The sequence below is a fragment of the Epargyreus clarus genome, unplaced genomic scaffold, assembly GCF_041222505.1.
Source record: "Epargyreus clarus isolate Ecla_fem2 unplaced genomic scaffold, WU_Ecla_fem_2.2 ptg000021l, whole genome shotgun sequence".
Lineage (NCBI taxonomy): Eukaryota > Metazoa > Arthropoda > Insecta > Lepidoptera > Hesperiidae > Epargyreus > Epargyreus clarus.
Window position 1 is genome coordinate 9,867,697 of NW_027332228.1, and position 72,089 is coordinate 9,939,785.

Consider the following 72,089-nt stretch of genomic DNA (forward strand, 5'->3'; position numbering starts at 1 on the left):
CTAGAATAGGGCTACGGTTTCCCCTGCTTGTCGTAAGAGGCGACTAAAAGGGGGCTTCTGGGGTTGCGGGCGGCAAGAGTGGGAGCTCGAACCGTCCAGCAAGTAACCCCGGGAAGGACGACGGTGTGTGTGGCCGCATACAGTTGTAAACACTAGGTGTGTGGGAGGAGCGTTAACTGCTCCCCCAGGGAAGAGCCCGATTGGGGCATCGCGCTCGGAGGTCTCCGGTTGTGCTCCATCGGAGATCCCGGAGTTCTCCACCAAGCGCCGAGGACGGCCACCGGGGGGGTTTTAGTGCGGTAAAAATCCCACATAACCCGGCGTCGCTCCCACGTCGCCGGGTACCTTTTCACAAAAAAAAAAAAAAATGGTTGCCTGTAAAGTCGGTTTTACGGGCGAAGATTTTACGTGACAACGTCTTTTTCTCGGTAGAATATTTATTGATATGAATATAATTAAATTGCACAATAGGAACAAGGAATTGAATGAAAATAAGAATTGCACAAACACTATCAACATTTATCAATAGTATGACAAAACCTATAAACTCAGTTTCTCAACTTTTGTGTCAATCTAACAATTAATCAATCAATCATAGTTTACGATAATGAAATATCAGTGTACAATTATTTACCTTTATTGTTGTAGTTGTTGTAAATGATAAATGACGAATCTAAGCACTCCATATTTTCACTACAGACACAGCTGACGATACTTTAACCACACGTGTGAACTTGTATTGTGACGCTTTCTTGTTTTTCCAACGCCAAGAACGTTCGAGAAAGACAAAGACAGAGACACAAGCATGCGCCGATTCAATGCGCCTAATTCTCTAGTGCTGCGCGCGCGGCAGACCGATCATAGTTGAGTGGGAGAGAGACGCAAGGCATTCGGCGGGCCTCTCTCTCGTTCGGTGACTCATCGTAACGTTACCGGGCGTTACACTTTTTCATAAGTGACTCCCAGCCGCAACCTAATTTAAGACGTTGTCACGTCAAAAAAGGTAGAACCCTTTGAGGTTTGACTCGATAATCACTGCCGCTACACTAATTTCTGTCTAATAATTTCCGCTTTCGTAATCCGATTTGATGGGTGTGGTAGCTACCTATGAAATACATACTTATGCTATGCGTTCTAACTTAGTACTCAGGGGTAGGTAGGTACGCATGAAAAAAATACCATTATTTACGCAACTAAATAAATTTACATGATAAACAACGATATAATAGAGTTGCGAGTTTCACTAGGACAATGCAACTGTTTGTCTAAAGAGAATTTAATAATTTATTTACTCTTAGTGTTCTTTCATGTCAGGGACAACAACTGAAAATGAAAAGCATTATTTTTTATTTTTGGGTTATAAAACATTCAAGCTGTATATTGTGGCTTCGTTGTAAAGGTCACTACGAGTATTCTGATATGTGCGAACGTTTCTAATACATTTGCGGTTAACCTAAGTGTTAATGCATTAGGATTATGTAAGTGTCTACATATTTACTGTTCTACTGGATTTATAAATCAGACCAATGATAAATAAGTAACAAAGTCATATAAGAATGATAACCTACACAAATATTAAAATTAAAAATACACATTTTCTTTTAACTTTGTATTACAGGAAAAAATGTTTCATTATTATTTCTGCACCTTTGTTTTTTAATTTAGATGGGCATGATTATTTTAATTAAGAATTAAACAAAATCTTATCCTAATAGGAGAATTCCACGAAGTTCATACAAAGTAAGATTTGGATTATACTCAAGCGCATTCAAGTTATTGTTTGCTAAGCAAAGCGAACTCTGGAAAGCGCTGGAATATGAAATTAAAAGCTCCGCATACAGACCTCATTATTGTTTTTGCTGAGACAATAATTACTTAGATTTTGCTAGAAAGAAGAAATAGCTTTTATACGTACAAGTAAGTCAGCTTTAATTCTTTAAATTACGAAGCTGAATATTCTGTGATACCAATAAATAAAATAGTTTTATAAAACTTAGTAACTTAAATACATGGGAACCTTATAAAACAAGTCGTGAACATTTGATGTTTTTATCTTATTTTGAAGGCTAGATTTATTTTGGGTTATGTTGTATTCAATTACTTTAGTTTTGATATAATAATTTATATAGATTCTTGTTTTCTTTTTCAAAAAGCTCGGAGTGCGCTAGTAATTTCTGTATCATAATGTACATTATTCACTTCACGAATCAGTGACCTATGACAATGTGTTAAGCCCTTGAGAATACGTAGATTTAATACGCCGATTTTTAAATACTGTACATTCTGCATATTTTAATTACTTTGCAATGATTTAAAAGTCAATGATATTTTGTTTTTAAGATTTTTAATGCTTCTAATATTAGTTGATGTCCTCTGTCCAGTCGCAAGTACGTAAATTGAAGTCATACAGGACAAGCTATATATGTTATTCGTAGTACTAAACTCCACACCCGTGAACGGTGTTATCATTCCCGTACCTATGGTAATAATTGGGCGGATGTAAACCCACTTAATAGCTCATTAAAACGATACTCCTCTTTGCATTTAATTAAATTTAACCGTTGTTAATAAATAGTAGATGATAATTACAAAAGTACATACATGATACAAAGATAAGAATATAGTACGGTAAATCAAGCTCTTAAAAAAAATATATATATATATATATATATATATATATAGATAAGTATTTATACCAACTTAATGTTTTCACCATACACTAGTTTCATAACACTTAAACTGGGGGCCTTAATGTGTGTTTAAAAATTAAAAGTGTACTTAACAAGACTCGGTTCAAAAATACGATATCATTCCTGAGCTTACGAAGTGTCGCAGAGTAAGTACATATTAAACTCTTATCACGACTTTAAATAAAAGGAAGTGTGACATTTTGACTTCTGTAAATACTTAACAGTATGTAGATTTTGACTGTATGTATATTATTGTAATGCCTCATTTCTGGATACCGGCTTTACCTATAATTTTAGAAGGCATGAAGCATAAGAATTGACCAGTCAAAATAGGGATATGCCAATATTAAAGGGAATATTAAAATACACTTTCCTTTCAATTTTATCTATTACCAGATTATAATACACTTTCTTTTCAATTTCATCTATTACCAATATTATCTATTACCAGAAGCGTAACGTGGGTTCGCGCCGCCCGGGATGGAAGTTGAAAGTCATCATCAACCCATTACTGTCCCACTGCTGGGCACGGGTCTCCTCTCAGAATGAGAAGGATCAGGCCATAGTCCACCGCGCTGGCCAAGTGCGTATTGGTAGACTTCACATACCTTTAAGATTTTTTATAAATCTCTTAGGTATGCAGGTTTCCTCACGATGTTTTCCTTCACCGTTTAAGCAAGTGATAATTAATTTCTATAATTATTAATAGTTGAAAGTCGCCGCCTCTTATAACGAATTAGTCGGCGAAATATATATATCTTAATAAAGGACCGCCTTACCACGAAATAGTCTCTGCAATTTACTAGCGATGTGAATAAGGCCCAATTTATAATTTTCCCGCCCCTACGCATGCCACTCAGGGTTGGAAATGCAGTTTCTAAGATTGTCCTAAACTTTACGTTGCGTAATACGAATAAAAAATATTTTGCAGCACCCAAAAACTTTCTGCTTAGACACACCACAGTCATATACGAACAACTTATTTGAATTCTCTGTTCTTTTACCCTTTCCTGCTCGTACGTCGAGTTATAAATAGATACAATGAAGCAGAAGCGTAATTTTCCATCATGTCACACTGGATTCCAGCATCGCTCTGTTAGCGGCGACAGGCGAAGCTTTGCAAATTGCTTACAGACGTGCTTAATTCCATACATTTTGCTCCATAATCACCTCTTTATCTACCATGGATTTAGGGTGCGTTTATTTTTGTTATTACTTGCAAATAAATACATAAAATTACATTTTGAGTAACACTTGTGCGGTGTACGAAATCACTCTAGAAGTATATTATATTCCCGCAAGTTTATGATTCTTAAATCAGCATATTAGAATCGTACTTCACTGGGACGATAAACATGTCGTGAATTAAACTTTATGTTTGTTTGTATAGTTTGCATATGTACACACAGATTTAAATGAAAATGTACGAGTATGACAAATTCCTTCATCTGGCAATGTTACCTCTTACCTCGATTGAATCATTGGGTTACATCGTCATGGTATCTCAGATAGGTAAGTGTTACGGACGCGAGAGATTAAAAATAAAAAATAAAACAGACACTGCTGTTCTCTCTATGTTGTTAATTATCTCTTTGCGAAAGGCCATTTAGCACTCCTCTAATCGTGCTGTCATCTAGGCGTGTTATACCGCAGATGGGTCTGGTTTTATTCACTTTAAGTGATAGTTATTGCAGAACTTTATCTTTAAATTAACAACTTTCTTTGCGTTTTTGTGCAGATTACTTTTATTTGCTCTTGTCTTCACACTATTTCAAATAGAACCATTTTGCTTCTCATACAAGGATCATAATTATGTTATTGTAATTTGATTAACTCGGTTCATTATTTTTGACAGTTATTATCGAAATATGTACCTATACATAATGTATACCGTATTACAATTATATGAATAAAAATATGATTAAAATTTGGCGACAGGTTTAATTAAGAAGCTCCTTGTTGATCGAAAGTAGTTTTTAGTGTAGGAACGTATAAAACTAGTTTAGTTTAGCATAATTCTACAGGGTGCCAAATAATTAATGATTAATAATTAAAAAATTAATATTTATTAATTTTGAGATATCAATGAAAATGTATACTAGTAACATATTAAAATATTTGTAAATCTAATAAGTGACAGTAAAGTACGTCCGCCACAGATATCTATCGAAGTATGTAGTATGTGTATTAGTTCTGTAAAATTTCTTTGTTTAATTTAAGTTTCTTATAATTTAGCATAAGAGATTTAAATACTTAATTAACAATTTATTTTCATTTTAGGTTCAGCGCACGGGTACTGGAGCGCGCGTGCTCGGCGCTGGACGGGCGGCGGGTGGCGGCGCTGCTCGTGTGCGGCGGCGGGCCGGCGGCCGCGTCCGTCGTCGCCGCGGCCGCGCACGCGGGCGTGCCCGTGCTACGAACCTCACCTTCTAACCTACACTTCTCTTATACCATAGCTACAGTGAGTGCCTTTCATTTTGCTTTGTTATTTTTGTACTCCCTATATGTTTTTCTCTACATTTTATTTATTATTTTGAGTTATTTTATTTATGGTCTGATATTATTTAATTGGATAGACATAGAGATAGACATTTGCTCGATCTATTTTAAAATTCACACACGTTATTATAATGCTTCATTTTAAAACATTATGTTCTTTTACGATATTAATTATTTTCTATTCCTCAGATAGTTGTTGAAGTACTTAATACTTCACTTTTTCTGTATTACAGAGTTTGAAGTAGGTACAGTTTAAACATGTTTTTTGATTTAAGATAAACTTAATGTTTTGAATGTAACGAAAGTGTTGCACTTAAAGTGTTTAAACTTTTATTTTAAGACAAACTGATTTCCAAGACAAACAATTATAAAATCTCTAACTTTACAGTAACATGCACTATATTTTTGTTCAGAACAATTGTTGTAGTTGTCAATAATTAATCAACATGTCAAGGGTTCTCCAATTGTTGTTCAAGTGTTGTGCAATGTAGTCGGATACCAAATCTAATGGACGATCTATGCATACGTGTAGAACTGTAGTTCTATACACCCGCCTTTGTGTACTAAGACGGGTAATCCGTTCCATATACAACAATGTATTGAATTGTGAGCAAATTTAGTTTAGTCTCGAATATACTAATACACATTTGTAAATGTCTTAGAATTCTTTGGACGTGAGATATAAATTGTCTCGACGTTTCTATTATCCCTTTCTCTTCAAAGTTAAATCTGTCTGTATTTTATTATGTAACGGGTACTCACGATATGCGTTTTTTTATTACCGACATTTCGACCCAGTTGCATGGATCGTGGATGAAAAAAAACGCATATCGTGAGTACCCGTTACATAATAAAATGTCTTAATTCCGCGATAATTTTAGTCTAAAATCATAAATCTGTCTGTACTTTACTTTATTAAATTAGATTAGAAAGCAGCTTATATGTTTGAATATATTAAACCTCACATAATTCATGTAAACCTTTAATACACAAAGAAAGAAATAACCGTAACAAAAAGTAAAAAACAACATTTCATCTCATTTTATCACATCTTTCAAGATTTTCATCGAAATCTAATTATCACGTGCATGAATAGGTCACGTAATAATACTGCTAACATGACGTGAATTATAACCTTATAATTCATTGCCTGTCTACGCCTTGACATTGCAATTGGATTCCAGGCTAGAGCCACTGTTGTATCACGTAAATAACTATTTTGGCTGAATAGTTACGTAATCTGTATTATTACGGAAGAATAAACCATGAATATTTTTTATACATAAGTAGAAAGCGAGAATGCAGTTCATATGATTTTAAGGAGTCGCCCATGTAGGCACTTTATAGTATAACCCACATAGAATTGAAGTCCTACCTGTGGCTACATATATTTTGTTACTCCTGAGGACTAAGATGAATGCCTCATATAATTTTCTCTTACCACAAACCAGAAAACAGTCACGCATAGCACTAGTTTTATAAAGCAGAAATATATTTTTAATTTAGCATTTGTTTCCGATTTAATTACAGTAATATATCGCATGTTATCTGACGTCTGATGTACGAAGTGTTTGAGAGAAATGTACGAAATTATAATGTAAGGGGTCGGTGAAAATGCGGATATAAGAGAAGCTCAATAAACAAATAAATCTTAATAATCTTAATAATCTAAACTCTTGTCTCTGATTGTCTTAAATTTATCCCCATTAGTCAATACGTCACTTTAATATTCTTCAACCCCGATTTATTTTTTACAAAGAAAGACAATATGTCAAGACAAATCGTGGGTTTCAGGCGGGTTCACACGTATAAGAAATGAAGAGTTTTCAATGCATTGGGTTACAAAACAAATTTATTTTACGATTCGTAGCCAAAGTTTTTTTTAGAAATTACGCCGTCCTGCTCGCATTTTTCTGCAAAGCGAGCTCGAGCCGTGTCGCGTAAAATGACAACCATTTGTTACCTACTTTAGCGACGATTACAACGTGACGTGAACTAATAATGTCTTCATAAAAACTTAGTAAAGATTGCCATCTAACAGCTTTAGATTACGTTAAACGATGTTTATCTTTTGTTCGCAGGATATGCTGCCTTTGGAGATACGATTAGAAATAACGGCAAGGGAAACTTTACATGCATTAAGGTAATGTAATTATCGTGTTCTGTTAAAATTAACAAAGATAATTCTGTTACACGTTGTTACGAGTAAATTGAAATCATTAAAATTGTCCATTGTCATTTGCAACCGACTCCTAATATACTGGGCGTATGGAGCTAATCTACCTTATCATCCGCTCTAGTAGAACACAAAGTGAGCATTGGGAATTATGTTGCTATTAGACAGACATAATTGTGATTGTGGTGCAGCGCTACTCGAACCACAAAGTGTTCTTACTCCTTAAGATAGTTCCATTCTCGTGAATTTAACTATGAAATGATAAATAATTCAGGAATGAACATTGATTAACTAACACTACTATGTTCATTACTATGATTAATTTTAAAGTTACATGTAGAATTAATATTGTATCGTAACATGTATCGAGTATATTGTATTTCTTTTTTGTGTTCTTCGCAGATCAACACTTTTACACACACATTGGCATACTTTTACCTTGCTCGCTGAGGAAGATATATATTTAACGTTGTCTCTAAGGAGGGATCTATCGTCAATTCTTACCGCTCAACCGCTTAATCCTAAATGGCTCTCGCTTCCAAGAAAATACTCTCGCCATGCTCTCTTTAGGTATGTGCTACATTTATGAGAATAAAAACATTTTGATATTTCAACGTATGTAATATATTTTACTTTCTGAACAGGCGCCTTGCTGAGGTTTCGAGGCTTACTCGAGGTGTAGTCGTCTTGATATGCGACATACATTATGCTAAGCTTGTTATGGATGAAGCGAAACGTTTGAACATGCTCGAAGGACATTTTTTTTGGCTATGGATCGACGCTTCCAGTAAACTTAATGTCTTCCACAATGTTACCAATAGAACGCAATACCATGACGATGATGATCCAGATACCAAAACTGACGAGGAATTTGAACGCAGTAAACGAGATGTTGTCGACAATAATTTGAAAGAAATAAGGCTCAACGACAAGCAAAAAACGTATAGAATTACAACGGAGCCTCTAGTTAAGGAAAACTATTTAAATGTAAAAAATAGTTCAAGAAAAACATTTTTTCGTCATATTAGTAGGGACTTAAATAAGTCAGAAACGCACATAAATAATAAATTATTATATATTAATTATAGTAAGTCGTATGATAGTAGTCGCAATATTAGTTCGGAGAACGTAAGGAATTATAATGTAAATAACAAAGGCGTTGAAACTTCTAAAATCGAAAACAATTCAATTGAGAAGGAAAATGTATCTTTCCTTCATAGTAATAATGTTAGACGAACTAGTTATAGTAAATTGAGAAATGAATCTTTTAATAAATATGTAAATAGCATAAATGTAAATGGTAACAATATATTTAATGCTAAAATTTCATTAACGGAAAAAGAAATTATAAGTAGTAGTGAAGATAGTCGAGACCTAAGAGATAGAATATTATTTTCAAGTGATATTAGTGATTTCTTATTGAATCCCACGGTGCATACTTCTACGATCAATAATGTAAGGAGTACTATCGAGAAGAGAGATGAACGGTTTTTTATGAAAGATGAAGTTGTTCATGAATCGAAAGAAGAAAAGAAAGAGACAGATAATGTTACTGAAATATTTAATAGTCTTCCTATAGGAATACTAGTTTTACAACCACAGCCTATGAAAATCGGTAAGTTCTATTATTTTTCTTTTGCTAATTGCTTTTTATGTTAGAAGATAGGATTTGTGGTGAAATATTCTAAAAAAAATAGTCGTACTTGCATTTTTTTAAACGAGCAACATTCATTGTTTTCATAAGATTTTAAGTTGTGTATCTTTAAAGATTTGGGATAAATCGTTTACACTTTATTTTGAGTTTAAAATAACAGTACGTTTGAGAAATATAATAATATAGGAATACGGTGCATCCCAAGTGTACAATCTTCCATTGGGCGTGGGTTGATGCGCACTTCATTGAAAAAATATCCAATTTATTTATCGTACAACATTGCAAATGGAAAACAATATAAAAATATCGAGTACTTACTGGCTCTATGCCAGTAATAATGCACGTGAAATCAAACACTTAATGCTTTTCTTTTGTTGTCTGGGTAGAGCTAAAATTGCACTATTCCATTTGCTGGAATTCATCCATTTTATAGAAAACCTGATTCTCAGATGAATTACCACATTAATAAAATCTTGAGGACCTACGTGTCAGAGTTCAAAGAAATACTTTAAAAAAAGTTGTGTGAAATCTTCTAATATACACTTTTCTAGCGGGGTGGCATATGATTTTTATTTTGAGAGGGATCCCATGTCTAGCAGTGAAACAGTAAGGGCTTGATAATATCTTATATTATATTTAATATCTTTAATATCTTCTATGTCATTATTTAAAGTATTACTAAGTTTCTAATGTAACTAGTGAATATCCTCAAATTTACTAAGATTGAGTCATTTTAATACTTTAAAATTGTGCATGTTATGACTACCCATAAGTGCATAACATATATTCAGCAACGTAAGAATCTTTACTATTTGGTAACTCATAACAACATTTATTTCTGTTAGTAGTTAAATAAATAAAAAATCCTACGCATTACGCACCAAACCTACGTACATTCAAATCTACAACGTATAGTTCCATGATCCAAAACTTCCAGACCGTTGGTTCGTACGCGCAGCGGTCCGCTTGATCGTAGGCGACCTACGGCGGGTGCTACGCGCGTGCGACGCGTGGTCAGCGCAAGCGCAGTTCTTTAGCGATGCCACCGCGTCGTGCTGGGAGGAGCCTAGTGACGCCGCTTCGGATTTCTCTATGGAATTTGTAAGGTAAAGTGTTGATTTTTTGTATATTTGTGTGTGTTTTAAAGAAAAATAATATTTATGTAGTCTTATGATAAATGTAAAGGAGAGCCAATTATGTCTGTACCTATTGTGTTTAACATTATAATATTTATATAGTTAGGTTCAATTCAATATTTATTAAATGTTAAATAAATCTTTAATTTTAAGTGAAAATTCGATCTATGATTAATGTTTTTAAATCGTTTTTTTCGCGCAACAAAAAAAAAAAAATATTGCGAGTTATAAGAAATTAGGTGTGGAACATAAATTGTGGAAGAAACATACTAATTGCTGTCAGTACCTACTATTTATACAATTCATGTCTCATTTACTTTTCAATATGAAAATTTGTTAATGTATTATATTAGTTCAAAACAGTTCTACAAATGCATATGCATTTCCTGTTTCAATGGACCAGTATTTTACAATTTCACCAAATAATTATAGCAAGTTAGGAATTTCCGTGCCGAGGACTAAATTAGCTTTTGTTTGAACACGACATTTCGAATAGTTCCGTAACTTTACTCTCTACATTACGATGTAGAGCTTAGTCACTGTCAACCGTGAAATATCTTTGACTTTTACGTAGACTATAAAAGAGAAACTTTAACAAAAAAACTTTCCCCATTGACAATTAATGAAAATTTAATGACTTGAGAATTACTTACGCAGTGGAAATTTCTTTTGTAAATCTTTGAACTTTTTATAGGTTACCGGCTAACGACCTTGTGGCAATTCATGGCTTGGTTTAACGTGGTACCGAAAGTCGCTTGACTGATTACATTTTTGACGGATCGTTATTAAAGGTTCTTTACCAATAACCATACGAACATCTTTTTATTATGTCACTTAAAATTGGTTTAGATTTTTAAATGATCAAGTTATAATTGATAAAGATACAATAATTAATAGTAAGCGATGAAGCAAGGACTTTTATTAACCAGAATGAGAGACATATAGTAGTTTATATCACGTTATTAAATACCTACCAAAAAAATTACATTTCTCACTTACTTTACAGTACCTCCAGCATTCTTTTCTTTTGTAAAACGACTTTTAGTCTCTTTTCTCGCTAGTAGTAAAACAAGTGACTATAAATGTAGGTATCTGTAGGATTAAAGCATCTCGGCGTAATTACTTCTAATCAAGAGTACGCACTTTGAATTAGTAGAATATACAATAGCTCTGGCAAATTAGGTACTACACGGCGGCGTATTAAATAAGTGGTGTATTCTGATTAAAAGGGCTGATAGCTTCGTAGTACTGACGTATTGAGAACGATATGTAATAATTTGCAACATCGAATGTTGATTTAATTTAGGTACGCCTAACATTAATCCCTCTTCAGAATAATTGAAACTATTCGTTGGTATTGGGTTACTGTTATGTAATAAATACAAAAGAAGCAGAATGTTGATTGAAATTAGCTACGTTTAGCATCAATCCATCTTCAAAATATTTTAAACTTTCCGACGGTCTTAGATATATACTGTTTTCTAATAAATATAAAAGTTAAACCTATGAGGCAGTCACTCAAAACGTACAAGCGTACGTAACTTGATATATTATTTGCGTTTTACTGCGCGTGTGATTAAGGAGCTCTTTACTGGTTAACTCCCAAAAAAAATATTTTTAGGCAGGTGTGTAATATGTTGCCAGAATATGCTCAACTTGCATTTTTTTAGCAAGTGAATAAAGTGGCTAAAATTTTCCAAGTTTCATTTGAGTTACCATTAATTCGAGTAACACAGCTGACTTGTAAATTTAGTAAAATAATTAGAATAAACAAATACTGAATAATGTATTTTAATCGATTTTTTCGAAATTACTCATTAGACTCAGCTAAATAAGTTATTATCAAAACAGCCTCGTAACTCCTTTCAAAATTTTTCACCATTCCTTAAAATTTCGGATTTGGCGTCCGTGACAAACACTTGAAAAATTGTACATCAAAAATATTCAGTACGTTAGCTCCCACATTACGCCATATGATCGCTTTAAAAGAACTTAGCAATGCCTGAAATATACTAAAGATTACATAAAGCAGGATGTTTAATGGGACGTTATAATCCAAAATAAGCTTATGTTTTCATTTTACAAAACCCCGTGTTTCAGATCTGAAAGCCTTGCCAAATGTAGTTATTTAGACGATTCGAGAAATGTGAAATATATCAAATCTATAATGAAAAGAGACTTCAATTTAAACCTAAATGATGTTTATATTTATTAAAATGGTAACTAGTTGTATAATATGCATAGCGTGTATTTGAAATTAAAGTTTAGATCAAATAATTATTAGATACTCGAAAGAAAATGTAATTAGCCAGTGCAGTCATAGAGAAAACTTTAACAGAATATAATAAAAACGAACGTATTATAAAGTCGATTTAAAATATAAACTCGTCCTCTTTATAATTAAGTTCACTGAAGCATATTACCCATTCGAAAATAAAATTGCAAGCATACATCGCATCGTATGTTTATTTCCACTCAAAAGAAACGTACATACAATTAAATTGTAGCAGTGTGTTCCGTGAATTGTTTATTGCTTCCTCTGCCAATTTTCCACGAGATTTCAATAAACACTGAGTACTTTTTATTTGCATCTACATCTTGTTTATGCTTTAACTGTTTTATGGAGTTGTAATTTTTATCGAGTTAAAAAGACAAAAGCAGATAAAGTAGGTACGTTGAATGAAACAGTTGAGCATTGAAGCGTTGAGTGTTGAAAATTTTTTTTACACTGCAGGGAGAGGCTCCAATTAACTTGAAAATAGTGCTTTCTCCTTTTTGCTTGTAGGTAGTGGTAATAGCGGAAGCGCTACAAAACTTTACATTAATCTCCTTTTAAATGCAAACGACTAGAATGAGTTCCGTCATAAAACAATAATTTGTGAAAACAATTTTCACCATTGTAGTTGCACCGCATAAACATCAAACGACGTACAAACTAGTGAAAGAATAGATAAAGTGAGCAGCATCATCATAAAAGCAAATTGGCTGGTCAGCAGAGTACGAACCGAGATTACTTTCATGACCCTTTATCTGAAAGGCGGAGGTTGGTTCTATCAAAGTTGTACTTTGAAAACTTTAAGATACAACTTAGCATAGCTTGGTATTCGAAGCACACTCAGATGCAAGATTACATGGATGCATTGAACATCAAGTTGGGATTCGACTTCAAATGAATACCTTTATATATCGTACATGTAAAATTCCGATGTCCCTGTGTTTGTAATTCTACTCATTCTTAAATGATCTTTATGAAGTTAATTTGTAGTAGCGGAATTTCAATAGTCACTTCATCAATCTTGAATTATTGATTAAATGATGATAATGATTAACCTTGATTAAATATTAAGTATCATGTACGAATTCCAGGTCGCCCTTAAATCGAAAGGGAAGATTAAATTAAAAACAATGTATTTTTTTAATATTAGAATTGTCCCTGTATAGTTGCGAAAAAAAGAGTTCCAATAAACATGTTAACATTTTGAAAAGTACGAGAGAAGAGGACATAAAGTTGGAACGTCATTATAAAACCAAATTGAGTAGCCAGTCTGACAATGACATGATATTAATCTTACGTTCACGCCCTTGTAATTAGAAAATGAAAAATGATTTCACTCTGCTTCGAAATAGCTTGTAACAGCACAAGTATACCAATAAACATATGAATTACGTAGGTTTTCACATTTGTATTTGATTGAGGCTGTATTACATGAAATTAAAATCTATTTGTATATCTTAACTCCGTATAATAAGATATCTAAAGACCATAAGTGACGTAGGACGTATAGAGAAAGCCATTCCTCTGAGAGTCTCATGAAATCGTAGAAATCATTATTTGACGAAAATGCAAAAATATAAAAGCACTACAATATATTTGTATATCCAAAAAGCAATAGAGAAGTCTAGCAGTGAACAGAAAGTTAGTCATGCGTACAAAAGGAGCTTTTCGTTTGGTTACAAGCGTGGATGATCATAATAAAAGCAAATTGACTGGCTAGTCCGAGAAGGCCCCGCTATCTAACATACGAAGGTTAGCCAGTTTATATCGAACCGGCGTTTGGCCATAAAACCTTGTTTTCAGAACATCCCTGTCGGTACGGACACTGTCGTATCAAAATCTTGCCCTTATCCTCATTTTATCGCCGCAATATATGTCGTGTATATTGTTAGTTTTACATAAACATTCATGTTGGCTTTCATAGCGTAAAATCATTTATTATAAACGCGTTTCTACTTTTAATAAGCAAGTATTTTTATAGACGTGCCTAGCATTTTAGTGCAACATCCATTTTTTTAAATCGATTGTTAAATAAATTGTTGTTTTTTCGACAAAGGAATAAAATAGAATTTCCTTATGTATTAGGGAATAAGAAAATGTAATATTCTATTCGTATCAGCCAATTTTTATCTATTATTTAAGGACAGAAATACATCCCTTTTAAGAATAAACATTACGTGACCACTTGACCAGTCAATAATGCAGATGCATTCATAATTAATTACTGTACTTAACTACTGTTTTGTTCTAAATGTTTTAGCTCCATATAAGAAAGGGTCCATTTAACGTTCGTTAAGTATTTCTGGTTTTTGTTTCATAAATATGAAACATTTACATTGTATAATTATTTGACCAGACGAAGCGTTGTTAGCATGTTTTGTGCATAATCGAATAAGTTAATTTTTCTCCCTCTCGATTGATATTTTTTCTGCGACAGCTAAATTACTTTCAATTTTGAATTTCATTTTTGGTTTGAAACTTTAGTCTGCCACTCCGAATTCTACATTTCTTACACAAGATATCTCAAAAATAGAATCGTCAGAGTCCCCTTTTCAACACCTTTGACTTTGATGAGTAAGTCATTGTGTCCCCTCTAGACATGAGGGACACGCACGAAATGGGACACCGTTCCCAAACATTTCGGCTATTCAGTTATTAACCGAGGGTGCACCTTCAGGAGATTACACAAGAATTAACCTACAAGAGTATCCGTGTGGGATAAAAGTAGAGAGCATTTTGGATTTGCAATAGAAAATACATAGTTCAATGAGCTCTTGTATATACTACAAGTTTAATTACATTAAAAATCTAACTGGTTAATATTTCTCGAAATGCAATTATTTTTTTTTTAGTCATAGTTATAAGCAAACGTGTCTGTCTGTGAAATACGAAAAATGACTAACAAAAGACATAATCAGTGTAAGTTCAAGATAAGAAAACGAGTAAATCAGTACCCTTAATTATTAGGGATACGTCGGGGAAAGCCGTTAATGGATATTAATTAATGTAAGAGGCGTTTAGTTCGGCTCTAATGATGGACGTCGGCATTTCGTCTATTCCTCTCATTGAACCTATTTCAATGTGACGGGGGTTCTGCCTTAGCGCAACATAGATCAATGTTAAGTACATTCCCGACATATCTATAGTTTACTAACGTGAAGGTCGTGCTTAATTCTTAATGTATCTTTTAAGGTGGTAGAGTATTCTGTGGTTTAGACCTCAGGGATAGCGGCGTATCTGTGATCAACCTCAGGTAGAAATCTAATCTAATCTGGGGTTGATTGCAGATGTCCATGGTCGGCAGTAGCCACTTACCATTAGGTGGATTGCATGCTCGTCTGCTACTATTTTATAAAAAAAATCTTACAAAAAATTTAATGTAAGTTTCTGTTTGTGTACCTACTCACAGCGCACTTAAACTTAGGTGCTTAAAACTTGCAATAAACTGTGAAGTGAGTTATTCGCATTTAGTAGATTTTCGAGAGTAAATAAGCGATGATGAAGTAGATTTTATAATTTAATTACTCATCTACACTAATACTATAAAGAGGAAAACTTTGTTTGTTTGGTTATAATGAATAGGCTCAAAACCTACTGGACCGATTTTAAAAATTCGCCATTCGAAAGCTACATTATCTACGAGTAACATAGGCTATATTTTATATGAAATATACTTGATAAATAGATTTTGAGGCGGTACAAAGTTTGCCGAGTCAGCTAGTCGTAAATACGTTATTATCAATTAGGACTATGCCAGTTAGAATAAGAAAATTAATGACTTCACCCGGAACATTGCATTGTAATACAACATGCACTTGTTGGAATTAAAGTACCTACAATGATGTTCCTATTTATCGGTATTCTTTTTTTAACGTTTATATAACAACGGACTAATTATCCAAGATTCCGTTGTGTAATTTGGTATTATATCTCGTGCTATGGCTACACGATAGAAATAAAAATAATAAGAATAACTTTATTCATAACTAAATTTCACTTACAAAACTTTGTAATACAAAAACTTAATTAAAACTAAGTACAAGTAAATAAAGTGTTGCAACTAGTGCCTACGCTAGGTTAGACCTATGTTGTAGTCATCAGTACTTCACCCTTAATGATGATCAGAAAGCATGCTTCAAGATTTTATTTGAAACACTTAAATCTTTTTGTTTTCTATTGACACTAAACTCTGATACTATAAGTCGTCGCACGCACGCCTGTCCTTGGCGCTATTACTACCTTTTTTAATACAAACACGAAAGGTGACGGAAGCGTGCACCTGCTTACGTTTTAGCATAGGCTTTAACACATACATACTCATACATACTTTGAAGGTGGTAGGTTGTGTTTCGACTCCGGCGGCACCACCGTCACACCTATTTCTACCTAATAACAGCAGTGTTAAGTGCAGCTGTGTTCTGGTTTGAAGGGTGTGGTAAGGGAGACATACTTTTCCGAGGCATTCCAGCTTAGTCCTCAGGGGTAGCGACGCATCTGTGGCCGACCTCAGGAAGGAATATCTAATCCTATCTGGGGTCGATTCCAGATGTCCATGGGCGGCAGTAGCCACTTACCATCAGGTGGACTGTATACTCGTCTACTACTCCCATATTATATATAAAAAAAAAACTTATACTTGTAGCAATGCTGCCATCGCAATCGAATTATAGAGTTCTACTAAATCCTTTACGAGTTAATGCAACATGTTACATTTGTTGTTACATAACATTAAATTTTCGCGGGTGTTTCGTAAATGTAACTAGAACTATAAAACCGCGTTATTCTACGAGTGTACTATTCTCGTCCATTTTGTATAATTTATGGAAGTCAGGCTTCGCTTTAGATATGTCGGAACTTTGAACTTGTGCCACAATGTTATCTGTCATTGCAATTTGTCGCAATGGCCTTGTCTAGTATTCAACTTTACTAGTACTTTTTCAACTTTTTATTTTATTATTTTAATTCTTAAGAATAAGCAAACTGTTTAAAACTGAATTACTTATAAAAATAATAATATGTATCAGTATATGTTTATTTAAATTATAAGTGGTAGGACCCTTTGTGGTAAGACTCCGAAGGCACCTGTTTCTTCCTTATTATCTAGTTCTAGAGGGTATGGGAGAGATATTTACACGAGGCGTTGTAACTTAGTTATAACGTGTAGCGGTTGATATCAGTCCATGGGTGGCAGAGACCACTTACCATCTGATGGAATAACGTTCGTTTCAACAACCTAATAAAAATAGAAAATATAACAATCGATCAATTTTCTCCTTCACAAATATGTCGCGTATTTTTACCACAAGCATAAAACAGCATACCTACTCGTTCAGTTAAGAGCATCAGCCAATCAACGCTAACGGCAGACTTTCCACTTGACCTACTAATGGAATGAGGTACAAGTGGCGTAGTCTGAAACATTTTCAACATTTGGAGTTACGTGGTTGTCGGTTAATCCGTTATGTAAGTACATCTACTTCGTATACTTTACCACCCACCTGGGAAATGCAGAAGCAGATACGAAATGAAAGTTTGCATGAAAATTTATGTTTCGTAATACAGTAAAATGCTAGAACTATTTGCGTTTCGGCTAGCGACACCACCGTCGTATCTATCACATCAACGCAGATTTGCGTTGCTATGTTCGTTTCAAAGGTTTTATAAGACATTTATATACGGCTAACTTAGTTACAGAGGGTAATGACGCTTCCATCAATTTCGCAGGGCTACCATTTGTTGCCTCTATTATATTGAACTAAATCGTATAAAATGCACCTACTCCTATACCTGACGGTAATATTGGCTCTGTCAATTCTTATGCTATAAACTGAAACGAATAGACATTTTATCTCAAAAAGTAAAATATAGAACTAGACAACAGTACCAACTTCTGTGATATCATACATACTCACAAACTTTGATTTAACTCGATTAAATGTTTTCAGAGATAAGCATGTACGAACGCTATGATATGTACCTAATTTATACAAGTATACGTAATAGGATAAGATTCGATATATGCCCTCGGGCCAAAAACCTAAAGCATTGTTTTGATTGTGGGCGTCATTTTACCCACACAGACTAAGATAACAATAATAGTAATCCCAGAGGGGTCATATTTTCGGAACAACAGCCTTTAAATAAATTGGGTTCAAGGGACGACCGAATGTGTCGCCGAATGAAATATCGTAAGTCACCTTTTGCTGCTAATATTACTATTACAAATTTCAATAGATATGGTACTTATATAGTTGAATTTAAATTGGAAAGTTAAGGATAGTCACTGGACTTCTAAGCTGTTAAGAAGCGTGTCTATAATAGTATATTCCGTTGTAAAGGGGCTTAATGCATACAATTCAATAACCATTGTAAAGGAGCTTAATACATATATTTCAACAACTCCTATGTCTTTTATATGAAGTACAATAAAAGCAAATTTAACTGAAGATGCGTGATGTTTAAAACGTTTCAAACCAGAAAATCGTGTTCGTTTCTCGTATTTCCGAACAATTTAACACAAAATTCTGACTTGTTGGCCGACGAAATGGTTAAACTTAGTAAAGACCTTTTATACACTTTTACAATAGAATTCTGTGAACTTTATATATGCAAGGCGGATATGACGTTTTAACTTCAAACCGCATAGATCGCGTAACTTTATGTGGAAATAAACCCGGGAATGTTCTGTTGGACTTTTGCAACATTTTAAGCCCGTGTAATACTCGTATTATGAAATAGAAATTTTGGCCGCCTGCTACAGAAAGAAATCTTAATCTACATAGAGGAATATTATTTATAACATTATGTAAATTACGTGTAAAATGCTTTGAGGTCTAGGTGTAAAATACTTTATGTGAAGGATTTAATTTGAATGCTTTAAGATTTAGCTCTTGAACATGTGTTAGAAATAGATGAACAAAGCATTCTGTTTTATTACACTCATTCATTCGCATACATTCATGACATCCGATCAGAAACAAACACTTCACAGTGATACACTACGAATAGGTACCTCTATCCGATTTGATAAGATATAAATTAATAAAAAACTATGTTTAATTAAATTAATAACATTAAATTGAAACGTACAGAGTCGAGCTTTTCTAACTAACTTAGCGCATTAGCAATCTGTGGCGCTTTACATATGTAAGTAGGTAGAGAACTGTACCCTTACCATGTGTTTTTACGTTTTGAAAAATAAGACTGATTTGGTATTTGTTTACGTATTTGCCCATACAATTTCCAATCAGCGCCTCTAGCGGATTGTATCAGAACTATAGTGTCAGTAACGTGACATTAAATGTCTAAATTGACAAAATGGCGCTTTATGTTTTGTCTCTCTTTTTTGCGACCATGTGAGGCAGACAAAAAGACTTGAGCACTTACTTATTGTTAAGTTTACTCAGTCTACTGAAGCAAACGGAACAGAATATTGGATTGAGTAAACGTAACGTAAAATTGTGGAATGTTTTGAAAACTCATGGTAAGGGTACTGATCCTACAATACGTAGGTACAATACTTGTTTCTGTGTTCGCTAAATAAAATATGCAAAAGGGTTGCTTGTTCTATGAGAAGTTTAACTTGCTACCTGTTTACTAAACGCACAATGGCAACTGCCTCTGACCCTGTTCAACATAATTGCTTTCACATACACACAAAGTTGATTTATGAATTCTGAATGACTAGGCAACGCACGTTTTGACCGGTAAGTGCCTAATTTTAATGTTTATTGTTGATAGTTAATGTGTATAACGAAAATATATTATTATCTATTACTTTATTTAATTCTTGTCTATGGCCCGAAACTGGTTGCCGATAGGTGAACACTATTAATATAACAAGAATTTTACCACGATAAATTATCGAAAATCTAATACTATTAAAAAATCAGGAATGTATTATTACGTTCAAAATACAGGTCTATACCAAACAAATAAAACCTTTTTACCCGACTGCCAAGGAAGGGTTATGTTTTTCGCGCGTATCTTGTATGTTTGTCTTTCTTTATTTGATCCGATCTAACAAACGGCTGGATGAATTTCAACAGTTAAAGTGTCATTATATTTGTCTCAATGACCCGAGTGTTCTTAGATAGGTGTTAGTAAAAAAAAAATCAAAATGGCGGATTTTTGGCGCGAAATAGTAACACATTTAAAAAAAAAGTTAACCGAACCTATCGAGTAGGGTATCAAATGAAAGGAAATTAAACGGAGATTATAAAAACATATTGGTATATATATAAAACAGTAAGGTGACTGACTGACTGACTAACTAAATGACTTTTTCATTTTTCAGAAATCAACGTACAGCCTAAACCAAGGACTTTACAGTTCTGAAATTTTGCACACAGGTTCTCTATATAGCTTGAATAAGTACTAAGAAAGGCCTTTTGGAAATTCTACCCTTAAGAGGGTAAAATAGGGGAAAACAGTTTTTTTGAAATCCTTTAATTTTGAAGCAACTACTATAAAATTTTGTATTTGGCTTTCTGGATAGGAACAAGGACGCACTTATTTACCCCCCTCCGAAAAATCAACCCCGTAGAGGGTCAAATAAGGGTTAAAAGTTCATTTGAACTATCGTCAATTTTGAAGCAAACACTATGACATTTTGTATCAGGCTTGTTGGATAAAAATAATGAAATGCTATCTATTTTTTTTACACCTAAGTGATAAGGGGTGTTCATCCTTAACATTTTTTTATTTATATGGCAACACAACGTTTGCCGGGTCAGCTAGTACATATATATTCGTATATACACATCGAGATGACTGTCTGACTAAATGAGAGAGTTGATGTGTCAGAGATCAACGCAAAGGGAAACCGCTGAACCTAAGCGTGCTGGAATTTTACACATAGGTTCTTTATATAGCGAAAATGAACACTACGAGGATAAAATAAAATAGGATAATATTGTTTGAACATTTTTTTGTTTTTGAAGCAGACACCTACTATGAAACTTTGTATTTGGCTTTCTGGATACAAATAATAAAATGCCTAATTCACTGCTTTTGGAAATTCTACTTCAGCCTTTTTGGTGCAGTCGGGTTTTTGATTTTTCAAATTAATTACTTGTTATTAGTGTACTGTAATTAGTTTAAAAACAAATGCTAATAAAGAATAACATTAGTAAAAACCTTAGCATATCAGTATACTCCTTATTTAAAAACAGTGAAACAGTCGACTTTTAAATACGGACGTTATTAATTAAACTAAAACAGCGAAGTAAGAGGAACTAACTTTAAAGTGCTTTGTTAAATTTAAGCAAGTAATTAAACTTTCAGTTTTGTGTGTTAGTAGATAAATGAAAGAATATTAAAACTTTTAAAGGGATTTGTTACAACAATAAATTTATCTTTACAAGTTCGCAATTAATGCTGATTGTTATTTCTTTTTGACCAAAATGATTTTATCGTCATACGCAAAAAGTACATTTTGCAAAATAAATTACGTAAGCAAGTTGTTCTTAATAAATATTTCGCCTGTTTATATTGTATAAAAGCGGAGATGTAGCTTATAAAAACCCTCCTCCAAAAATATTAAGATGTTTCTGCAAAAAGTAACACTAGAGTTTTTCGGTCGATTTATCACTTACGTCTAGAGGGGGCAATCACTTTGGTTTAGTCGAAAAACATCGGATACCTTTAAGACGCTCGGGAGCAACGTTTTATTTATCTGCGTAACAAAAAGGTTTGCCGAAACAACCGAGACCGGTCATCCAATCCCCACCCGTCTACTTCTTTATTAGAAAAACTACACGAAAGAACTACACTTGACCTATCAACAGAATTGAACCTGTTATTTGATTAAATACGTGATATAATTAGATAAGGTTTACTATAAATTACTAAAATAAGAATAGTAGGTAATAGTTGTAAGAAGCAAATAAAACAAGAACTAAGGTGGAAGTTAAGTTAAAACACATAATTATATCTATTGGTATATGTGGTTGCTGTGGAAGAACATTCAAAGAAAAATATAGTTATTTTGACTTTTTGCTTTAAAAATAAACATAATTTTTGGCTCGACTTGGCGGAGGCACTGCCGTGCCTCCAGATATAATAAAATGTAATTTTCATATTATGTATAAAATATCTAGGTTATAATTTTTATCCTATAGTCTATAATTAGGTGTCCAAAATGTAAACAAAGAAATGTCACTGTCTAAATTAACAAGAAATAAAAACTAACAAATTCAACAAAAAACGAAAATTTTAACAACTATACATAATTTAACAAATGTGCTATGAAAACGAGAAAACATTAGAGTTCTATCACTATCACGAAAATGAATAATATTAGCTACGAAACTTAAAAATACCGGCACAAGAAATGTTTCGTATTCAGACTGTGTTACCATTGTCACATTTTAATTTTCTACCATAAGCCTTGTTTTTTATTATTATTACTGTATGAAAAGAAATTGAGGTAATATAAATATTATAAAATGTGAATTAATCTTAATTTATTTAAATTATTATTTTATTATTGTTGTATTACTTTAATATCGTCAAAAATAAGAAACTACCATTTGAAACATATTTTCTTGATAGGTCAACACCTTTGTTTACATTTTGGACACCTAATTATGAATCAGACTATAGATATATATGACAATATAATTTAGTGGATAAATTTTAAACTACTAACTATTTAATGGATTTTAAATAACATCATCGATAACTTATTGTGTTTCCAAAAATAAAATATGCTTAAAATTAACACATTTATTGCTTTTTAAACATGTACAATTATTGTAAATTATTATTTGAAAATGTAGTAAACTTCACATGCTAATGAAAACTATGCCAGTTGCTGATATTTTAAAGTATAGTGTGATGTAAAATTCAATTAATATAATTGAACAATGTACAAATATTTTTGTAAATCAATTGTAAAATGTGATGTATTTATTGGCGAAATATCTTTACAGTTAAGCTGACTAAAGCTCCATAGAGCTTCGTCAAGCGAGGCTAAGCTGTGGGGTAAATAAAGTTGACAAACTCGACCACTTGCCTGCGATTAAACGAAGCACTCCTATTTTATAAAAGCTACCTGAAAACTTTATTCACTAACAAGTTCTCCCCGCGGCACGGTTTGTGTGGATTTAAAGTATTTTTATTTATTTTCCATTCGAAATGTTTTACTATCCAAACGTGTTGCAAAATATCAAAAGCTCAAAATAAACGTTGTTAATGCTATTACACCGTGTTATATTCAGGATTTGCACAATGATTTAAAACTCTAGGCTGTTTTAATTTGTAAGATAGAAAAATCAGTATAATTGGATTGGGGAGGTAGCACTGACATACCTATTCTAGGATATAGTAGGTTTTCTCGTCTTAGTCCTCAGGAGTGGCAACCCATCTGTTATCAGCTTGAGGTAGATCCCCAATTCCATATGGAGGTTACAGGTGCTTATTGCCGGCAATATCCAGATGGACATCCAGCATGAGGTAGACTGCATGCACGTTTAAAAAATCTATGCCGAATAAAGCATACAAACTTATTTATTACTTAATTTTATATATAGAATTATTTTCAGAACGTAAATAGACATGTTACCTATACCTTCTTATACGGTACATGTGATGTACTATTAATTCTCGTGAAATGGATTGGTAATACACCACAACACCGGACATCGCCGAATCAGTGTACTATATCGTCTTTGCACACACGCGTACGTTCATCTCACTCTGTATATCAGTTAACGCACACATAATTCAGTAGATATGCTTTCCGTCGCCTGTAATATTAAGTTACCTTTCGACAAATCCAACTGATCCCGTTTTAATTGCCTCCATGACCCAAAAAGCGAACGTTTTAAGCGACGAACGAATTTCAGGGGTATTTTCACCAATATTGAATAGACGCTGAAGGTTTTTGAGTGACAGAAAACTTTCAAAAAGACGACAGTTGAAATGCTTTTACTGGCAAATGTCTTGTTAAGGATTAAATTTTTCATTTCAATTTCGAAAGGTTCCAAGTATTCTGTTCAATGTAAACTAACATAATTTACAAAATTAAGTGGGCAAGTACTTGTATTTTATATACTTAAATCAAAAATATAAAAAAGCGTACGTAATGTTTGGGAATTATACACATAAAGTTGACAAAAATTAAATAAACCTGCATGTTCAATTATATTTTACGTCAGTGCCTTATACAATGTACTTATACAATCCTAAATAATGTGATTTTGGGATGGATAGTCAATAGTCATAGTCTAAAATATTCACAACACAACATCAAATTTTATTGGTCTATGCTCTTTTGTTGCTTGTAGTACATAAAATAACAGCTGTTATCAACTAGTGTATAGCCTCTAAAATGCCTAACCACTGGAGTTAGAACGAATTAGAGTGATTATAAAAAATTATGTTTGGGTTACATCCAGATCCAACTGGTTAGTATTAGCATAAATCGATAGATAGGGAAGCAAATTTTTGGCAGCCAGCCAGCCTGTGCACGCTGACTCTGCAGAATGATCGCCGACCATTGACATGACTTGACGTGGATGGTGCCTTTTTAGTTCGTTACGAATTAGGCCGACTAAATAGGTCAGGTCAGTGATCACTCCACTCTCCCCCATGTTGCTATTTAATCCTTCCTCATTCGCAATCATCTCCTTTTTATTACGCCACTCGTCTAGACTTTTACTACGCCCAGTGCCACTTTTACGTTAGTCATCGTAAAACATGATCACACAACATATCTTCCGTCAAATGTTTTACGGTCATATTTTGTAGCTTACACTAAAAATGTTATCCTACTTAGAATACATAAATATTCGGGAAACGTTGTTTACTAAGCTTAACGTTTATATTTCAAGCTTAATGTTACTTTACGATTGTAAATTAAGTATTAAATGGTTTATATTGAGTTTGTGTTTGTAGAAAAAGAGTTATTTAATTACATATAAAGAAAAACCTTTTAATATTGTCACGTTACATATATTCTGTTATTTGTCTTTGAAATAGAGTGCCAATGTTACGAGTAAATCCACAGTTAGTTTGGTTGATAGTGGGAATTCAACCGCAAATCAAATATCAAACTGTGTCTGTTGTCGTACTGACTACATACTCGTATTTACTTAATATGTGTGTAGGTATACAGTTTAAAGATATAAAATTGACATAGGTCTAATAAAGTAATTGAAGCTCCATTCATGTTTTAAATAATTGAATGTACAAGTACTTTAAGATATAAAACGTTCAAAATAATGGCTAAGTAATATTTAAATTCAACTCAAGCTCCTATCTGTCGTTGCTATTTCCTACGTAAAAAGGTACTCATATGAATTTGTTAATATCTGTTATGCACATATTTCTTTCCTATTATACCAGCTGAGGTGAAATTTACACGGAATGGGAGTAGAATATCTGTATATTAAAATGGAAAGTTATTTTGCACAGAAAACGCTTACCTGTATATATAGGTAAGTTGACGTTATGCTTCGTAAATTGCTTTGTAAAATTACAAGAACGCCACAACAATATTATCCTCATAGGAATATTTACCGCTCAAAGCGAATTCTATTCTTTTGCTGACTTGGTTTTGTTATTCGAAAAAAAGTTAGTTGCCTGCGTTGCATATATTAAGCTTTCTCTATGAAATTTTATTATTAAATTCCTAGGGAATACATACATCCTAATGTTTATATTATTGATAAATACATTAAATAATTCGTAGTTAACGTTCCGTAGCCGAATGTGAAAAATTGGAATCCTTACAATTTCCTGCCATTTTTGTCCGCCATATTCTTATCTATAACTATACACGAAAATTGGAAAGCACATATGTTTATTCTTTTAAAATATGGGAAAGTAGAATTATTTATTATAACTAAAAATCCGACTGTTTAAAAAATTTTCCTACGTCACTCCCATAATTTAGATGAATTCAACGGCACCTCATATTTTAAAATTCGTCAAACTGGTGCAGGGCGTTTTAAAACTCGAAAATCATTACGTTTTTGCAGTCTGGTAAAAAGTAGGCGTGTGAGGATTTTCTAAAAAGGTTTAACAATATAGATGGGCTTGGCGGGCAAATTAACCGTTTTAAGTAAAAAGTTTGTAAGACATGCGCTTCCAAAGTCGTCACAAGTGTCTCCCTTGTGACGACTTTGGAACTTTTATATGGGATGAAATTCTGTAAAAGTAGAACTTACAACGAAAATTGATTTGAATCAGATAAGTTGTGTAATTTTTGATTTAGTTACATGCTCTTTTTCTGAATTTTCCATTTCAGTGTTAGAGAAATATAACAACTTTTGCTGTTAGTAAATAAATGTTCATCCCAATTTCGGAACCCTTCACTGTGGGTGGTCCGACATTTAGCCATTTATTATGTTAGTAGTTGTGAATTTTTATTTTTTTATTTTAATGTAACTTGTACTTTGATCAGTAAGGTTGAAACTAAGCTTCAGTGTATAAAAATATTTTAAGTGAATATTGATTGATTGATGTGTATTTTTCAGTTTGACAATATTATAAAAAAAATCTTGTGCCTTTAAAAAATAGTCATGGTTAATATTTCGCGGTCTTAAATTGGCATAAGAATACACAACATATTAAAAATCTTTACAATATTAGAATTATAACTAATTTGACAAAATATTTTACGCATAGGCGAGGTTAAGTCATATCTTCAATCTCTGCGGTAAAAGCCAGGCTCTGAGTACGGTATTTCCTACCATCTATTTCAACTTACATTTTTATCTCGGGAGATTGTAAAGAGGGTTGATTTATGTGTCCTTAGAATTTATGTAAATTCTATATTAAGCTGTGAATAATTTATCACCGCTAAGTAGGTACAGATTGAATAAAAAAATGATTTTAAGTATTTGTTACAGGGAAATGCGAATATCTTCTGCAGCATCACTTGCTGGGGGAACGGAGCGACCAGACCGTGCCCTTACAGCTACTTTCACATTTCTAAACCTCGTGGCTGGTGCCAATGGTGGTAACGTTTGGAGGCAAGTAGGACTTGTGAGAGGCAGGACAGTTAGGCTTCAAACTATTGTTTGGCCTGGTGGTCGTCTTGTTGCTCACGGTCAATCCGCCGGCGCCCGCACTATTTTCCGCATAGTTACCGCTCTAGCTCCGCCTTTTGTAATGGAAGGAGAACTTGACGAAGACGGACAGTGCTTGCGGGGACTTCTTTGTCATCGGCCACAAACTTCAGATCGAGATAATTTAACTTTAGTATTCAATGAACTTGAGAGAGAAAGCGATCAAGATGTAGACGACTTCTTCTTTCCTACTTCTAAACCAACCACTTCTTATAAAATGGCCTCTCATTGTTGTTACGGATTAGCTATGGATTTATTAGAAAATATTGCTCAAGAATTAGAGTTCGATTTTCACTTATACATTGTAGGAGACGGCCTATACGGATCCAGAAAACTCGTAAAACCATTTCGTAGAATATTCGAAAATAAAAATGTTGATGAGTTTTCGTCGAATCACCGAAGCTATCGTTCACAATACCATAATGGCTATGAGGGCTTAGATAGGGATAAGGATAAAATGATGTACACAGTTGATGAAGATCCACAAGAAGATCCCGAGAAATGGAATGGTATTATTGGGGATTTAGTTTCTGGAGCCGCCCATATGTCTTTTGCAGCTTTAAGCGTATCGACTGCTAGAGCCGAAGTAATTGACTTTAGTCAACCGTATTTTTTTAGTGGAGTATCAATATTAGCCGCTCCGAATCAAAGACCCGACATTCCATTGCTCGCTTTTCTGTTACCTTTTTCACCTGAATTGTGGATAGCAATATTTACATCCCTTAACGTAACCGCCATTGCCGTCGCAATTTATGAGTGGCTATCACCCTTCGGTCTCAATCCATGGGGTCGGCAAAGATCAAAGAACTTCAGTATATCGAGTGCTCTATGGGTCATGTGGGGTTTATTATGTGGACACTTAGTGGCTTTTAAGGCACCCAAAAGCTGGCCTAATAAATTCCTCATAAATGTTTGGGGAGGCTTTTCTGTGATATTTGTTGCCAGTTACACTGCCAATATTGCTGCTCTTATAGCCGGATTATTTTTTCACAACGCAGTAGATGACTATCAAGGAAGGAGTAATGTAAGTATGTTATCATTATATCGTGTTGTCATGTTGTGTATGGCATCTTTTATGGTAAATAATAGTTTTTGTATATTTTAGTGGCTGTCTTTGCGAGTTGGCACACCGAGATCTTCAGTGGCAGAGTACCACGTCTTACGAAATAATCCACAGTTAGCTCAACATATGCGCCAAAATGCCCTACAAGATATAGAAGAAGGAATTCAGCGGCTCAGGTGATTTTATTTAAATTTATATTAAGTACTTAGAAAAAAACAAGAAGAAAAAAATGACGCGTATTTTTGCCAAAGCAATCAACGTTTCCAACAAAAGAGTATAAATCATGAAACTTTTTTAGAAATGGCACTCTGGATTTACTGATAGCGGATACGCCAGTTTTAGACTATTATAGAGCCACCGATCACGGTTGTAAACTCCAAAGAGTTGGGGACCACGCTCTTACCAAAGATACTTACGCAATTGGAATGGCAAAAGGATTTCCACTGAAGGTAATAAAAGCACCGAAGGTATGTTCTCGTAAAATTCGGAGTTCCTACTTCCACTCTTATTTTATGTGCAAAGTACCTAAATGAGCATCGATCACATCAAGTTAATGGACATATTGGGAGTAAAACGTTCATATTAGTAAAACACATCTATATTTAAGAAAGAAGGACGTAGATAGCGAGCTTGAGTGACAGGGAAGCGACTTTGGATCTTAGCGCGCTAAGATTGATGGATGACGCACACAAGCCTGCTAATGGTGTGATCGATAGTCGGGTGTCATGTAGCTTACACTCAGCCGATTATACGTCATTTTATCTTGACATGGTTCAATATACCGAGGTTACCTCCACGGGCCAGATATATAAATCAACAGACAATCACCACTGGTTTTTTGTTTCACTCGTGACGATACGCTCGCAGAATTTTTAACGCTTAACTGGTTGCAGACTAATGGGTCGCAGATGTACGGTTATTGTTTTTGGTGTTTTATCATTTGGCGCCGCGACGTTAATAAATATGATCACTTATCTCCCGCGCACAGTATAAATGTTTGATATAAATCAGAACTTGTACTTAACCCTTGGTTGTTTTAGGATAGTATATCAGCGGTTATAGCGAAATATTCGTCTAATGGATACATGGATATTCTTACTGAAAAGTGGTATGGAGCTCTGCCCTGTTTTAAACTTAGTCCAGACTACGGAATTCAACCTAAACCTCTAGGTAAATATATTTTTAAGCTCTTACATTTTCCTCCAGATTCAATTCCTCGATAGTAAAGAAACGTGTTGATTTATTCCGCGCAGTGAAATCTGTCACGTGAATAGGTTCTATGTCACTATCCTAATGCATATTGCATATATCTACATCGTCAGCTGTTTCATCTCTGCCGGAAATTTCATTAGAATTTATCGCCACCCCCGCGTTAATCCAACCCTCCGAGCGATGAGGGAGAGGTATTACTACCATCCGACCTAAAAGATTAAACATGGGATTTATCGCTGAAAAAATGAGATGACACGTAAAGTGTGTTTACCTCTTATTTGGGATAACGTTGAGAATGGGTGACGAGAAAATTTTAAGTAGTATAGAATGAAGAAATTTCACCGGCAGTTGTTATTATTGCATTTGAATATTTTTTGCCACCTTTAGTCGCTGTAGAAGTTCAGATTAAAATTATTTAAAATTCACGTTCGCAAAATTGTTGATTGACATTTTGGGCTGCATTTGCATAAAAAAACGATGATTATTCAAATCCAAGTTACGATAAGCGTAAAAAATAAGAGTGATTGATGGATGTGGCATTATTTAATCTCCTTGAGGTATTAGAGTTATTTTAGACGGTCCCGATATTGCCTGACGATCCAATATGTGAGTATAAGTTCGTTCAACTTTATATTTTAGAAAACTTAAACTCAATATTGAAAAAGTTTTAAAATATGGAATAATTTTGAAATATAAAAATAATTTATAAGCTCTGTAGAGGAGTGCAGTTTGAACAATTTTATTGGTTTAAGTAATTTGGAAGAACATTCAATATTTTATGTCTTGGCAACATTATTACAAGGTATTTTACATTTCTATCTTTATGCACACTCATGATTTATGCATGGAATTTGTGCATCCTAAATTTACTGTGTAAAATGGAAGTGGTTTCTGCCAAATATTTAGGAATCCACTAAGAGTTTCGTGGTTTCAATTTCAATAACGCGCATGATATGTAAATTTCAAATTACTTTTGTAATATCCATTAATGATATATAACTCACGTATTTCCGATTATAATAGTCAGATGTATTTCCCGTAAAAAATCTTGTTTTCGTACCATACAAAACGTTTCATATTTGCGTTTATCGGTAATTAATTTACAACTGTTATATTCGTTAAAGCAAACCTAATGATTTATGAATTGTTATAATGTTGCAAAACAAATAATATTTAATAACAAACAAGCGGACGCAAACATTATTCAAATCATGGGCAATACCCAATACACGGCACGTCGGTAGGTAATTAAATTCGTCATAAAAATAATTTGGACAATAAAATCTCGCTGAGTTACACCCCTTTTGATTGCAGGCGTGGCCGCAGTGGCCGGAGTATTTATTCTGCTCGGAGTGGGAATGATCGTTGGATGTCTAATATTGATTTTGGAGCACCTTTTTTATAAATACACGCTGCCCGTTTTGCGTCACCAGCCTAAAGGCACTATATGGAGGAGCAGGAATATTATGTTTTTTAGTCAGGCAAGTTTTGTCCGTGATATATTTAACGTTGTATATGTATGTTAACGTTATAACCTATTTTTAGTTAGAAAGCATTTTCAACAGTTAGAACTACGTAGTTATTACTAAGTGCGTTTGTTAAAACTACAATTTACTAATCCTCAAAATTAAGTATAACGTAACACTAGTTCTAACTAGGGAAAACGTGTTTGAACTAAATGAGTAAGTAAGTAGAAAGGTAAGGTCTGAATTTATACGAATTGAACCCACAACCCATTGACAAAACAAGATCTGTATAGAATATGAATACACGTTTCAAAAAATTTATATTCGTATCTTTGTTTATGCTGTAACTTTTGGTAGTAGATATAATCAATTTAGCTAAGTTTTTATTCAATACTAGATGAAAATTCAAGTAGCTTAAGATGAATACTTGTTTAAGTGAAACGAGACCTATCAGTAAACTGAAGCTTAGTTCACTAGTACACCAGTTAGAAACTTAGTGGCTATCGATCTGCCTCACATTTGCATTCATCTCACACTTGAAGACTTTATTGGCTACACTCTAGTAGCGCCGAGCTGAGAGTCATCTAAGACTGAATAAATCACTTGCGTTGGACTTTGTTATCTTATATCAACTTGACCTTGTCGTTATAATCTTATTGGTACAGTCAATAAAGTTAGCCTTATGTTAGAGAAGTTACACAAGCTACACGATAGACATATATGTTTTAATTTTCTGGTGAGTACAGATTTGGTGGTTTATGAACGGTTAAATATACGTAGGTAAGAAGTTAAGCCGATGGTGGTAGTGGTTTTAATAGATCAAAAATGTTCAGGCAATTTCAATATTGGAATAAATATAAATTTGAAAACATAATGTACAAAAATGTAGATAAACTCAATAATAAAAAAATAATTAAAAAAAAGATAAACTCTTGTCGTACAATACTAGTACATTATATTTGGTAATTTTGTGATTAAATAGATAGCAGAATACCTTCCTGAATAAATGATCACTCTTTGTTGTCATTATCGGATAGATTCACTAATGATTTACATAAAACAAAATCTAAAAAAAAAATCTATTACAATCTCGTTTTGTTTTACATGTTATAACTTATTTCAGAAGCTGTATAGATTAATCAAACATAAATAAAAACATCTTACGAATAAACATGAAAACACTAATATTTATTAAGCTAATTAATATTTTCCAAACGTAAAGTGTCACATAGCGTGTTATTACAGAAGCTATACAGGTTCATCAACTGCGTGGAGCTGGTATCTCCTCACCACGCGGCGCGCGAGCTCGTCAATACTATCCGGCAAGGACACTTCACCTCGCTCTTCCAGAAGAGTGTCAAAAGGGTAAAATGTTTAGTATATCTCGATAATATTTAATATTCCACCTATAAAAGATTCCAGGTTGTACAAGAGCATCTTCGTAGGTAATTTTTTCCAAACTTGTATGATAGTAAACAAAAATCTCTTTCAGGCTGGCAATTTATCTGATTCTTCATACCTAAAACTATTTCTAGTGAAAGAAGTATTTTTTCTGTGGTCAAATCAAGTAATCATAACAAATCGTTAAAATGACGAACATATTCAGGCTTATGAAGATGTTTTACCTGTTAACTTAACAAATGCAGGCAGGAATGAGATTTTTTATAATAGTCTCTAATTGTCCGGATAAAGTTTCTCTCCATAACTTGGACAAATTTAAAGATTACGAAATTTAGGTGGAGTTCACCTAAAATTTTCCTCAACACGACTTTGCTAACAAACTTGTATTAAACATACTTAAATAATTAAAGTTTAAGAATATAGCTCTAATTTTGATTGGCATTTTACAACAGGAGAGCACGTTTGTTTCAGAAGGAACACGAACAGCGTAGGAGAAGAAAGAGTAAAGCCCAATTCTTCGAGATGATTCAAGAAATCAGGAGGTAATTAGGACAGCATACTTGCAATTTTAACGTACACATTTTCTAAGAAAGTCATTCATTTTGTTCAGATTTTAGTAACTCGTTTCATTATTTTAATAGGGTACAACAAGGCGGAAGAGACCACTCGTTGGATTCAATAAAAGAAAATGTTGCGGTAGAAATATCAGAGGTGTCAGAAGATGTCACAGAATCTAAATTCTTATCTCCGTCACCCGAAACCTCCAGTCGATCACCTAGGCAAAGTCGTTCACCGCGTCAACTTCGCTCACCAAGGTCCCGTCGAAAAAGATGCAGCCTTGCCGGTCTTAATGTCAGACGCTTTAGTACTGACTCAGTCCTAGGTTCAGATTCCGCTTCAATTTACGAACGCACCAGCCTAAATATAGGTAGAAGGCTAAGTCGAGATGTTAGCTGCCTTACTAATTCACCCCCCGATATCAATACTAGACTTCGGACGCCATCACCGATGGTGCGACGAGCGGAAGGTTCCTCCACAAGGTCCTATCAAGATGTCTCGGAAAGAACGAATCGTAACTACCTAAGCATAGACGGTCCGACTCATCGAGCCAGTGTGGAGATACTAGTTTCTCAAGAGAACGATGTGCCCCCCGCTCCACCTTATCCAAGAGTTTCGCCTACCGGAGCCAGGTCTGAACTATCCCGATTATCCGAAGAGGAGTTGATACGATTGTGGAGGAGTTCAGAACGAGAAGTTCGGGAAGCGTTGCTAGCAGCTCTTCAGGAGAGGAGGGCGAACTTAGACCCGAAGGAGGACCCGGGTTGAACGAGCTGTTTCCGTGACTGGAACGAAAATCGTGTAGAGATCATTTCGTGTTTCATTGTTGGTCGTCGCGAGGGTGCTAGGGAGTTCGTAGATCACGCTCGCAGTGGTTCAGCGGTGCCTTCTTTACGTTGTTTGATGCGGATTTAGCAGGTTAGTTCAACGATCGGTGTTCATTTGAGTGTCTTGGTATTATTATTGTATTTTACAAGCTGCCTTATTTTATATTCGAGTGCTTCTTTGACTTTGAATTCGCGTCAAACAATCTAACTAACGGTACATTCTAGATGAATTTGGAGATTTTTACGTCCATAAAATCAATTTAAGAAACGATTATTATTAGAAATATATAAGTAGTTAATGAAATTGACATAATTATTGTGTCTCTGTAAAAATATTATAGCCATGACCACAAAATTTAAAGTGCTTTATCCTATTTCTAGTGTAGCTGGCGTTAGGTCATTTCTTTCGATGTAGTTTGTAATTGCGTATTAATCTGATATGAATATTATGGAAAATTAGGCAAAATATATAAAATTGTATTATATAAAACGTATGTACATTAATTTGTAATTATTGTAGTCTATGGAGTTGAAAAGCAATATTTTCAAACTTTAAAGTAATATTGACGTGTAATATTAAATTTCCGTTCAAAACTATACATTTAAACTTACAAATGATACTGTAGATAAAACTATTGCAAATATTAAAATCAAATTTTAAAAGTTTTAAATTAAATACAAGCGCGGACACTTACAATAAGGCCACTTAAGTGCCTTGAGTACATTTCGTGTCTACTTTTAGGCACTCAGAAAAACCTACAAAAATTGTTTATCAGAATACTGAATTGATTTACATTAATTTGTTACTATTCTACTTGATGATTGTAAACGGAATAACTAAGTGTAGAAAATTGATTAAGCAATTATTTTTATTTTTATTATATATTACATTTTACTACAGTAATAGATGACGTGATGTGTAGGTTGGTATTAAATTTAATCTTAGATATGATGAAAAAAATAAATACTGCCGTAAGTTTAAGCAAATAGTTACATAAGAGTAAGTACACAACTTTTTCCTAGATTTGCACCCTAGATTTTAGTTTAGGATTTTCTCTCTATCTATTCCTTCTAATATTATTATAGTCAAACATAATTCCCTACAAGCCTTCCATTTTGTTTTGCGTATTTATAAACCTACGAATGTTAATGCAAAAATATAAGTAATATTTTCCTACAAATACATAGATCTGTATTATTGAATACAAAAAAATCTAAATATATTTTAGTAAATTAATCTTAATCGATATAAAAATAATTAATTTGAAGATTAAAATCGATTTAATTCTGGGAAGTTATTGTTTCTATTACTTAAAAAGTTCACAAAAATAATGAGAATATGCGTCATTTATTTTGTTATACTTCTTATTCAGAATAATCTCTTGTGTAATCTCCTCATGATTATTTTTAAGTTTAAGGTGTTTTTAGTATTTTAACAAGAATATGACGTAATAATTGTCTAATTCGGCAATATAATTAGAGTTTTTCATTGTGTTAATACCAAATTAATGTACCCATTTAACTAATGATAACTTCAAATTACGTTATAACCTGTTATATTACAAAATTATCAACACATTAATAATTGCGTGTAATCATTTAGTTTGTGTTGCGATGTTACATTCCTTGTGCTTTAGTTTACTCCAATTTGGACCAAAATAACAAAAGTGTTATTGGTAAAGATTCTATTACTTACAATTCTATTGGATGTGATTCATCTAGTGATATTAAAGTCTTATGGATTTCTGTAATTATATTACGGTCTATAGAGTAATTACAATATTGACATATAAGTAGACTTACTATTACGATGATATATAAAATACAGCTAGAAAATGTATGATGGTATAATTTAGAATGTTTGTGGTATAGCAATCTGTTATTATTCCTGGGGCCTACCACCATCTTTTGAAAACCATCATAGTTCAGGAAAGTTTATTTCCTCCTTAAAACAGTAAAATATTCCGTCATACACAGTTGAACAAACTTAAGCCCTTATTAATTTTTCGCTTATCCATTGTATAAAACCAACTGAAATTGTCATATTTTGCTATAAAAGTATGATTAAAATAATATTGTTTTAAGAGATGGTAGTAACCCCCATGTATTTGTGTATGTCACTAATAAATTTTGCGTGTGCCTTTTTATTTTGTGTTATATTGTATCTTTTATAGGTTCACTTAGGTACTTATAAATCTTATTTATATTAAAACCAACCTCATTTCTATATTTTTTTTTATTTTCGTAATGTACAATTACTTAATACCCTGGCGTGACTCTTTTCTTATGTTACAAAAAATCTACGTTTGTTTTATATAACACCTTTTTATATATTTTTTATTACATCGTGTACTAATTTGACCGTTATAATTGTCTTCATAGTTTAATTACAGAACTTTATTATTGTGTAATGGATAGTATGTATATGCTGAAGTATCTATGGCACTTTTATGGTATGAATTATTTTTAACACAAATGGAAAACCACGTTAATCTGTGGTTATTCAATATTAGCACTATAAATATATTTTCACCACCTTTTGTTTGCTTTTCAATTAATATATTTGTTATCCAGATTTTTCGAGGCATATTCATATACTCGTAATGCTCACATCTGTAGTTCTGTTATATGATGCTTAAATTATTTTAGTTATTAAAATCAACTACATGAACAACTATTTTATTTTATTACTACTATTTTTGAGGTTGTAGAACCTTTCGTGGTTCGACTCCGGGGGTACCACCACCACACCTAATAACAGTGTTAAGCGCTGTTGTGTTCTGGTTTCAAGGGTATGTTAAGGGAGACATACTTTCCGGCGTTCCTGCTTAGTCCTCTGGGGTAGCGATGCACCTGTGGCTGACCTCAGGTAGGAACCTAATCCTAACTGGGGTTGATAGATGTCCATGGATAGCTATTAGCAGTAGCTATTTGCTATCAGGGCGACTGCATGCTCGTCTGCTACTCTCATATTATAATAAAATATTTTTATTTTAGGAAAAACTTACTACGTTATTTGTACTCTACACTACTATTCTAATTCTACGTTATTTTAAAACGGCGTAATGTCTATTTCTATTATTGCGGTATTTTATATATTTTTTGTTTGTTATCAATGTATTACAACGATTCCTTTGCCGCTGACCCACGAAGCAAAATTTGTTTACCAGCAATTGTCGCTTTGTCATGAAAATACGGGTTTGTACACAAACCGTCCGAGTTTCGAATGAACAAAACATCCACTGCAAAATAAAAAAAAAACAATGTACCTACTATATATTTTATTTCACAACGTTGTGTCAACAATAGACGTATTTTGGATAAACTTTGCCACGCCAGGGTAAAAAATTAAAATTACATTTTTTTACAATTATAATGTATTATTTATATTATTTGCAGTTGAAAACTATTTCTAGCTTAATGATACAAAATACGATTAGATACTATTGTATGCTGTTATGTTGCTTAAAACTATATGCTGTAACTGCTTAAAGATATATTTTTTGTTACAAATTAAATAATGAGGATTACATTTTAATAAGACAAGTATGTACGTATAAAATATATAATTACTAATTAATTACATATGCCAAGGTTTGATTGGCAGTTATTGTATTGAAAAACTGAAACGCCAATTTTAATAATAGTGTATTGTCCGAATAGATTGGTCGGGTTATGTGTATATTATTGTAAATATACAAACGATTTTATCGATATAAATAATCAATACATCATTAACTGGGCAGTAATAACACCGAGTTTAATCTTTAAGTTTACTACTTTATAATTATTTATCAAAATAAAATTTTGTTACATATGTACGTTAAATAATTTCATTCGACTTAATTTTCATTGCTTATATTACAAGTAGGTTCAATTTTATTAGTAGTTTTCAATAATAAAACAGTTACAATTTATTTCATATAACACCTATATTATGCTAGGTTTTTATTTAATTAAGTATAATGTACACATAATTTAATTTTTTATTATTGTTATTATTCTAATAGTCACAAAGTTGAAAGACTACACTTGTTTTAGTAATATCGAATGTTATTTTATAATTGAATGGGTTCTCATAAACTACCCATCTTTATCTACAACCTATGTTATTCAATCCGATGCCCACGGCTAGCTGTTACAAGAAACCATAATAATTTTAATATCATATCCATTTATTTATTTAACTATCGACGCCACTATCCAATAGGATAAGACATAGCAGTTGAGTAGTTTTCATTTTTTTGTCTGTAAACAGCTATTTATTTTTGTTATGTAGCTTTTGTGTGTTATTATGATAACTTTCGATTTAAAATTCGACTCCGATATCGTATAATTATTATCTACATTATTTATACCAAAAATGTTAATATAATGTGATTTTTTACATCCGTATGAAACCAGAAAGTAATATTCAATTTGTCGTCATGAAACCAGAAAGTAATATTCAATTTGTCGTCATCAATTTTGTGCGTCTTTCAATACAGTTTATGAGTACATGACAAATTGATTTAGGACCGGTGTGATTGACTACTGCCCGTTAATGAGTCTGCCGTGACGATAGTTGAAAAATAAACTATTTGTGCCAAATCATTTGTTTCATTTACTTATTACCCATACTTATTACTTACCCATTTTAAAAAGTTAAAAAGATCCGTACTTAAGTCTGTACTAGGTCTAACGAAATTTATTTTTCGAACACAATACTAAATGTCCAAAAGTATATATTTATATATTTTTTTACCTTTTTTGAATAACAACAGAGTAAATATTATGTCTGTTAATTAATATAAAGAAAGATATAAAAAATTGGTTCTTATGGTAAATATTACTAAGAAGGTGGAAGGTTGTAGAACGAACTTGAAGGTGGTAGAACCTTTGTGGTTCGACTCCGGCGGCACCACCGCCACACCTATTTCTACCCAATAACAGCAGTGGTAGGCGCTGCTGTGTTCCGGTTTGAAGGGTGTGGTAAGGGAGACAGCCTTTTCCGAGGCGTTCCAGCTTAGTCCTCAGGGGTAGCGGCGCATCTGTGGCCGACCTCAGGTTTGAATATCTAATCCTATCTGGAGTTGATTACAGATGTCCATGGGCGGCAGTAGCCACTTACCATCAGGTGGACTGCATGCTCGTCTGCTACTCTTATATTATATAAAAAAAAAAATAGTAAGAATCAAAATTGAATAAATTGGGTTGGTTAAGTTTAATGTTGGCAAAACAGATTTTAATAGATTCTGTTCTTTGCATAACGGCCGATTATGTAATTTCCTACACCTGTTACCGGTCGTAATATCACGAAAATCTTAAAAAAATAATGTTTTACTACACATGCGACTTGTTTTTAAATTAGGTACTCATATTACCTACATAAGTAATGTGACCTTTATTTAGGTTAGTTAAATTTGGAGATTTTTATTAGTATTTGGAGATTTTTGGAACTGACAATCCATAACTGGACGTAAATATTCTCAGCACACTTTTTAATATTATGATATCTTAGATATTTAATTAATTGTCTATTTGCTTAGAAAACAAGGAAAACGCAATGATTTGCAAAAAATGTTCAAACAAATATTCCAACTGTAATTGTAAGGGACGAATGTGATATTGTAGGGTACGGTTAGGGGTTGTTACGTATGGAACTGACCCACAGGGCATAAATCTGAAAAGGGGTTAGATATATTTAGAATGGTTGGTGATCATCAAGGATACAGCGATGTAGGTACCCCTATAATGCCAATTGTAAGTAAGGCAGGAAAGAATATTTTTTTTATTACGTAATTGTATGTATTCCGACGAGAAAATGTCTACCACAAAGTGATATTTACCTATAATTTTACACGTAAAATAAATAAGCGCGTATTATTGTTTCGCCGGTCTTTGCATGGATATTCATACAATTCAAGTCGCATTTATTCAATAAAGTAAATTATAATAGTTAGTTAGAGACTTGTTGAACAGAAACAAATTACAACGAACAAACGAAACGCAAGTTAAATTAATATTGATATCAATTTTATTAATTCCTTTCTGATTAAACATTTCTTAATATAGGCGTATAATATTGAAGATTTGGATATGCGTCTTAATAGGTAAATAAGATATTAAATAGCTTATAGAGATGGGTTAAGTAATTATGCTAAACAAGCTAGGGAAAATAAGCTACGAACTTTTTTCTTGTTTGTTACTGGCTCTTTTTGTTTGTCGATAGTGTCGAGGTTAATTGTTATTAAATATTCCGAGCTCTGAGTGAATTAATCCCATTTTATTATATTATTATATTGACACCAAAACGAGTGTGCATCCCACCTAATAGTTGGTTGTCACTGCCTCCTACAGACATGCTACTAACACAATAGTGATTTTGTGGTAGTAGGTACATACTACGTAGTATCTAAGATCGATTATTCATATAATTCTAAGTCTCTATCGTACTTAATCAAGCCAAAATACGGTAGATCTGCCTCTAGGATAAATATAATTTGTACCATATGATATGGATAAATAGTCATACCTACTAAAATGTATAACTTTATATTGTAGCGAAGTAAGTACTACCGAACAATGTAATGTGTGAACTAAGGAGATTCCAACTTGCAAGAGTGAGTTGTAAGTAGAAACACCAGTCATGATGACAATGGTAAATGCCCACTAAGCTTACAGAGCTAATGAAGCAAGTATTTGCATGTGGCAGTAGGTATGTGGAATTATTTATAGTTATACGTAAGTGACTATAGCACGGACTTGACTTTACTATTAACCTATCTACCTACATACATACCCTCGACCACTTAAATATGCACTAAAACCTTAAAGTTATTAAGTAGGTACAGTTCATTATCATTTAATTTTAATGCAATTATTTCCCAATAATCAAATGGACGAAATTATTGTCTAGAATAAGACTTGCTTAACAAGTCTTCAGTAATTAGATAATGTAGTTGTAATCGAATAGGCGTTCATAAAAGTCTCAATCGTATTCCGTACCTTTGCATTGATAAATTTAAAACGAATTTAAATACTCTTTTTGATATTTTGATTACCATAATATAATGAAATTGGTGACTTCAATATTGTTATGTATTTTAATAAGAAGTGGCAGTTTTTCAAAGTGTTATTGGAACTCGTGTTGTCCGTTTAAATATTTTTCAAGCAAAACACCTTACAATTCCATACGAGGTGATATACGGGATTCGATTCTCAAGCTGAGTGGTAAGTAGTTATGATACATATTTAGATTTAAGTTCATATATTGAATAAATTCAAATTATTATTACACTGCCCTAAAAATATTATTTATTGAAATTTAAATATAAAAAAATGTAAATATAAATAAATACAAGGGTCCATTAATATTTTGCATTTATAACATCCATCTTTACCTTTGTTGTAAAATAAAAAATCGTTTTAGGATGTGAACCAGTTAGCATTTGGAGTCTAATCAGACATGGAAAAAGAAACCCGGGTTCCGAATACGGTCATAACATGAAAAATGTGATCGGCCTAAGAGATTACGTCATATCGAATTATGAGCAGGGGGAAAGTCCACTTTGCGCCCAAGACGTCGAAAATTTACGCAATTGGCGACACGACAGCGATATATTTGAAAAGATACACGGTTTAACTGACGAGGGTTATCTCGAAATGGTCGGGATTGGTAGCAGATTAAGGGAGGCATTTAGAGAATTATTGGCGCGAATCGAGGAAGGTAGCTATAGATTTCGATCGGCTTATGGACATTGGATGGAAGATGGTGTGAGTGGTTTCATTACGGGTCTCACTAATGAAACGTTAATTATTGAGGAGTCAAATGCTACATACGATATTTTGGCTGTAAGTTAGTTTTTTTATATAGACATTTTGTTGATAATGGAATCAAACATATCCTTTGTAAACCTTGCATTAAGGATCTGTTTTCGTAAGAAGCGGTCCCCTTGAGACACGTTAGTCTCAGTTTGATTGTGAAGGCAGGATTTGTGCCCTCTGGAATCTCTGGAAGTAGTTCTCTTACTATATGCACACATGAAATAAAATGTAATTTTCATCATTAGGATTCATATTCAAAGCTTAGCGCGACTTTTCATTACAACGTAATTATTTTAATATTATAGATTGACATGAAACAAACAATAATTTGAATAGTGTATTTATTATTATAATTTGACTTCGAAAAATTGTTTTTTTTTCGTTTTTAATAAAAATTAAAACTTCTGAGTATAATGACCATGTTTTTTAAATAACAGAAATACGACGATATACTAGATTACTTTTTATACTAACCTAAATTACGACTTTCTAATTTCAGCCTTACGAAGCCTGTCCAAAATATCGCCATGACGTCAAAAGGAATCCGCTCACGTATATTGAAGTATCGAAATATGAATCGAGTAATGAATATACAGCTGTAAGTAATGTTTTTCAATTACATGCATTTATTAAAATTTTAAGTATTGCAAGCTGACATTGGTGTGACATACTGATATCCCAACAAATACAGGTCTGTGGATAATCCAATAGTTGAAATAAATAGTGGTCCCAGATATCTTTGATTTTTTCAAAGTTATGAGGATGTCAGAAATTTATGATTCGTTGCTATGACGGTGAGATGAACCAATTATTGTTTTTTAAAGTTCTCCAAAGTATGTGAAGTCTACTAATATTTTAGCGGGGTGGTCTATGGTATAAGTTCCTTTCACTCCCAAGGAGACCAGTGGCCTGCAACAGGACATAAATGATTTGACGATGACATTTCTCTTTATACAAGGAATATAAACTACTGAAATGGTAACAGTACGAATAATTATCTTATTTCAGATGAAGCACGGCCTTGAAAGGCGTATTGGTGTCAAGAATGGTTTATCTAATTCAAACATAACAGCTTTGTATGACCTTTGCCGGTATACCTGGTCAGGTGTACAGAACAAGCCAAGTCCGTGGTGCGCTCTGTTTTCTCCCGAAGACCTTAAAGTTCTGGAGTATGTTGGAGATTTGAGACATTACTATCGCAATGGGTATGGGACACCAATGAATATAATCTTTGGTCGTATCCCAATGGCAGATTTGTTCAAAACTTTCTCAGAAAACAGGGAAGGGTTTGGAAAGAAATTAACAACTTATTTCTCTCATGCAACTATGATGGATATGGTTTTATCGGCTCTCGGACTTTCCAAAGATGAAACCCCATTGACCGGTAAATACAGAGATCCGAAAAGAAAGTGGAAAACCAGCACATTGTCTGCTTTTGGTGTAAATCTGATGGCTGTATTAAACAGGTATGTATTCCTATAAAAATACAAGTGATATATTTGTAATCTTTCATATGTTGTGTAAATTTTAAAATCAGTTAAGCTGCTTGACATACTGTTTACTTAGAGTAGACAAGTAACATGCTAATGATAATTATGATTAGAGTTAAAGTTGTTTTTCATAGGAATTTTCTATTCTGTAGAAAATTCAGAAATAAGAACATGTGCGATATACTTTACATTATTTTTTAGAAACGTTTGTTAATACATTGCACAAATCACTTTCCACAGCAAAATATTCTGAGCAATTAATAGAATATTTATTCTAAATATATTTTAATCATTATACTATTCTAATCATCAATTTTGTTAACAGGTGCACCGTAAACAATCTGACAGAATACAAAGTAGTGTTCTACTTTAATGAGGATCTGTTAACCTCAATATGCAACGGAGGGATTTGTTCCTGGCAAGAATTTGAGGAAAAATTCAAACCTTTTGTCGACGCAAACATACAATTTTGTTTTACGTGATCGTAGAAAATTCTATTCTTAATAATATGTTAAATTGTACTGAGTTTGTGGCTAAATGGAGGGCGACTAATTTGATCACTGTCGAACTTCAACTGTATATAATAAAGTGTTTATCTTTAACAAGAAAATCAAATACAATTATATTATTTCTGTTCTAAGTGTTCTTGATAAGAATACTAAAGTGAGGGATGACTAGAATTACTTTTAAGAAAAACAGTTCTAAGATAATCCGACTAAGAATAAAATCCTTCTTAAAAAACGAAGCATGTTTTAGTCGAAATCAAAATAAATTTTATCGCAGCAAATACAAATTGGTATTTTAACAAAATGTTAGCGTGTATTATCTTAAGTTGTATCACAAGACAAAATAAAAAAAATCCGTAATAAATACAACACAAAAACAATAATAAAGCCTCCGTCGTCCGTATTGAAACTTTTATTCATTAGAGAACCCTAATATTTAATTTATGGCATTGTCATTTGAATTAACGATTCCTGTCAGTTCAAATGATAGCAGTCATTTTTATTCCTATCGTAAAATACGATCGTTTTTGACATATTTTTTATGTTTTTTGATATAAGAGATCAGTGTTTCCAATTTAGTGAATCAATTTAAAGGGATAATAAATATGAACAAAATAAAAAATGTTCTTCATTTGTATATATTGATAAAAACTGCCGAAAATAAAACATAAAAAATATAACTACTTTGTTATTGGAAGTCGACCTTTTGTCAAAAGTAGTATTTGAATATTTTGCTACCAGAATGTCGGAACCCAATAAATGATTATAAACGAACCATTATAATGCCCTAGGGTTTTTAACCGCGGGCGAAATTACCTATCTGGGCTCTAGCCAAAAACGAATACCGTTAAAATTTATTAATTTTATTGAATTTTGGCTTTAATTTCTCAAAATTAACATAATTGATTATATAAAACCAATCCATTAATGTAATGGGCCTTTATTTGTAAATTCGAAAAACATGAAGCAGAGTACATTATTGAGAGAACCTATCTACATCATCTACAACACTGGCCAGAAGACTTCACACGGATCATTACATTAATAAAATACGTTTAGTTTTTATTATATCACTATCGACTCATTCAATCAGAAGATTATGATGAAAAATTTAAAGCTTCAAAGTGCATTAGGTATATTGGATGTACAAAGAATAGCACAAATACAGATGTGCCTTGATCTTAGAAGGTGACGCTAGTTTGTGAACATTTTTTGCCTAAGTATATTGTACGTAACTACATCTATAATAGACTCCTAATAGAATTGGTGTACTATTACCGATTAAAGTTTTATTACTTGACGAGCTTTTGCCCGTGGCTTCGCTCGCGTTAGGAAGTAATATTTTCACCCCCCTATTTTATTCTCTTGGGGGTAGAATTAATCAAAATCCTTTCTTAGTGGATGCCTATGTCATAACATCTACTTGCATGCCAAATTTCAGCCCGATCCGTCCAGTGGTTTGGGCTGTGCGTTGATAGATGACTATGTCAGTCAGTCACCGTTGAGTTATATATATTTAGAAGACTAAAATGGCTTATAGAAAAGTATTAGCCACAAGCCCATAACTATCAAATTAGAACAAAGCAGCTATAAACAGCTTAACAGGTGTGACGGTGATGCCGCCGCTATCGCCATAAACAGTTTTATTACGTATATTATACCCTTGGTAATTAAACTAAGCTGGTAAGAATAACATAAATATTATCGATAATAATAAAATATTTGTTATTAACAATTTTATTACATGATAATTATGAAGTTGTTTCCGCTTTAAAAAAAACATAATTTAATTTGAAAAACAATATTTGCTGCACAAACATACGTAAAACACATGCTCACGTAAAATGATTTTCTCTTCTCCTTTGTTAAATTATTAGCTCTATTTAAGTACTAATATTTCTCTTATTACACGTTAATATTTATCTTATATACGTTATTTTAGAAAATCAACTTTTATTTTTTCTCGGAATATTATATTGACGTGATTTAATTAAACCTTCTAATTAATATATTCACCACAAAATTTTGAATGCAGATGAGAACAGTGATGTCTTATCGAATTTCCGTTTCCAGATTATGTTGTCTCTCTTTATAAAATTTACGTTGCTACATTTATTAAATACCTTTCATTGCAAAGTTTCAATGCAATGTGCTGTATTGGGTAAGTATCTGCAGCAAATCAAACGGTTCGAGCTTAGTTTATATTAATGGTTAAAAAACAAAATTTAATACTTTTTAAAATTTGTACTATTAAATATAATTTTAAAAGCCTAAACTGAGATACAGAAAAATTTTTGGAGTTTACTCCTTAAGAAACGATTTGAGTTATAAGGCCCGGTACGGAAATTTTATGAGGAGTAAAATCAAGTGTAACACGAAAAATTGAGGCGTAACGTAGAAAGAGACAAACATATATATCTGTAGGATTAAACGTGTAAAAGAATGAGATGGAATACATTACACAGCGTATCTCATTCTCGGGGTCTCCTCTTTGCGCGATACTTCGTAGTCTCACTGTATAGTTCACTACCTCCAGTCTGAGAGTTGAATGTGTGCGTATGTTTGTACGTGTGTGTTGCGCGCCTGCGTATTACGATAATTACAGTATTTAAGAATGATATTATAATTTAAAGTGAAAGAAATCAATCATCCTAAAATTGGATTTGTATAAATTGAACACAATTATTATTATTATTATTATTTATATTATTTTGTAACATACTTTATGTAATACGCATTATTGAAGTAATATAAATAATCCGAATAATTACAGATATATGTTTGTTTCTCTTATCATTTTAGCAGATGCGTTCATTTACCCTTTTTTTCTATTCGATATATATCATAATTATCGTTCGTAAGGAGTAAACTCCAATTGTGCGTCGTAGCTGACACACACACATTTTTTTTTTAAATTTTAGTTATTTGTAACGTAATTTGATCTCATACAATACACAATTACTGGTATAATTAAATCTTCCAAAGACGTACATGGAAGTGACCTTCTGTATTGATTACCTTATCTTAGACTAATAAGTCTTAGTCTTTTTTGTCACTCAAAATCCAGAGCGAATATTTTATAAACTCGTTCTGATGTTATTAACATAAGACATATTAGTGACTCATCGGATCCCATATTCAGTCGTGTTTAGGCTGTAATAGAAGGATAAAGTCTCCTCAGTATGTAAATTAGTGCATACAGATTATTTTATTGAAACGATGAAGGTTCCCGTATTAATAGTGTTAATAGTATTGATAGGTTATGGAGAGTCGTTATATTGTTATTGGAACACTGGTTGCGCATACAAGTTCTTCTCTAGTAAGACTCCTTACAACTCTATACGAGGGGACATTAGAGATTCGATTGTGAATTTAAAAGGTACGAAGAAAATTAATTAATTACCAGCTTTTATTTAACTTTAAATGTATGTATGTTCATTGTTATCATACATTTTTCTGAGGCTTAATATTTAAATCTGATGATTGCAATTATTCTTTATTCTTGTAAATAAACGTATATGACTTTAAAAATATCTACATGATATTGAAGATATCTTTATATTAGTAAATAAATTAAATAATTCAAAACAATAATACATTAATTGATCATTTTTAAAAACAGGCTGTGAACCTATCAGTATTTGGGGATTAATAAGACATGGAAAGATACAACCGAATGCTGTGCAAGGGAAAAATATGCAAAATGCGATCACTATAAGAAACGATGTAGTAACCAGTTACGATAAAGGACATAGTTCATTATGCGCGCAGGATGTTGAAAATCTGAAAAATTGGAAATTAGATAACAAATTTCTACAAGAGCATCAGTTAACAGAAGAGGGTTATCAGGAAATGTATGGAATAGGAAAGCGCATAAAAGAGACGTTTCCTCAGTTACTTAATGATATCAAAGATGGTAGTTACACAATCCGACCAGCTCATGGCCACTGGATTGAAAAAAGTGCGAAGGCTTTTGTTGAGGGATTGGGAAATAGACGGGTGAAATTGGAGAACTCTAAGGAAAATGACGTCATGGCTGTAAGTTTTACTTTTAGTTTTTTTTTTAGTTTTAAATGTGATAAAAATGTTTAAATTTACGCCATTTTTTTAAGTTATTTATTCATTTTATTTGATCTCATGTGTACGCAAAGCAATCTAAATATTTGATTCTATTTTATACGAACGAATTTATAACTAAATATTGACAACCTACTATATACTTTTATAACATTTTTATTAAATCACATCAAAAAGCCAATTGATGTTACGTATCAACAATGTATATTTTTACTATAGACGAAACGGTTTTTATTGTTTATTCGATTTATTTAAGTTTAATTAAATATTTTATGTCTGAAGTTCTCAACTTATTTCAGCCATACTTGACTTGCGGGAAATATCAAAAAGACGTCCAAAATAACCCCGATATTTTCGCTGAAGCAGACAAGTACATCAGCACATCGGATTATCTGGCGGTAAGATTTCGCACAAAAGACAACCAGAGTAACTCGTGAAAAATTGATTGAACCGAATCTGCTTACTTGAAACTAAAACTGATAAAAGATTTATATTTCAGGCTAAGGATAGGATCCAGCGACGAAGTGGAATAGAATATGATTTAACAGATGTGAACGTTACTGCTCTATATGATTTATGCCGTCACACATTGTCGGGTTTCGACAATAAGGTCAGTCCTTGGTGCGCACTTTTTACTTCAGATGACCTACAAGTATTGGAATACATACACGATTTGCGATACTATTACAAAAACGGTTACGGAACAGCTCAGAATGGGAAATTCGGTGGCATCCCGTTAGAAGATTTGTTAATGAGTTTCCAAAGAGCTAAAGAAGGAAATGGGAAGAAGATCACTGCATATTTTACGCACGCTACGATGATAGACATGATTTATATGTCGCTCGGACTCTTCAAGGACGCTCCACTAACGGCGGCTAATAGAGATCGTGATAGGAAATGGAGGACGAGTAAAATATCTGCATTTGGAGTTAACTTAGTAGCTGTATTAAACAGGTAAATAAATACCTATTTGTCTATTACCATTGAGATACAAAAAGTTTTATAAGAGTAAGGTTAACAACATAGCATAAATGTATAAATCCGGTCAGAGATAATTATAATGTTCCATTTTTTGAGACCGTAGTAAAATTTTATTAAATTTTGTTTTAATTGCAACCAAACTACAAACAGATAAAAATATCATAATCGGTCTAGTGTTTTCCACCTATTAACAGTCTATAAGTACGTTATATTAATTTAAAATATAGCATATATCGTTCCAATAATTTAGATGAATGCTAAAGAATACACATACATAATATTTACGCTCGAAAAACTACTCTCTGCAATTTAATAAAAAAGTTACTCTGAAAAAAACAAGTTAACGTACAGCCTAACACGCAATCCGCAATGTTCCGTTTGTACAATATACGAACGAAACTAAATAAAAAAACAAATAACACAAACAAGTAAAATGGATGTTACAGATGCTCGAAAAATGGATCGGATGACTACAACGTTGTGTTTTATTTGAACGAGGAGCCGATGAGATCAATATGCGAGGAAGGTGTTTGTTCTTGGCAGGAGTTTGAAGATAAATTGAAGCCATTTGTTAACACTACCACTGACTTTTGCGAGTTCCAATCCGAACCGTACAAATAGGATTTCTAACTTTCCAAAAACTTATATGATTGATCATGTTGTGATATGACCTTAAGCTAAAAATATAGCAAATAAATCGTTTTAAACGGAAATATTTTATTTTCATTCTTACGTTAAATTTTTTGCCGCTTTTCGCTCAAATTTCCGTATAATCCACAAGTTCATATTGACATTTTACAACAACGTGGTTGGCAAAATAATTTTATCAAAGTAGCAAGTACCGTAGATTTTGAGGCACGTTAAAAGTTTAGTCTTAGGGGACATGACTTCGTTATGTCATTAATATGGGATTAATTACTAGTTAATTGGTGGTCTCAGAGGCTATTTTAGCATGATATATTACAAGATAATATTATATATTACATCAGTTTAATACGATTTCGATCACACTCATAAAAAAAGTAACCCACTTAGTACAGAAATCTTAACAAACCACGATGCCTTGTCACTATTTCATAATTATGTAATAATTATAATTTATGTAATAATTTAATTCACTTGTGAAATACTTTAATATATGAGGTGTTTATATAGCGACTTCGTAGAGTAGTCTATATTTGTACAATAGATTTGACACAACCTAGTGGACACATAAAGCAAGGGTATCGCCGGTCATATCCGCTCACTCCATCCTGCCATCCGTCTCGCCTTTGAAGAGCCTTTTTATACATTTTTAAGGGATCCTGTAGCTGTTCCGATAAATGTTCAGTTGTATCCGGCGTGAAACAATGCATGTTTTTGTTCTGTGTCTATTCACACATACCATTAACAAATCGCATGGCAGCGACAAAATGCCTCTAAGCTGTGGTTACTATATGGTTGTGTTGATACAAATTTGCACCTGTCCATGCGGTTATCGTTGTGGTGTGGCTGTGGTTTCGACAAATCTGTCATATGCCAGTAGGTATACAATTTTGGCAAAAAATGAGCTAGATATAACATTCAATATGACTTGGTAGCTTAATTATAATAACATAATATGTAATAACATAACATATTATGTTATACTTCAAAATATTGTACGTTACGGTGTGTTTCTACTTTTAACAAACCTTGCTATATTTCACTTTGAGCATTTTAACTTGTGATATAGCATTACATTTACTTATATAAATTTGTTTGTTGTTTTGTTGTACATTTGATGTAGCTGGTTGCTAACTTTATTTATCCTTGTGGCCTTATTACTTAAATTAGAAATGTTTGCCTTTTTTCTGGTAATTTCTTGTTTCCTAAATTTATTAATTACAAGTATTTGCTGTTTATAGTACTGAACAAAATTATATAGAGCATACTTACGTGTTCTTTTTATTTTCCAAAACAATTCTATGATAAAGTCTAAATTTATTTATAATCTACACATTTCAATACCTAAAAAAGGGAAAGTAATAAAAAAGGCCATCAATTTAAGTTCAGTCGTGTGCGTGAAGGTGTGTTATGGTAGTGACATTCACGACGTCGATTTTCGGATATAATTTATGTCAGATACGTGCAGTGCCGAATGTGAAAGAGCGAGGGACTTGAAATATTATTCTCATTTTGTCATAGCTACTTTTTATAATGTTGAAGTAGTGAATAAACATGCATTCACCTGATGGTAAGCGGTTACTACCGCTCGTGGATATCTGCAACCAATACAGAATTTCAAGGTGGTAGAACTCTTTTTCGACTAATAATAGCAGTGTTAGGCGCTGCTGTGATGCGTTTTGAAGGGTGTGGAAAGGGAGACATACTTTTCGGAGGCGTTCCAGCTTAGTCCTCAGGGCGTAGCGGCGGATCTGTGACCGACCTCAGGTAGGAATATCTAATCCTATCAATTCAATTCAATTCAATTCAATTCAATTCAGTTTATTTGCAAGAACATAGTGGTATACATGGGTCTTAAAATTAACATACATTCTTATGTCCTACCCCTATGGGTGTGCAAAATTAGGTATTTATAAGGAATTAAAATATTTACAATTACCATTTATATAACTGCAATGACAATATAATAACAATAATAATAATAATCAATGTCAAATAATAATTGCACATAATAACAATAATTATTACATTTTCCTAGTGTTTATAACAATAGCTAGGACAATAATATAATGCGATAAAAATGTCATAATATAAATTAGTCAAATTTGGCATTAAGATAATCGCGTAAGGTATAAAAATTCCTTTCTATGAGCCATTCCTGTAACTTTCTTCGAAATTTATTCAATGGTAATTCCTTAAAAAAATTAGGTAGTTTATTATATATTTGAATTACTGAAATATGAGCGTTTCTTTTTAACATTTGTAATCTACAACTTGGTGTGTGCAATTTATGTTTGTTGACATTACGTCTTAATCTTTTAGGCGAGATTTCTAAGTCTAGATTAAAATAATTTGGACGTTCTCTTACGAATATGCAGGCTGCTCTGATATACATACATGTCAGAGTTAATACCTTAAGTTGTCTGAATAATGGCCTGCAACTAGCCATTGGGTCTACCCCACATATTGCTCGAATTGCCTTTTTTTGAATTTTGAAGGCTTTATCAACCTCAACAGAATTTCCCCACAGAAGGAGTCCATATGACAGAGTAGATGAAACATATCCGTGGTATACACTAAGTGCTGCACTTTGAGATACCGTTAATCTTAAGCGTCTGATAGCAAATACAAATTTGGCAAGTTTCTCGCATACTGTTAAAACATGATTCTTCCACTTTAAGTTGTCATCGATTGTAACACCCAAGTATTTAATGTTTTCTACCATTTGTATTTTTTGTTGCCCAAACGTTATATTTATAGGCTTATTATGTGCTTTTGTTGAACAAAAATGTATTATTTTAGTTTTACTTATATTTAATTTAAGATTGTTGTCTTTGAGCCAGTCCATAATAGTACTTATTGTATAATTTATTTCTTTGTGCAAATTATCAAGTGTATCACTTTTTACGATGATAGTTGTATCATCTGCAAATAAGATAGTTTTATGTTGCGTTATTTGGGGGAGATCATTAATATATAAAAGAAATAGAAAAGGTCCAAGTACACTGCCTTGAGGCACTCCCAAATTAATTAGTTTTTCACTATATTGGCAAGTTATTTTTTTACTATTTATTATTTTCGATACCTCTGTATATTGTTTTCTGTCATGAAGGTAGTTTTTAAGCCATTCGAGTGGTTGCCCACGTATGCCATACTTTTCTAATTTGTCTATCAGAATTTGATGATGTAGAAAATCGAATGCCCTGGTCATATCTAAAAATATTGCTGCCACATGTTTTTTGGCATTTAATGCCTGGGAGACTTCGTTAACTAAATTATAACAGGCTAACGTTGTGGATTTGTTTTTTATAAAACCAAATTGCTCATTACTTAATATATTATACTTCATGGTATATGCGTATAACCTTTTTAGCATTGCTTTCTCGAAAATCTTTGATATTACAGGCATAAGAGCCACTGGCCTGTAATTAGACATATCCTGTGGATTAAGTTTTTTAAATAAAGGTTTAATGGCTGATATTTTAAGTGCTTTTGGATAGTCACCTTGTTCAAATGAGCAGTTAACAATGTGACATAGTGGTGATCTGGGGTTGATTATATGATTATATGGCCATGGGCGGCAGAAGCCACTTACCATCAGATGGACTGCACGCTCGTCTGCTACTCCTATATTATATAAAAAAAGAATAGGAGTTCTATCTGAAACCGCACTACCACTGTTGAGGGCTTAATATGACGGTTGTCTCGTATGTAAGTCAGTTTTAATTAAATTAAACCTTAAAAATTATACACAAAAACGATTACGAAAAACATATTTTGGAACTCTAAATAGACTCATCATCTATTTAAGACATTCAGAAGACATAATCGTAGGTTACAATAGTTACTTTGCTTTCAAAAAACCAATGCATGGTATAATTAGCTTAGAACATTATATTTACTCTTTAATTTTCACCAGATTCCATTCTATTTGATGTAGTATTGTATTATCTGATTGAGATACAATTCCATTAATTAAAACCGATGTAAATTGAATCCGACGCAGTAATAACTATAATTTGATCTATCGACAAATGACTACATAGTCATCTGTATAATTGTGTAATGTGTATCTAACAGTATCGATTTCTCTTTGATGAAATTAATACAATTTCGAATAAAGTATGTAACTTTTGAAACATTGGCTGAAATTTATTTTTAAAATAACTTACTCCGCAAAAGACACTTTTCCTTGCGACTATTTAACATATTTTTGAAAAGTTCATAGAAAACTTTCAGATATCTATGTGTATTGTTATGTGTCCATTCACAATTAAACACGTGATAATTTCAACATTGGTAACGCAAATTGAACGTGACTCGTAAAGTAGTTTAAAGTTTTAAACCTTTTACGAACGTTAATGAGAGGGGTAACGCACGTGCCCGAAAGCATCACAGGATGGATTAAAATGTAAAGTTTAATTAACTCTAAAATAAAGTACATAACAAAATGTTTAGTAGCAATATGCACTTTAATTATGCAGAAGTGTGGGTAACTTCATAGGTTTTATAGATCGTAACTGACTTACAAAGTTAAGGAACTTACTTACAAAGTATGTAGTAGGACCTTTTTACTATCAGAAGATCATAGATACGTCGCCGCTGCTGATGACTAAGGTCGTTTTATGATATACGTTGGAGGTGGTAGAACCCTTTGTGGTTCGACTCCGGCGGCACCACCGCCACACCTATTTCTGTCTCATAACAGCAGTTTTAAGCGCTGTTGTGTTCTGGTTTGCAGGGTGTGGTAACGGAGACATACTTTCCGAGGCGTTCCAGCTTAGTCCTCAGGGGTAGCGGCGCATCTGTGGCCGACCTCAGGTAGGAATATCAAATCCTATCTGGAGTCGATTACAGATGTCCATGGGCGGCAGTAGCCACTTACCATCAGGTGGATTACATGCTCGTCTGCTACTCCATATTATAACAAAACAAATGTATAACTCACCCACACCCGCCATATAACCATCTACTAGTCGTAAAAATATATCGTCATTCATTCGATTTACTAACATAACATTAAAAGATAAAACTTAAAGGCCACTAGACCTGGTTTACCCACTTTTACTTTTTTCATTCAAAGCAGTAGCGATGCAGTAACCTCTTATGGATGATATATAATTTATCACCATTTAAATTCCAAAACATGTTAAAGAATAGCTTAGTTCATTCGTCCTTTGCCTGATCTTTGACGACCTTCACAGGCTGTTTTTGTTTTTATTCGTCATATACAGATTAAGGATTTACAATATCCAAATAATGAGGTACATTTTAATGATATTAAGATTTACAATACTGCTTCGGGATGCCTCGATTATAATTAGGTTAAATAAAAATAGGGATCTACATATTTTAATTAATTATATAGATGCGATATCAACCTTTTCGAACAATAAAAGTGGTAATTTAAAAATACAACACTGTTTCTACAAAATTTATAAAGTATATAATAAACAAAGAGATATACACTCATTGCCCGGGCAGATTCTCAGTTGGTGAATATCCCTCGGATTCTTGATATTTATTCATAATAATATAATGTTATTTAAAACATTATAAAATAATTAAAAAATATATCATCCCAGTGTTAAGTGGGTGATTCGGTACTTATGCGTCGTTACCGACGGATAAGTACCGAATCTGACGGACGGTCGGCCTCCTGATGGTCGGAGGCTTATTATGGGTGACGGTCCTCCGCTGTCAAACTATGAAGAGTTCTACGACCTTAAAAACGCTTCAATTCCATTTGGCTTTACGTATTTCAGCTTTAAGATGATTTGTTAAATAAATTCAAGTCAATAAGTTTTATTCATGAACATTTGTAATTCAAGCGCGGCGCGACAGTTAGCAACTATAAACGAAGTTCGGATTCCGAAGTTTATGACACCGAATTGCAGAGTTCGGAAAATATATCGCTTCCTTCCAACTGCTAAAGTAAGCTATGAAACATATTTCATTGTTAATGGCCATCTAGCGTTGCCAAGACACTGAGTTAATTGCATGTAAACTAAACTTGTTTACATTTACATTTCATATACAATAAATGGTTATTAACTGTATTAGTTAATCTTATATATAAAATTCTCGTGCCACAATGATAGTTACCGTACTCCTCCGAAACGACTTTACCGATTTTTACCAAATTTTATATGTATATTCAGTAGGTCTTAGAATCGGCTACTATCTATTTTCATACCCCTAAGTGATAAGGGTTGTTCACCCTTAACATTTTTTTATTTATAACACAACACACAACGTTTTCCGGGTCAGCTAGTTTAAGTATATCTTTAATTATGAAAGTAATTATGTAAATACATTTTATAGTAATATAAATTTTATAATATAATTAAAATTAATTTAAACAAGACGGGTAATTTGGTGACGTATTTATATTTTCCGAAAACCTGTTCTAATGTTGAAGAACTATATAAGAAGAGGGTCGAAAAGCTAATAAAATTTTGCGCGTAGATATTGTTTATCTACCTGTGCATTCGCAAGATTAGAGATATAATTAACAATCCAATGTCAAGTTAAAGATAATATATCGCTTCATCACACAATTTTGTAACTACTTATTTTTTTAGTTATGTACTCTAAGCGATGCTTTTTTTTTCTCTTTGTCCAAGTCTAAGAATAATGGGGTCATAAATAGATTAATAGATAGATAGAGAAGGCATTTACGCCTTTTAAAGATACTTTCAAAAAGGAGAATTTTATGTATGTTTAAGTGTCTTTTTTCCGTAATAATTTGAATTATCTGATATACCATTAACTATTGTGTTCAGCGCCATCTACGCGAAAGACGAAATATTATTTGTATAGCTTACCATACCAAACATTAACATAGTTTGCGTTATTTACACCTATTACTTAATTGGAATTGAACTTTAATTTACCGATCATTTGGTATTTTACTTCAAATATGGTCTTTTTCTTAGATCACTATAGATAATTATAGATTCTAGAAGTTTATTTTTTTATTTTTGATAAAAACCGTAAAGGTGGTAGACATCGTCATCGTCGTCGTGGTTTAATACCGCGCCATAGCTGCAGCCATCTATGTCACAACAGCTATGTGTTACAGGTATTAGAACTTAGATATAGTCCGCGTAAAACTGCTAGTCCGCTCTGAATATAGAAATGGACCCCGTCACCATAACAAATTGTATAATACACCCGCTCGCAACAACTTCTGAGCGGACTAGTAGTTTGGCGTAAACTATGCAAAATAATATATAGGGTGTTTCCTCTTATTCCTTTGGAGCGGCAACTATTTAAGATCTACTTCGACTAGCATTGCTGTACCTACCATTTGATTACTGTCTGCATATTCTTAAGCTACGCCAATCAAAGAAAAGATATGTGAAGACATAACTTATACAAACAGTCCACTACCTACAGTATTTGCGTATAATTTTGTCATATTAAAATTAATGGAATTTACAACTATTGATGCATCATTTACCTGTAAATACTTACCAATATTTATTTTTACAAGTACAAGTAGAAATCAGTTTTTTTCTGTTTATACTGTTGCAATCTAGTGTGTGATGTCGTATGAGATGTTAAGCAATATACATGACTTGTGACTTCTTACTTAGAATAACGCCTTCGACTTTGAGATTACTCAGTCACCAATAACTATCAGCACACTCATACACACACACACGCACACAACACACACACACACAACGCACACATACACGCAACGCACAAACTCCCTCTCACACACTTTTATAACATACCTTAACTCCATTGTAATCATTAATTTTTTCTCGACTAAAATTAGATTTCAAACCCAGTACAGGAACCCTTGCCACCTGTTTTGTACACAGAATTTGAAAGTAATAAACAATTTTTTTTTGTCATGACTATTGGCACCTATTGGTCTTGGCATGAACACCCGTTAGTAATAAACGATTTTAACAAACTTTTACCTAAGATAGCTCAAAATTTGACAAGTAGGTAAGCGAGGTATCAATTGTGATTTTTTTAACTTTGCTGGACACAAATAAGATTGGTTAAGATTACTTATTAGTAAAGAACAGACATGTCGATTATTTGAGTATCTATAAGAAAAATGCGAGAAGGTATCTTAAAATAACATTTTATACGAATAAGAACAAATATTGACTAAGGGGGGGGGGAGGGGTTAAGGGTTTGTTCAATATTTTATTACTTACTTTTCTTATTTCTAACCTCTGAGATAGATTACTTGTCGGACAGTTTATTGAACAATACGATTTTATTTGCAGATAATGTATAAATATTAAATGAAGTGTTACTTACTTCAAACGGCCCTAATATATGCTGGAGACGTAAGTATAATGTTTTTTATTTATTGGTTATGGATAATATAAGATAACTTAAAATAACTCTTTGTTTTTAAATAAATCATGCTATACACAAATAAATGACACAATATAACAATTACACTATTAAAAAAACATATCATATGTATACGTATATTATATTCGTGAATCTTTTACACAGTTGTATCTTTTAAATAATTCCTTTATTAACACACAACAAATATATTAACGTACATTATTGAATACAGCTAATTGATTTATTTATTAAGTGAGTCGAAGCTTGTGAGAAATTATTACAGGAAAATAATATGGTGGTTATCTTAAATCCAATATTAATATTATATTAAAGTATAATATCTCTGGATTCATGATTCAATTCGTAGATACGCCTTCATCTTTATGTAGCATTATTTTTGAATAACGATGAATAATCCAAAAAATCCGGTTCGAAAACGGATATTTAATTTTTCTTTAACAATTTTGACCAGGAATGAACTTGAAGCCTTTTGCAGGGCCTTTATATAAAAAAGACTTTTCATAGCTACAGATAACAATTTTAGATCAAAATAAATTATCATAATAAGATTGAAATATATAAATTTTCATATACGAATTAGTTCCATTTGAGTTCACACCTATCGTTGTTACCAATCTTAAACGCGCTAAGGAAGGACATATCTATGATTGAAGTCTTTACAAACATGTTGACATATCAGTGCCTAAACAGAATATTTTTCTACCTAAGCCATTCACTACGATATGCGTCCTTCGTCCTACAGGGACTCTCCGCTAGATACAATACATTCTACTTTTACATTCCACATACTACGGGATCCGTTATCAATCTTTGTAGAAGGTCCGAATTAGGGATGATCTACATCCATCTGATTTATGGATAAAATTAAATTAAAATTATTTCAAGTATGTTAAAAAATATATCTCGAATTGCTTGGCTTAACAAATCCTGGTTAGTTTATGATCAAAAAACAAACTCCAAAATTGGTATGAGAATGTTTGAAAGTATATTTTCTTAAAAATGAGCCTACTCCTTAAGTTTGTCATACATCATTACTTTGCAGAGTTTGATAGGCGACACTATTAGATACCGTAATAAAACATGATGTTATTTTTTCAGACTGAGTTAATTCCGAATAAAAACGTATGAACGGTGAAAGTCGTCCCTAATTCGGATCTTAGACAATATTGAGTTACGTCGTATGTAATTGATTTTCTCAATTGACATACAAAAGTTCGTATTGGTCGAAACTATCAATCGGTATTGATACATTGTATAGATATAAGAATACAGTCCTATTTGCAGACTCACGATTTGATGCCATTATATTACTGGTATACTTTGGAAGATACAATTAACATCAAAAAGACCGAATAGGTAAATAACATTTATCTAAATGTAATAATTATTATATCCCAATACATACAGCAGATTACGAAGCTTCAATTGGAACAGTAGAATAAAATTAATTATACGTTTTTAAACAATTACGTACGTATATTTGTTTACAATTCATCAATAGATGCCGAAATTAACAACTAATATACTTAGTATTAGACTCTAAAAAAATAATGTGCTCAGTATCAACAGAATTTGATATAAATTGTATTGTCTATGTCTTCTACAGATAATAAATATAGTCCAGTTCCGTGAAGAACATGATGGACACTAGAAAAATGTATGCAACTAGATGCGAGATAGCAAGGTTTCACGATATTATAATATGTTACATACTCAAAACTGTGATTAAATAAACACCTATAGTTACTTAATTACATAGCATAGTAGGTAACAAGAATACAAACAGATTTATAGTAAGTAGATATAATACTTTACAGTTGTTTATACATCGGCGAAACGTATTTACACTAAGGTTATTCAGCTACAGAGAATAACCGATTTTTAACATTTCAATTGGAGGCCAAGACATCGAAGCATTACATTACACGATTATACGCATTACAGTAATCACACTGAATGTAACATTAATAATACTCATAACTATAAGTTGTAACGTTAAAAGATAACAGGTTATAGTATAACATCCACCGATTTGATCTAATACGAAGCAACGAAGTCTACTTTAATATAAAGCGCTAGTAACGACAGAAGTTATAGATAGTACGACATCTATAGAAGGTAGTGCACGATACATCGATTAACCTACGATTTTCAAAAGTAAAACATAAGGATTCAATACTCTTTCCCAAACGCCTCCAAACAAGCTTTTTACGACTAAAATAAAGTTAGGAAAAACATATCTTTTATTTTCTACACTTGGTCTTATAACTATAGTTTTAAAATTACGAACATAACTTAGCCGTTTAAGTAATAAAATCATCCATAACTCATTAAATGAACCAGTGATTAAAATTCCCAATTGCCATTCTACACTCTCTGAAGTTACCAGCTCTTGCCATTATAGATGTAGTAACACTCATTACACCTAATTAAGAAGCAAACCTACTCAAAACAACTGAAATATTTAATTTACTTTAAGATACCAGAATTACAAGTATTTAAATTATGTCTAAAAATATTTTGCGCTTCTGAAAATCCTTTTTTTGTAAATAAAGTTGAAATTTGACTTTGGTCCGACTTCCACAAGTCTAATTTTTGCCAACATCATTTAAACTCTAACGTACACTTCTGGTGCGCAAAATTACGACCACAATGAACGAAATGTAATCAAATCTTAAAATAGTCGTTGTAAATGTTGAACAAAGTTCGAATACAATAAGAATCAAACAATAATAATTTAAGAAAATAAAGCAATAAATTCTAGGCAAATAAAATTAAGTAACGATTAAAAGTTTCACAATAAAATATTAACACCTATAGAAGTATCAGATCCCTACTCCAGCTCGAAATATAGACGCTACCTAACACCTAAATTAATAATACTAATACATAATTTTCCATTATTGTTACACAAATTTCAACATTTTTTTTTAATATAGGTATTTTTTAAATTTTCCTAAGTTATAATGTTATTTAATCCACATTTGATTAAAACGCAAAGGTACAGTTGAGAACACAGATTTATCTCCTATTAACCGACATTTAGTGTCTGCATAAATAGTTTATAATTATAATTGCTCATTAATTAGATTAGTTTGTAGTTCATAAAAAAACTTTGATTAAGTATAAAGGAACTTGACTCAAATCATACTACTAAATACAAAATAGTTAGTAAAACTAAAGTAGACACACAAAATAAACATATCCTTGAAAATACTAGACGCATATTATTTCAATATCTATTAATATAAAGAGTTATACGAATATATCGTATTTAAAAAGTACTTGACAAACATTCACAGAAGACGAAATCAATCAGTTGATTGATTGTTTCGATCGATCGATACATTGATTGTTCAGATCGATCAATTGTTTGATCGGTCGATTCATTGATTTTTGATTCAGTGATTGTCGTTATCCAGTATTTCCAAGGTGAAAGTAAGTCGTAACGAAGCCATTGAAACCATCTAACAGTTGCAGTTAGGATTGCTGTTGCCCTGGGGTTGCTCGGTGAGGCGTTGTCCGCGCGCTCCACCAGCCAGCATCGCCGGCTCCGAGTCCAGGCTCTCTGACATTTTGTCGCAGATGATGTCGACGAGGCGCTCGAAGACCGTCTGCAAAATATAGTCAACATTTTTTTGTTAAAGATCCAGTGATTGCATTTATAAATTTGCCATATATGTGCCCTGAATAGACTACAGGAATTTCACCTAACAAAATATATTAGCGCTGTAGTAGGATCTACCAATGTTATATCGAATTAGTCATATTAAAGTACTGCTTAAAGATTTACATCATCAATCATTATAACGGAGAGTAGCGTAATGTGGAGTACCTCGACATCTTGTACACTATGAAAATTTCTATAAACATTCAGTAGATGGTCTTGTTTGGTTTATCTACTTGTATTTTTACGCTGGTGTAGAAAGATTTAGAACTGACTGAACTGTCTTTGATGTCATGCCATTTTGCGACCACTGCACCTAAATACCTGAATTGTTATTAAAATTCACAAATTCCATTTTTGTGGTAATTATGCATACACCTATTACAGCCAGGTCTTACTATTACGGCGTTACTTGGTTATCAACAAGCACGGAGTGCGTTCCTAAATTTCGACAACGCAATACAGCATAGCCGAAAGGGTTTTTTACCTTAACGTAAATGTTCTCCTTGGCGCTGGTCTCGTAGAACTCGACGCCGAGCTGGTCGGCGAGCTGCTTGCCGCGCTCCTGGCTGACCACGCGCTCTTCCTCCATGTCGCACTTGTTGCCGACCAGGATCACTTGGGCGTTGTCCCAAGAGTAGGTCTTGATCTGTGTCACCCTGTAACGTATAGAAGTTTGGTATGTAGAATAATGGAAGTGAGAAGCAGTAGCATAGGTTTTCTTGGCTTATCGGCAATTTTTTATAAACTCAAGAGAGAATTCCTGAAGATTTTTCTAAAGTTTCTTGGAGTTTGTCTAGCTAGAGCTATATCTAGAACATATCTAATTTATGTAGAATTTATCTAGCTCCAACTAGATAGAATCTACAAAAATATGGTATATTCTAGATATACTCTAAAATCAAATGAACAAGCACATTAACAATAAAAAATATTTCTGTTATTAGTGAGACATCATTGTTAGTCTGAATTTTTTTGAAAGTTTAGCGCATTTTACGCTTAAAAGAGATGAGGAATCCAAATTATTTGCAATCTCTTTAAATTCAGTATGTAAGATGATTCATTCCTATGCTGTTATAGTTATAACATGAATAGATATTTTTTTTTTATAATATAAGAGTAGCAGACGAGCATGCAGTCCACCTGATGGTAAGTGGCTACTGCCGCCCATGGACATCTGTAATCAACCCCAAATAGGATTAGATATTCCTACCTGAGGTCGGCCACAGATGCGCTGCTACCCCTGAGGACTAAGCTGGAACGCCTCGGAAAAGTCTGTCTCCCTTACCACACCCTTCAAACCGGAACACAGCAGCGCTTAACACTGCTGTTATTAGGTAGAAATAGGTGTGGCGGTGGTGCCGCCGGAGTCGAACCACAAAGGGTTCTACCACCTTCAAAGTGTAATAAAAACTCACCAATCCTGCACACTATTGAAGCTCTCCTCATTAGTGATATCGTACATTAGGATGAAGCCCATGGCCCCCCGATAGTACGCCGTCGTGATAGTACGATAGCGCTCTTGTCCCGCTGTGTCCTATCAACAGAAATACGTTACCTACATGATATCAGCAATCATAGCAATATTTTATTTTACTTCATGAATTGTAGAAATCTATGTAAAATAAAACTGTAACATTCTTAACAGAAATATTCATCCCTACATGACATACAATTTTAATCAATATTTTGTCTTACTATGTACCTGAATTATGAAAATCAGTGTAAAATAAAACTTTAGCATCATTTGATGGTATTTTATTAAAAATCTAATACAATTTCTTTTGTATTTCATAAGTTACGTAAGTACTCGTATATTATTTCGGTTTTATTGCTGACTCTGCTCTGTAACTCAAAGCAATATATTTAAATGAAATAATCAGTCCAATTTTTGCGTACCAAAAAACGAAATATGACAATTTTTAATCAAATAACCAATGTATCAAAATGTTGCCTACCGAACATTAAAATTTGACAAGTTCCAGTACACATACAATTGCCACCTGTGGTAGGTATAACAATGGATAGATTGGTTATTAATAACGGGCGTTAATTACTTTGCAAGGATCGATTTACATACCCATATCTGAAGTTTGACGCGCTTGTCATGGCGGAAGACTGTTTTCACCTTGAAATCAATGCCAACGGTGGACACGAAGGCTGAAGTGAAAGAGTCATCAGCGTACCGAAATAGGAAACTGAAAGACAACAGTGTTTTGTTTGAAGTGTCTTGATAGCAGCGATCGATAGATTGCGATTACTGTTCGACGACATAGAAATGCAATTATGGTAGTATTCGGAGCAGAATAATTGATTTCTGTTACTGCGCTGTTCTTACCATTACTACGTAGTTATAGTAGGTAGATAAGTGCCACCTGTTTAATACCTCGTCAATAATTAAGTACCTAATAGTGGTTATTTCTAAAAACCTAGTGGATTCTGATTTGAGGTGGTTAAAAAAAGAGTATTTTTACAGGTTGATGCTTTCATTGCCAGTCCTGATGATCATCACGATGATCTTTTCTCTTTTACACACTCTTTCACCTGTTTTGTGCCAAATCATTGATGTGGCCGTGATTCTATTAGCTTTCGAAAGAGTTTTTTTTTTTTTATAATATAAGAGTAGCAGACGAGCATGCAGTCCACCTGATGGTAAGTGGCTACTGCCGCCCATGGACATCTTTAATCAACCCCAGATAGGATTAGGTATTCCTACCTGAGGTCGCCCACAGATGCGCTGCTACCCCTGAGGACTAAGCTGGAACGCCTCAGAAAAGTCTGTCTCCCTTACCACAACAGAGTATTAATAGTCCAACAATATTATTAGTTTCTTAAGGACAAAATAGGTCATACCAAGTTTTCCTCACTCTCACCACACCCTTAAAATAGAAAATAGCAACGCAAATAGTACTGCAAGACAAAAAATATGGAGGAGGTTCAACTATTAATTCTACCATAACACAGTACTAAAAGAAGTTCTAATTTTTAAACCCGTATCATGAGAAAGTTAACCCGTCTCCATATAATCATACATATATATGTAAGGGAATAAAATACCTGGTTTTCCCGACAGAACTGTTTCCTATTATGAGGAGTTTGAACATGTAATCGAAGTTCTGGTCCGCCGCGTCCTTTTGCCATTTTGGGTCACCTCCACCAGCCATCTAAAACAAAACAATATCTTTGATTAAATTTCCAGCATAACTGTACCACGATATTAAAAGTAGTGTTATTTTGTATAATATAGAAGAAGCATACGAACACGCAGTTTACCTGATGGTAAGTGGCAACTGCCGCGCATGGACTGCAATCTATTCCAGAAAAGATTGTCCTGAGGTTGGCCACAGGTGCTTAGCTACCCCGGAGGACTCAGTTAGAATGCCTCGAATGTCTCCATTACCACACCCTTCTAACTATAATACAGTAGCGCTAAATACTGTTGTTATTGGGTAGAAATAGGCGTGGCGGTGGTGCCTCCAGAGTTGAACCACAAAGGGCTCTACCACCTTCAATTTTACTATACTACTCGTATAATAATGAAAAACACAGTAAAGTACAATACAAAGACTCTACCTCTTCATTGACTCCATTTCTATCCCTTTCAGCCATAGCTACGAAGTATTAAACACCATTTTATTCGAAACGAATACACTGTGCCTTTGCAAGTTCCCGTTTGTAATAAACGAATAGCACAGTAATGCATAAAACATTTCCACAGCTAGTTATCAAAGTAAAATCGCCTTTATGCCACATTGCGACAACATTCAAATGAGCTTACATTAAGCGTACTGAGGCTTAACGAATGTTAAACAACTTATCAGTTCCATGGATGCAAATGGAAAAATATTTTAACGTTGTACCATAGAGTAGATATTGACTTGGCTTAAATACTTTTTCCGATTGATTGACTTGAACAAAACCGTTTTTAGATAATACCAGTAGGTCACATCCTACGCGATATGGTTTTTGACAAAACAAGTGCAGAGTTGTTACCGCAAACGCGCAGATATATGAAGGGCATTGAGAGGAATCTAGAGCATTCGCTATATAGAAATTGCGTTGATTGCTTCGTGAAAGTATGGCTGCAAATATTGTACGTATTTCCAGCTATTTGGTGATTAAAAATATTTATTACATATTTAAATACTACTACCGTCTAACTAATACCGTCTAGAGCCTGTTATTAATAACCAATCCGCCCATTTTTACTGATCTATGATCGAAATTTGTCAAATTCTAATAGATAGAAATTGTCCATCTTGATAGACAAAACATTGCATACTACAAGACAGAATTAAAAAAAATGCTTCCGAATCATTTTCTATTTTATACTTTGAGCGTAGGATGAACTCAATTACACGAGATAAAACCGAAAGATAACGTCTTTATTGAACAAGAACATCTTGTTTGAGGCTTTCTCAAAGAGCTACGTAGGCGTAGCCCCTGAACGAAATGTAGTTAAGGCTGGATTAGCTATGGCTTACAGGTAGAAAACTTATCTTAGATATATATTAAATATTTTAAATAAGCACATATTAATTAAAAATGTAATTTATTAATCAATATATATTTTTACATCTATTGTCTACACGTACGTTTTTAATCGATCAATCGAATTGGTATGTTATTCGTAGTTAGGCTATTGTGAACAAAAATGCTACAGCACACATCGTTAGAATTTTCTTAAATGATAAACGTAATATTCCTATTGTGTATCATCAGGGTATCAGCTGCTACGTACCTGCTCTGTTATAAAGCTCTGTTAAACATTGTAAGATATTCAAACTTATGGCAAAATATATATAACTGAAGAAGAAGCTACTGACCTTAATTTATGTAGAAAATCGAAGTGGTAGAGTCAATATTTGTATATTTTATAGCGAAAATGACTTCCAGCGATGTAACCGTAGCCAGCCGAGTATCGCTTTCTCTTTCTCACTTTCGCATCACGCAACGGGAGCGAGTGCCAGAGAATACGCGTTTATCGATTTCTTCTACTTACTCCGTTCTTCCCACGGCACCTACACCACTTTGTAAATACTTTCAAAATAGCTAAGAGAACACACTTTATAACACAGAGATAGTTATCTTGATCAGTGGAAGTTTAAAAAATCGATAATATTTCGTAACCCACTCCCTACAGCCGTAACACTCGTGAAACGCTGAACTGTTGAGTTTCGACAGCTGTATTCTCGAATTGTGTGCGTCAGGTTTGAGTAAACTCAATTCTTTTGTTCAAGACACAACCCTGAGGTAGGCTGTGCAGTGTTTCGCGCTCACAGCTGTTATCTACGTCCTGCGAGCTTCTCACGGTGCCACGGGAGTGGGAAAGAAATTCAAAATGGCGGAACGATGCGCGCGCAGACCTAAGCAGCCTGTCAAATCTTCACAGACAAATCTAGCCAATTGCTAACAAATGTTGTTAAACTCATCTTTTAAAATATTGATTACAATTTTTTCAAACCCTCATCTGTTGTGGAACTTACCAAAACTATCCTGCTACGAAATCCCTCAACAAATACTCAAATAATCATACTTAAGTCTTAAAAAAATATGTTTTATTACAACGAGTCGCTCAAATAATATCTCGATTTCAATGACGACATACAGAATCTCGGCTCAATTGTAATATTTTTTAATGACACGGTTAGACATACTAAAAATTAAAGAGAAGTGAGCGATTTATTTTTAGAAGCGAGCGTCTCCAGACTCAGCCGCCTTCAGTATTTTATCTCGTAATTTATCTCCAGACTGAGTGAAGAAAGCCTTCAGAAAATTTTAAGTAATGATGTTGTAAAACCTGTGCGACATACTTATGTTACAATCTTCGATCTTGCAATGATCGAAAACACAAAATTTGAGATTTTATTTATTGTTACTATATCAATTAAGATATTTATTATAAAACAAAAAAAGAATTAGCCTATGTAGCTATAATTCCATGTAATTCTTTTTTTGTTACTCCCCTAATTTAGACAAATCCAACGACACCTCTCATGTTAAAATTCGTTAAGCTGTTTGGACTGTAGAGCGTGCCGAAGAACAAGACATACACTGATCGAAGGTGGTAGAAATCTTTGTGGTTCGATTCCAGCGGCACCACCGCCACACCTATTTCTACCTAATAACAGCGGTGCTAGGCGCTGCTGTGTTCCGGTTTGAAGGGAAGACAAGGAGACAGACTTTTCCTCAGGGGTAGCGGCGCATCTGTGGCCGACCTCCGGTAGGAATGTCTAATCCTATCTGGGGTTCCGGTAGAAATGTCTAATCCTATCAGATGCCCATGGGCGGCAGTAGCCACTTATCATCAGGTGGACTGCATGCTCGTGTGCTACTCTTATATTATAAAAAAAAGATACGCTCAAAGAAATTACTTTCCACCGTCGGATCAAAATAACTGCAACCTTTTCCATATACAATTGCTGGACTCTGGGCTCTTCCAACAACCGTGTCGAACCTGAATCAGATTTACGAGTATTCAAACTACCCATAAAGCTTACCTAATCCGTAAGGTTTAATGACTGCTATTTATTGATAACAGTCGGGAACGATGGCTCTACCTTAGAAATATGTTCAGTAATAATCAAAATCTACCAAATCGTCCATTCTTTAAAAAACCTCATACAGTATTACATTTTTGCATGTTTTATTTTTTATCTTAAAAAGAACATTCATTTTCTTATTTCTTGTGTGTGAATTTCTCTCACTTTTGCCGTATAAGAGGAGAGGCCAAATTTTATTAAGGCTGTGGTAGGGAGCACTTGTGAAGTCTTTGATGGAACCTTGACCTTACGTTGGCCTAATTGTAGAGCATCTCTCAGCCCGCTAAGATACACGACTAAAGATTTTTTAGGATTGTGATGTATTTCAAATAGTATGAGTTTATAAAGCTTTTTATGTTTATTTAGTTTTTGTATGCGTTTTTAGGGGAATAAGCTTCGATCACTAATAGTTCTTATTAGTGATCGAAGGGAATAAGACGATTATTTACAAGTGAAGTAATGACCGAATGATTCAGTTAATCCTCAAACAGGCCAATGACATCTGTAATTTATTCTAATTAAAAGAGCATGTAATGGAGCATGGAACTTGTTTTTCATTGTAATTACTATTTACCATGAAAATCTTTATCAATTTTAAGTGATTCCTGTATTATATAGAAATTAAAATTAATATAAATTAAAATACATAAATTTTGATTACATAATAGACCTTACCTATGCTACAAATCAATTTTTATTGTACGATATTCGAACTAAATATATTCATACATCTTTGGAGAAAATGAATATTGCCAACATAGAAGATAGAAGCGCCATCTATACGATGGAATTAAAATTATTTGCATCTACAGCTACGTGAACTGTGTGAAGCGTATCCAAGCGCTCACTCCACGTAGATATTTTAATTTGCACGCTATTTTATAGATGTCACTAGAGTCGTTATTTAGCAACAACAGATTAATTTTTTTCTCCCTAATCATATTATGTATAAAATTTTCACCTGTTCTTTGTCACTTGATTTTTTAAAGAACTTATTTTTCTATTTTATGAAATTTACTTCCTACATACAATTTATATTCGTCAAATAATAATTATTAACGCTTTCTAATAATTTAAGTCTACGATTCTGTAGAATATGTATGCTATAGGTATCATAAACGCACAATCAGATCCGAAACTTATTAATACAACAGATATTATGTTTCCTTGGGGATCAAATACGGAGCCCTTCGCGTAGCAGATGTAACCACGGTGCTACGTTTTCGAAATGTAGAAAGAAGCCTCTGACTTTTCCGTAAAGTGTCCCGTAAAATGTATACATTAAAATAGTTTAGTATTGTATTATAAAGGTTTTGAACAAATTTATATAAAATATGAAGTGTGAATCGTAATAAATATTAAAAAAACCGAATTACCTTAACTTCTTTACATACAAATTCTGGGTGAAATACCCTCTATAACGATAATGTATTTTTAGAGTATATCTAAAACTGTAGTCTATAAAGATATCTATAGTAGGTAAGTAAACTTGTAAGAGAACTTAAACCATGGATTACAGTTGATTTATAGTATGTGGACGTCTTAAGCACTACAGATCGTGGTGTCAAGTAAACTCGAGATGTTTATCATCTGAACATGACAAAGAGCATACTTTATCAGATCTCGGATAACGGCTTTTGAGAATTCAACACCTATTTTCGCGAACTTTACTTGATCTACTTTGTCATGTAAGTAAACTTGCAGTACTTTTAATACTCATAAGTTTGAAAGGTTGGAATTAATTTGTTTCGAGCGGTGTGATACCACTATTGTTTGTCGCGGGGCACTGTGTTCGGCGATGTGGTGGTATGCCACGCCGCCACCTAACCTGCGACCGTATAGAGGTGCGGGCGTGATGTTGTACGGACGGCCTTCTTCCGTCCGGCGCCGGAAGCCCGCTCGTGGTGATAGTCGTCGCGTCGGGGAGTTGCGCCTGTCCCGTGCCGTAGAGAGGGTAGGTGCGGGGAAGGGGTGACGTGCAATAGAAACAATAATTGACGTGCAATAGAAACAAGAGTGTAGGCCAGCCAAAGCCTCTTCCCTATCCCCTACTTCCTCTTCTTGCGCAGGAACGCTTCCGTCTTCAGATTTTCCTTCTTCTTCCCCAGGAGTCTTCTTCTTCTCCAGGAGTCTTCTTCTTCTTCAGGAGTCTTCTTCTTCTTCGGGAGTCTTCTTCTTCTTCAGGAGTCTTCTTCGTATTCTTCTCTGCTGAGACCATGCTTAGGCCGGAAAACTGGTTTTCTGAGCTACCCCAGAGCAATACCGTAAAGAGAGCCGCGCTTTTTTAGGCCCATTTTCGTGTCATTTTCACTTTGGCTGACCTAGTTTTCACCCTTTCTTTATTAATTTCCCAAAATTTACATATATGTATTGTACATCGTTGGAATCCTTACAATTAGCCCTATCTAACTACATAAGTTACATTTCCATCCCTAAATTAGTTACGAAGTTATTCCCGAAAATATTCCAAATTTGTACAAGTTACGTCATTTCACATGTCAATAATCCTAATTATCTCGAAATTATCATAATTGATTCTTACTATTCTTACATCAATATGAAGCTAGAAACATATTCTAGGAGATAACATAAACATTAAAAACATTAAACTTGTATAAAACAGAAAATCTTAACCTTAAATACCATTTTCATAAAAATGCCTAAAAACCTCTAATAAAATACAACAAATGCGACCGATAGCGCCATCTACCGAGTCTTATTCTTAAACTTAAAACTTACGTAATATAATTTTCTTATTAAACTTATATAAACATATTCAGTCAGACTTAAAACACAAGTTAATTAGAATTATTCATAAAATATCGTTAGTCAGTCGCCGACAACTATTCTTATTTCTATCGCTCATGCGGTTATCGGTTTTGTAAAACGATGTCGATACCAGCCAATTTAAAATCCATCTTATTCCTCCGATAAAAATCATTTGTATTTGACTTCACTTTCCCTGTTCTGTGTTGAGTTGGTCTTAACTGTCTATAATTATATAAAAAGGAAAATACGAATATTTACTTTGATAACTAAGACTACTTATTTACATAAACTACACTTACAACAGGACGTTACAATTGTTGGACTGGAAAAATCTTAAGCAATACTCGTAATCCAAGAAAACGAGGTAAAATAATTTTTCATTTCAATTAGTTTCAAAATTGAGTAATGAAATTTGTAATGAATTTTCATTTCACTTGCTGTCGAATAAATAAAGAAACGATATCTTAATTATCATTTCATTTTGCTTTAAATGAGGGAATCGATGTTTTTATTTAATTTACGGTCATAAATCGTTTAAAATCGTCGTAGTATATTTCCATGTTGTTCGTTGTGTTGCTACCGGAAAAGTTAATTGAGATTGCAAGCAATAAACTTTGCAATAAAAGTCAAATGAAGTGGGCGAAATTTTATGAATAGAAATCAACCAGAAAATGGCTTACAGTAGCGGTGAACTAATAAATTGACACATTATGTTTTTAGAGTTATATTTAGGTAGGATTAATAGGTTAATTTTGTCCACTTTTAGATGTTCAGGTAGATTTCAGCCATTCTTATTAGAACAATGAAGTTAGATTAAAACCTTGTATGCAAGGAAGAACAATGATGACAACCGAAAAAGTAAATAAATGTTTTTAATAAATAATAAATTAAAAGTTTTATGGTTCGACTTGGAGGCATTACTCACACCTATTCCTGCCTAATAACTGTGTTAATATGATTCTGCCTAATAAAATGGTTATCCGAAGCGTTATGACTAAGTTAGTGGTAGCGACGCATTTGTGATCAACCTCAAGTAGGAACCTAATCTTATCTAGGGTAGATTACAGATGTCCATGGGCAGCGGTAACCACTTACCATCAAGTAAACGGCATGCTCATTTGCAACCTCAATATTGCAAAAAAAGTATAAAATACAAGTCTATAAGATGTTTGTTTTAAAAAAGGGTAGATAGCAGAATTCGAGTCTCACGCCGCAGTGTCGAG

The 72,089-nt window shown here is 33.2% G+C and overlaps 3 protein-coding genes across 4 annotated transcripts; 2 read left to right on the forward strand and 1 right to left on the reverse strand.

Annotated features, from left to right (window-relative positions):
- The first annotated feature begins 4,991 nt into the window (after positions 1-4,991).
- Positions 4,992-35,949, forward strand: LOC140750916 (uncharacterized). The gene is made up of 13 exons (XM_073084659.1): positions 4,992-5,151; positions 7,271-7,332; positions 7,768-7,935; positions 8,010-8,980; positions 9,957-10,125; positions 27,289-28,531; positions 28,613-28,746; positions 28,869-29,019; positions 29,611-29,740; positions 31,097-31,263; positions 32,494-32,613; positions 33,121-33,191; positions 33,291-35,949. The coding sequence occupies exons 2-13, from the start codon at positions 7,274-7,276 to the stop codon at positions 33,973-33,975; spliced, it is 4,068 nt and encodes a 1,355-aa protein (XP_072940760.1). The 5' UTR covers positions 4,992-5,151; positions 7,271-7,273; the 3' UTR covers positions 33,976-35,949.
- Positions 35,950-41,504: 5,555 nt separating this feature from the next.
- On the forward strand, positions 41,505-49,607 carry LOC140750834 (multiple inositol polyphosphate phosphatase 1-like). The gene is made up of 10 exons (XM_073084559.1): positions 41,505-41,867; positions 42,340-42,438; positions 42,849-43,306; positions 43,656-43,808; positions 43,972-43,993; positions 46,999-47,215; positions 47,459-47,874; positions 48,213-48,311; positions 48,413-48,867; positions 49,341-49,607. The coding sequence occupies exons 1-10, from the start codon at positions 41,520-41,522 to the stop codon at positions 49,513-49,515; spliced, it is 2,442 nt and encodes an 813-aa protein (XP_072940660.1). The 5' UTR covers positions 41,505-41,519; the 3' UTR covers positions 49,516-49,607.
- Positions 49,608-57,990: 8,383 nt separating this feature from the next.
- Positions 57,991-66,892, reverse strand: Rab3 (RAS oncogene family member Rab3). 2 transcript variants are annotated; one of them, XM_073084461.1, is made up of 6 exons: positions 66,382-66,892; positions 64,613-64,719; positions 63,636-63,753; positions 62,974-63,092; positions 62,043-62,214; positions 57,991-61,502 (listed from the first exon to the last, which is right to left on the reverse strand). In XM_073084461.1, the coding sequence occupies exons 2-6, from the start codon at positions 64,717-64,719 to the stop codon at positions 61,356-61,358; spliced, it is 663 nt and encodes a 220-aa protein (XP_072940562.1). In that variant the 5' UTR covers positions 66,382-66,892; the 3' UTR covers positions 57,991-61,355. The 2 variants fall into 2 exon arrangements, with proteins under 2 accessions (XP_072940562.1, XP_072940561.1); XM_073084460.1 differs by lacking the exon at positions 66,382-66,892 and adding an exon at positions 65,129-65,280.
- Between the last annotated feature and the right edge of the window lie 5,197 nt (positions 66,893-72,089).

Excerpts from the sequence above, each read along its gene's own strand:
- LOC140750834 (XM_073084559.1), top strand. The coding sequence starts at position 41,520 with ATGAAAAATGTGATCGGCCTAAGAGATTACGTCATATCGAATTATGAG. Across the intron at positions 43,809-43,971 it reads AACATACAATTTTGTTTTAC|TGTTCTTGATAAGAATACTA; the intron begins GTGATCGTAGAA and ends TTCTGTTCTAAG. Across the intron at positions 43,994-46,998 it reads TTCTTGATAAGAATACTAAA|AAGGATAAAGTCTCCTCAGT; the intron begins GTGAGGGATGAC and ends AGGCTGTAATAG.
- LOC140750916 (XM_073084659.1), top strand. The coding sequence starts at position 7,274 with ATGCTGCCTTTGGAGATACGATTAGAAATAACGGCAAGGGAAACTTTA. Across the intron at positions 31,264-32,493 it reads ATATTATGTTTTTTAGTCAG|AAGCTATACAGGTTCATCAA; the intron begins GCAAGTTTTGTC and ends GTGTTATTACAG. Across the intron at positions 33,192-33,290 it reads ATGATTCAAGAAATCAGGAG|GGTACAACAAGGCGGAAGAG; the intron begins GTAATTAGGACA and ends TTATTTTAATAG.
- Rab3 (XM_073084460.1), bottom strand. The coding sequence starts at position 65,164 with ATGGCTGAAAGGGATAGAAATGGAGTCAATGAAGAG. Across the intron at positions 63,754-64,612 it reads AGTTCTGTCGGGAAAACCAG|TTTCCTATTTCGGTACGCTG; the intron begins GTATTTTATTCC and ends GTTGTCTTTCAG. Across the intron at positions 63,093-63,635 it reads GCGTCAAACTTCAGATATGG|GACACAGCGGGACAAGAGCG; the intron begins GTATGTAAATCG and ends TTCTGTTGATAG.